Raw genomic sequence first — 72089 nt, 5'->3', positions numbered from 1 at the left:
AACATAGTTCGGGTTGTTGAACAAGTTGTAGTGTTTTTATAAGATTTTGGTTCTTGAAACTTCATATTTTTCTAGAAAAAGTTATCATAAACTGTTAACTATCTTGGGATTTTGCTAAAATTTTAGTGAAAACCTTGCTTATTTGTGTGTTTTTCATACTTACAAGTTGGTTTTTGTTGAAATTATTAGTTAAAATTGGTTTTTGTAAACTGTCAGTTCATCCGGTTCTTTAGTGTTCTTCACATCTTCATAATATATTCAAGTGTTCTTATTAAAAGTGAACTTTTAATCTAAAAGATAAGGTGTGAGTATTTGAAAAGTGTTTGACCAACCTCTTTATCCACCATACTTCTAAGTTGGTGAAAAGGAAGGTTGAAAATCGTGTGACGTGACTGGCTGGGTATAGACAACTCACCAACTTTTACCAACCTCTGACAATCTCTTTTTGACGAAACAGAATTCAACGAAACACAAAGTCAATGAAACAGGAAGCATCTCGCCAAAGGTCTCTTTGACGAAACTGAAAAGTGTTTCGCCAAAGATCCCTTCGACGAATCACATCTAATTCGCCAAAAGTCCCTTCGACGAATCAAAGTCTGTTTCGCCAAAGGTCCTTTTGACGAATCACATATCTGTTTCCTCAAACCTCTTTGAAGAAACAGGATCTGTCTCGTCGACTGCTGTTTCGTCAAAAGGCATTTCAGTTTCGTCAAGACAGTTCAAAGTTTTCAACAGAAGGTTTGCAAGTTCACCATAACAGTGTGTTTTCAAGTGTTTGTTCAGTTTTTCAGCTAGTAGTCATCGAAAATGAGTTGTACAAGTCCTTGGGACTGGAGTACTGACTCACGACCAGGCCAAAGTTCAAATCAGACATCTATGGCGTCTTACTTAGCAAACTCCATACCTCAGCAACAACCGTCCATAAGTGCGAGTCAATGGGCTTTGGTATCAAATCAAAACCAAAGTATTCAAAATCTACTGTTGAGCGAGAGTGAGACGGGTAGCAACAATCGCCCGCCAAAGCTAAATCACATGAATGATTATCCATCATGGAAGGGACGTTTCCACACGTATGTTCAAGGGCAAAGCACCGAACTTTGGACGTGTTTCATTAATGCGGTCAACCCTGCCCTCGAAACAGCAGCATCAACTTCAGCAGGTTATGCTAATATGCTTGAGGATGATAAGAAAGCTTATGACTTGGAGAAAAAGGCGTTTGCCATACTTACACAAGCACTTCACAAAGAAATCTATCATCAATTTGGGTATTGTAAGACCACGAAAAGCCTATGGGATGCATTGGTGGCAAGAGGAGAAGGGAATGCAGCGTCCAGGAAGACTCGCATGATCTGTTAAAGAAAGAGTTTGAATCATTTCAGTTTTTGGAAAATGAAACCCTAAATGATATGACTTCACGTTTCTATCATTTGATTAGTGAAATGAGTTCTTACAATGTTAATGCTACCCATCAAGAAATGATTGCACGGTTTACTGATGCTCTACCTCCTAAGTGGAGTCCATTCATTGAGCTTATGAAACATACGGGTGCACTGGATGCAGCCAATGCTAGTCTCTATGAATTCATTCAGAAGTTAGAGCACAAGAATGAAGAAGAAATTAGGAAGACTAAAAGAATTGCATCTGCACCTCCTCAAAATACAGAAATGTATTTGCCTGGTTTTGGTCCTTCGGCTAGTTCTAGTTCCATTCAACAACCGAAGCTTCAAACGGCGTTTGTATCCAATACAAACTCTTCTCCGTTTCAACAGTTCAATCAAGCACAGCCACAATGGGATCAAAGTGCCTATCTTTCACAAACCATTCCTACACCACAAGTTACAACGGCTCAACCACGGTTTGATCAAAGCACCTATCTATCACAGTCAATACCCACACCACAGTCACAACCACAACAACAAGCTCATTATGCCAACAATCCCCCACCCCACAACCCAAACACGATCAGAGTCGATACTTCAAACCTCTCACAATTTAGCATTGAAGTAGCAAAGGAGCATATGGAAATCATTAATACAATGGTCAGTGCTTATTGTGGGTTGGTGGCAGGTCAAATTGGAAACATCAATATGACCAATGAAGATTATCAACAGATCGACAAGGATGAAATGGAGTTGATGGATATCAAGTGGGCTTTTGCTAGTGCAGTTAGAAGAGCAAAAGACTTCATGGCTCGAACTGGAAGAACTTCGTTGGAAGGCAAAAGGGATACGAAGTACGGGTTTGATATAAACGCTGTAACATGCTTCAATTGTGGCGAGAAAGGGCACTTCAAACGTGAGTGCACTCGACCAACAAAACAAGGCAATCATAACCCTTTCAGAAACCAGACGAGTACTTCGAATGTGAATGCCCAGCAAGAAAACCGTGACAGGAGGATTGTGGCAGTCAACAACAATCAGAGCCAGTCTGGACCATCAAATCCCAATCGGGCTTTGACTGTTCAAGCTGATGAAGGATGTGACTGGTCTGTACAGTTTGGAGAAGGTGATCAAGGAGGTGGAACAGCTTGCTATGCAAAGATCATCAATCACATCAAGCATGTTCATAAAGAAGAGTTTTCTGAGAGTGATGACAGTTCTGGTTATTCTGGAAGTTCTGATGAAGAAGGCTCTATTTCTGGGGATAATCAGTCTGAGCCTGATGTGAAAGAAGAAGGAGGTGCTGATGTTGAAGATCTACTGAATGAAGCTGATGAGCTCATATGCCAGAAATCAATTCTGATCAAGAAGGCTGCTACTGCATCTAAGGAAATGGAGAAGTTCTTTTCTGAAGATGGAGCTTTTTCTATTCAAACTGCCTTTATGGCAAATGTCTCAGCCTCTTCAAGTCAGGTTAATTCTGAACCTCCTGCTCCTAGTGTTTGTAAATCATGTGCAGATATGAAGCTTGAATTAGAAAAGCTTCATAGTCATAATCAAAATTTGGTTATTGAACTTTCAAAATGCAAAGAGGCAAAAATGGCTTTAACTCGGAACGAAAAAGAATTTAAATCTGTAATCGAAACATTAAAGAAAAGCGTGTCCGAAGTGAACAAACTGGTTTACCATAAACAAGTAAGTATAAATGAGTACATTAACATTGTGGAGGAAACCAAGAAGCAACTAGCCATTGCCCAATGCGAGCATGATGCGATCAAACAAAAATTGGAAAGTTATTCTAACTCCCGTTTTGTGCTTGATCACATCATCGATGTTCAACAACTGAAGGGAAATCAGAAAGGCATAGGATATACGAAATGTCCGCCCCCTTTGAGGCATAACTATACCAAGATGCCTGATGAGGAAGATATGCCACGGTATGAACCCAGTGTGCCTCTGAATTTTGAGGAATTTTCTACTGGCCTAGGGTTCAAACCGGACAACTCTTCAAACACATCCTCTAAGCAACAAGAAACTTCAGCATCCATGAAGCAAAGTCCTCCAATTATCGAGGACTATGAGACATCGGATGATGAATTAGAATTGGATGTAAGTGATCAGGATAAATCACTTGGCAAGATGAAAGGAGTAGTTATTCCACTTGAGAATCACATTCTTTGTGATCCTGATACTCCTGCTGTTCCATCAGTCGAGAAACAAGTGATAGATCCTGTCAAAGTTGACAAGACATCAATGTCAGCTGTTAAAAGCAGTAATGTGTTGTATACGTTGGTTGGTGGTGATAAAATTTACTCAGATCGCGATTTTCCAATTGAAAATGTCAATCAATCTTTCATTGATAAACTCTTTGAAGATAACACAAACAAATTTTTGGGAAAAACACTTCCGGGAATTGTTGTAACACAATGTGATCCAATTCCTAAGGCTGAGATCAGAAAACAGTTTGGAAATCAAAAATCACCAACCACTCAACAACCTAGTGCTTCTAATGGTAAACACCCTGTCAAGCAAGCTCAAAAGCCTAATGTCTCTCAAATGAAATCTGAAACGAAAGGAGCTCGTTTTCAAAAGAAAGTGAAAGATGTCAAATTCGTGTCATCCAAGGGTACTGATAAGATTGAGACTTTTGAGAACAAGTCAAACACCGATTTTGTACAACAAGTCACGATCTTAAAGCGTAACAGTGATAACAATTACACTCAACATACAAATGGGTGTGATGAAAGGGCTAGTACCTCAGGTTCCACGGGTTCGACATCTCATGGTCAATCAAATTCTCCTAAATTTTTGAAAGGAGAACATGCTTTAAATGTGGGGAATTTGGGCATATCATTAAAAATTGCCCAAACGCTCCAAAAGAAAAGTTTGTTGAGAAGTCACCACCTGAAAAGGTTCGCCCTCAACGTCAGTCAGTTTCACCAAAACATGATAGACGAACAATTAAAGAACAAGAAACGAAACTGCGATGTAAGAATATAAAAACTGTTGAAAAAGCTTTAAAATCTGAAGTTAAAACAATTAAAAGGGAACCAAGTATGTCACAACCTTTAAAACCAGAAGCTTCAAAAACTGTTTACAACACTCAATCTGGTAGGCAAAAACAAACTTGGAAACCTAAAGCGGGTGATAATTCAGGGGGAGCAATTGTACTTGAGAATCATCAAGAAATTGAGATCACGTTTCGTGATGCTCAGGGACGACCCAAGACCACTAAGGCTTGGGTCCCCATCCTCAACTGATCTTTGAACGACATGTGCAGGGTGTTCCAGGAGGAACTATTAATAGTCTTTGGATTGTTGATAGTGGGGCATCCAGGCACATGACTGGCGACTTACGGCTTCTGTATGACGTGAGAAATATTAGAGGAGGCTATGTCGCATTTGCGGGAGACAAAGGCGGATACATCACTGGAGAGGGAAGTATCTCCAATGGTATTGTGTGCTTCGATAAGATCAATTATGTTCGTCAAATTGATCATAATCTTCTCAGTGTGTCGCAAATCTGCGATAAAAAGTTCACCGTGCATTTTGATGATGCCGGTTGTTATGTGCTTAAACCTGGGTTCAAAATTCCACAAGAATGGATTCTCTTATCGGCTCCGAGAGTTAATGATCTTTATATTCTCGATATGAGCCAAGCGATTACAACGTCTGCATAAGTCACTTGCTTTGTCTCGAAAGCCACAGAAAAGGAGTCCATATCTTGGCACAGAAGAATGGGGCACATTCACTTGAGGAAAATGAACCATTTGGTGAAAAACAATCTTGTGAATGGTGTGCCTGTGAGAAGTTTTCATTTACAAGTCTCGTGCCAAAAAGGGAAGCAAACAAAGAAGTCTCACCCTTTGAAGAAAATCAACACTGTCAGCATACCTCTCGAACGTCTTCATATGGACCTTTTTGGACCTATGAAGCACAAGACAACATTCGGAGATGCTTATTGTTTAGTGGTTACAGATGACTATTCTAGATTTTCTTGGGTATCCTTCATGGCACACAAGAGCGAAACTCCTGGCATCCTCAAGGATCTACTTACTATGTTGGAGAATCTCTATTCATTGAAAGTGAAGAGGATCCGAAGCGACAATGGTACCGAATTCAAGAATCAAGTTATGGATGTGTTCTGTACTTCTAAAGGCACAGTTCTCGTTATACTCCACAACAAAATGGTGTCGCGGAGAGGAAGAATCGGACAATAATCGAAACTGCAAGAACGATGTTAGTAGAGTCGGAACTCCCTGTTCAATTCTGGGGGGAAGCTGTATCGACTGCAGGCTACACATTAAACCGAGTTCTTACAGTAAAGAGACATGGCAAAACTTGCTTCGAACTCCTTCAGAAAAGGAAACCGGACCTTTCTTACCTAGAACCGTTTGGCGCTCCTTGTACTATGATTGAGCCAGATGGAAAATTTGGAGCAAAGGCTATCGAGGGATTCTTCCTTGGATATGCTACTCTGAATTTTCGTGTTTGGAATCTAGCTACCAAAAAGATTGAGCAATGGAGTGAGGTGAGGGTTCAAAGGTACACGAGTCCTGTTAGGGCTCCGGGTGATCCGTGGATGTTCGATTATGATGGACTATTTGACTCCTTCAATCTGCCAACCTTTGACGAAGAATCAGCAGCTGCTAGAATGTTGTTTGAAAGTGACAATGCTACTGTCTCGCCATTGGTTAGACCTGTTCTTGTTGACCCACAAGGCTCTTCATCGGTTAACAATACAGTTCAAAATGAGGTATTTGAAGATGCTGCTGACTACAATGAGTCTTCGGAAGATGATGAATATCATGATGCAGCGAAGGATCTTCAGCTCCAGTTGTTCCTGTTCAAGGTGCCTTTGCTGATACATCTCATGTGCAGAATGTAGACACTGCTGAAGGGAATGCATCCACCTCTACACACATTCCTGGTGTGGAGTTGGTTGTTGATCTTAATCTTAACAATTTGGGTATCAATGCACGTGTGTCAGAAAATCCTGAAATGAGGATTCATGATACCCATCCCCAGTAGAATATTATAGGAGATGTCCATCGCGGTGTGCAGACGCGTAATCAGCTGAGAAACAACCAGAATGCTGGGTTGTATTCAGCCATTATAGGAGGTCTTCAGAATGACTGGCCCTTCGCGTGTTACGTGTCACAAGAAGAACCAAAATCGTGGAAAGAAGCTTTGAAAGATAATGCTTGGGTTGAAGCCATACAGGAGGAACTGCAGCAATTTCAAAAGCTTGGTGTTTGGAAGCTTGTTGAAAGACCAGAGAACTACAAGAAAATTGGCACTCGATGGGTTTTCAAATGCAAGAAGGATAACCGTGGAGTGGTTATTCGTAACAAGGCAAGATTGGTCGTTCAGGGATTTCGTCAAATCGAGGGGATTGACTACAATGAAGTCTATGCACCAGTTGCTCGTCTGGAAGCTATTCGGATCTTTCTTGCTTATGCATCATTCAAAGGATTCAAAGTCTACCAGATGGATGTGAAAAGTGCTTTTCTTCATGGGATAGTTCAAGAAGAGGTGTATGTCGAACAGCCTCCAGGTTTCGAAGATCCTGTCCATCCCAATCGGGTTTGGTTGCTCAACAAAGCTCTTTATGGTTTACATCAAGCACCTAGAGCTTGGTACGCAACCCTATCCAACTATCTTCTGGAGAATGGATTTAGACGAGGCCTTATTGACTGCACCCTCTTCGTCAAGGAACAAAATGGAGATCTTCTGCTGGTGCAGGTATACGTTGATGATATCACTTTTGGTTCTACTAATGAATCTTTGTGCAGGGAATTCGAGCATATTATGCAGGAAAAGTTCGAGATGAGTGCCATGGGGGAGATGAATTTCTTTTTGGGCCTACAAGTTCAGCAAACCGAGTCTGGGATATTCATCCATCAGACAAAATATGTTGGTGACATCTTGAGCCGGTTCCAGATGTCAGATGCAACGCCCATTGGTACCCCACTTCCGCAGAATCACGGGATTACTCCGGATTTGAAGGGTGAAAGCGTTAACTCCTCCTATTATCATGCTATGATCGGATCTCTCATGTATCTTACTGCTTCGAGGCCTGGCATAATGTATCCAACGTGCCTGCTCGCAAGATATCAAGCTAATCCGAAGGCCTCCCATTTGTCAGCTGCAAAAAGGATTTTTCGCTATTTGAAGGGATGTCCAGACACCGGTCTTTGGTACCCTAGGGATGATAGCTTTGATTTGACCGCATACAGTGATTCTGATTTCGGCGGTTGCAAAATTGACGGCAAATCAACAACAGCAGGATGTCAGTTCTTAGGAAGTCGCCTGGTGACGTGGCAGTGCAAAAAGCAGACATATGTTGCTACATCAACCTGTGAAGCAGAATACATTGTTGCCTCCAGTTGCTGCTCCCAAGTCTTGTGGATACAACAACAAATGCGCGACTACGGTTTTGAATTCCTAACTACTCCTGTTTTTGTTGATAACAATGCTACCTTACAGATCACTAGAAATCCTGTGCAGCATTCCAAGACCAAACACATCGAAATTAAATATCACTTCATATGTGATTGTTTTGACAAAAGATTAATCGATGTTATTCATATCCCCACCGAACACCAACATGCCGACCTGTTTACAAAAGCATTTGATAAATCACGGTTTGATTATCTACTTTTGGTCAACGGCATTAAGGTGATACCTGAGTAAACCGCTTTGGCTAATCGTTTTTGTAAATATTTTCTTTAAAAATTCGAAAAATACAAAAATATTTTCCTTTCGTAATCTTTTAGCATTTTAGGGGGAGAAAATTTCAAGAAAATACAAAAAAATTAGAAAATCTCAAACTATATAGGGTTTGATTATCTACTTTTGGTCACGGTTTGATTATCTACTTTTGGTCACGGTTTGATTATCTACTTTTGGTCACGGTTTCATCCTCGTTTTAATTGTGAAAACTATATAGGGTTGTCTCGCTAATAACATTCAAACCTTTGTGACTCGACCACCTCGCGTCTTGCTTCTCGCGTTAACTATGACACTCTAGGTTTTCCCGAGTAACCCTCTTGTATTAGCAATGTGTACGTACGATTTATTAAATGAAAGTTATGATTATCTTGATATGCTATGTGTTGTATGTATGTATATATATATATATGTGTGTATAAGTACTAGTGGGCCGAGACCATGACTCGAGACCACCTGGTCTCGAGTCAACAGTAAATTGTTGGGCCGGTTGGGCTGCAAACCCCTTTGAGCCCACTCGAAACCCTTGTAGAGTGCACCACCCAAACCGAGTATAAAACCCCTCATCCACCTTCTCCCTTACACTCTCACACACTCTCTCCCTCACTAAAACCCTAGAACTACAAGACCTCCTCTCCTTTCTCTCGGACCAAACCGGTGACAACAAGGACACTCGGCTCGGTTCAAGCTCGGAATCATCATTCGGAAGCTCACCCATCGACTCTTCATACCCTCACACTTCGAGTCTCTACCGGTTAGTGTTCTAATGTGTCCTAGGTGCTATATGTGTACTAGATGTCATGTGTGCTTGATGAATGAAACATATGCTTAACCTCTTTTGTATGATCTTGATTGACTTAGTGAGTAAAAATCATGAAATACATGAAGATTGTTGTTCATCTATGATGTAGATGCTTGATTTCTAGATAAAGTTATGGTTAGGAAGAATAGAATGGTTTGTTAATGATCATGCTAACTTGACATATGAATAAGTAGAAAAATGTTTGAATATGGTGCTATCATGTTCTCGGTTGGGTGTGTGAATGATGATGATGATAATGTAAACTAAGGTGTATATTTGCTTAAATGAACATGTTTGCTTAGGATGAAAACCCTAATGATGAACAACATGAATATGATATGAATGTGTTATAAACATTTGAAAATGCTAGTTTTGATCTGTTTTAGTTAAGGTTTAGACAAGGAAACATGTTTGTGCGATATCATTGGATAGTACATAACATCAAGAAATTAGAATTCTATTGGATAGTACAATGCGGGCAGATGCATCAGAATCAGCAGGTAAACGAGTCGAGACCAACGGTTGCGACTCGAGACCATGACGCTACAACTCGAGACCGCAACGGTTGCGACTCGAGACCTAGACCAAGCAACTTCAAAACGGACTTCAGGGACTCGAGACCATCAAGGTCTCGACTCGAGACCACATCGTGACAACTCGAGACGGGACTCGAGATCTCCGGGGTTGCGAGTCATGCCTGCACCACTCGAGACCGCATGTTCTCGAGTCGAGACCACCTTGTCTCGACTGGGCTGCTCACTTTAGTTATTGGGCCGTAACGTGATTTGTTTGGGCTGCCTGTTTAACTGAACTATGTGTTAGTTGTTACTGTTGACTGATCCAATAGTAGAGCAGGCCCAATAACTCAACATGTAACTGTATGCATGCTATGTGTTAGATTATGTGTAAATACGTGACTCTGTACCCAAACCTGACCTATACTGGTAACCATGTTAGGACGTGGTGACCAGCGTGCTTGACAAGTAACCTAATCTGCCGAGCAACCCAAGGTGAGTTCACACACTAAAAGCATGCGTCCTAGGAAGGGACACGGACAACTGCCAACTTTGGGAAAAATACTTTTGAACTATTATTTCCGGGGGAAATCTGAATGGGTATTTACTATCTCCGAGGGAGATACGTTTGGATATTATTTATAAATCACAACTAGCCAAGCTAAACGAAACTCTATCACCTTAAGTCCCTGCATACAGTACCGATTAATCGCCGGGGGCGAACGGGTTATTAGTTGATAGCGCTATTAGGTTTGACAACCTCACACCGTGACCGGGGGAGATCGGGCATGAACTAGTAGACCTTGCATATTGGTCAATGACGATAGACATTGACTCGGGGCACAACAACTTTCCGTCAACAGTTTCGGTATCTACAGTTTAGTGAGCTTACAGATGGGGTAGCTCCCCATAACGTGATTATAAATGCTTTATCTAAACAACTTACGTTTTCAAAAACTAAAACTTGACACTTCTTGGACTCGCCAACATTATGTTGATACCCTACTGCATGCTTTGCAGGTACCCAGTGATTCAGGAGCTTGCAGCTTGCGGATGTGTAGTGGTCGTCTAACCCGTGTGTTGGGTTTTAAACAAACTTAAACTAAGAACTTTGTTTTTATCCATTTTGTCTATGCTTCCGCTACTTATCTGAACTATTACTTAAACTTAAAACTTTTGAACTTTGACTATGATATTTGCTGACCTTGTGGTTGGTGAGTATTACTATGTTATTTATTATATTGCTCAGTATAATTGGTGGCTGGATCCTGGTCAGTCACGCCTCCAAGCGGTGGTGTTCCGCATGTGGATTTTGGGGGTGTGACATTAACAAACCAACAAAGGGTAAATTAACTAACATCAGATTCAGTCGTTACCCACAACCCCACACATAACCATGGGTGATGTAAAATAACGGGATTTGTCAGATCCTATGGTACCATAACCTAATACTGGTCGGTTGGGCCAAAATTAATGAATGTCATTTGTTATGTAACTACAACCAATAAGTATTGTTCACTTTATTGAAACCGTTATTAGTTTGTATAAACCATCTTAATTGTTTTTGAAAAACCATTGTTTAAACCTTGAAATCATTTTGTACATATGAATCACCACAAAACAATTGAAAACAGTAAAATAGGGGAACTATGTACTCACATGTAGTGCAAAGTATCCTCAATCAATAGAACTTTAAACAACCTCAAGCAAACCAAAGGAATCAAGTAGCACCTAGTAATCGAACCGCTAGTCAAACAATAGACGCCTAAATCGGACGATCAGATAGAATGAAGTCTCGTAAACCAAATGAGTGTTGGAACTCATGTGATATGGTTTAACAAAGCTTACATCCTAAATTGAAACCTAACCTAAGTGCTTTCGACCCATTAAGGTAGCTTACGCTACTTTAACGCGTCGTTTGCGCAAAAGCGCGTTCAAGACGTCTAACTAGTCCTATGACAAGTATTATATGCCCATACATGTTTAATTATGTTACATAATCAGTTACGTGTCAAAAGTTTAGGTTACATATGCTTAATTACCAATTATGTATTAAAAGGGTATTTTGGTAATTTACCAAAGGCATATAAACTACCTATCATGCGACTAATCAAACCTAAGTGACCATAAGGTATAACCTCGAAAGGTTATTCCCTATGCGACTATGGTCACTAGACATGTTTGGTCGGATCCTAATGATCGACCAAACGGGTCGTGGTCGAAAGTCTAAGCGGGTGTTTAGTCCGCTTGACTTACGACTCTACACAAGCACTAAACTAAAAAGTGATGAGCTAAACATGCTAGAACATGTTTAGTTAAGTTAGAAAACAGGTTTTGATACCCTAGAGTAGTTTGGTTACAAAATACGCGAGAAAACGCATTTTGGCCGAAACTACGACTCGTCACTGAACTTAGATAACGTGGTAATCAGTTGGTATAGTCACTAGGGACTATAACCATCGTGATTACGCACACATTATGAAGTTCAAACGAGCTTCACGTTGACCATAAACTGGTCAAAGCAGAAAGTCAAACGCAGTTTGACTTTGACGATAAAAACGAATGAAAAGAACCAAAGAATACTTACAAAAGGTCCCCGCAAGCTCTTGATCCGATTTACTCTCAGGTATGAAGCATAAACTTCAACTTAGATTGCCAAAATCAGATCAAGTGTGAGTTGGGGGGAATGAATGGGGTTGGGTATTTATAGATTTCCTTGAACCGTTAAGATCGTTTATCGAAAACCGAGCTTCAATCTCAACCATCCATGTGGGCACATGGTTTACAAATACAAGGGGCATCTAAATACCAGCCCATAGAATTGTAAAAACCTTTAAATACCAGCCCATGGTTTTGCAAAACCATGGGTTAAAACCATTAACACTTCAAAATTAGACTAGGTTCATTGAATCTGGTCAGAAATTTCAAAAATGGTCCATGCACTTGTAAAACTTGATTTTTGGCACTTTTAAGCCCCGTTAACCCCATTTCAAAGCTCTAAAATGATGTTAAAGTATAGAACTCCAAACATGCTCAAAAATATCTCGGATGTCGGTTCGTTCGGTCGTACGGTTGCGTTATTCGCTTAATTACGACGGAAGTCGTAACGAACGCAAAAACGATCCAAATCAAGCGACGAATGGAATTTTCTTACGCCAAACACTAAAATAAAATATTTTAATGCTTACATAACTTTTTGGTAGTCCGGATATATTCAGAAAGTAAGATATGCGCGAAAATGCAAACTTGTGCACTTTTTGATGCTTTTAGTCCCTATTGATCAATAAAGTTTATTTTAGCATACCGAACCCCTCAAAGCCTATTTCTAAGCTATGTAAAGGTTATTTAGGGTATGCTTAACTTATGATCAAGTTCCAGAATGTTCGTTACTATACAAATCGGTATAGTTTCGCAGTTTGACACAAATAGTCCCTACGATCGAACAAACTTAATTTCAACACACCAAACCATTCAAAACTTATTTCTAAGTTATGTGGAGGTTATTTAAGGTATGTTAAGCCTATGTCACTATTCCAGAGTGTTTGTCGCGTTATACTGACTATGTTTACGCACCAGTTTGCGTATAACCTTCCAGAAAGCGATTTAAAGCTTGAAATTTGGAATTGAATTAAATTGTAAAATCACCAAACACAAATACACACATAATAACACCAAAACACATATAATAACACCAATGCACATTATTTTATTGATAATCAACATTGTTTACATTGTACAACGATTATAGAACACAGTTGTCACAACATGAGTGATAGATCTATTTTTGTGTAGCGAGCCCACACCCGTGAGGCCGAGGCAGCCCATAGTGGTGACTATGTCTTCCAGCCGGAAGCCCGGTACAAATCTGCTAGGTTTGAGTACTTCCTGCACCATTTCACAGATACCAGTGGCTTTGCAACCCATTGGTGATCTCTTTTTCCTTATTGCTACATATCAGGGACCTTTTATACATACATCGTTTACAAAGGTTTATATATACTCACATACACATGAACTCGCTCAACTTTTTGTTGATTTTTCAAACTACATGTATTTCAGGGAATTGATCGGATCTGGCAGGTGATGCACGTTAGGCTGCGTAATAAATAAAGATGTCATCCAAGTTTGTTGGGTTTGGGAGGTGTAACCCTTGCCTGGACGGGTCACATGTCTCCAAACCTCGTTTTATTTAGAGTCTTTTGTTGAGTCCATTGTGAATTCATTTTTAAGCAAGTCATGGATGTAACTTAATTTGGGTAGTTGTTTCAAAACAATTGTGTCATGGTATTTTTAAACTTAATGAATGGATGAACATCTTGTGTTTTATTTTCATATAGCATTCTTGTGATTGTTGCTATGGTATTAAGAGGTCACACCAAATAAACCCACGCTTCCGCAAAAGCCAGGGTTTGACACCATCCCCGGTACACTGGAAATCATGCCCTTTAGCTTCTGAAGTTCCCTAGACAATGCTGATGTCACACCTGCATCCTAAAAAGATCCAATACCGTTAGTAGCAAGTGTATTATTATTATTAGATACACTACCGATCTGAGGATTCTGTCCATATCCTGAAGCATATCCTGAGCTTCTCTCAGTTGACACTCTAACTGAAGAGGGTATCTCAGGAGTGTGATTCTAGGGATGGCTAGGCACAATATTTCCTCGGTTATCTTCAGTATAGACTGCAGACCTGAAGTTCAAAGCCCTGGGTTGCAAGGGAGTCACAGTATCCTCAGTGGGCCTGCTCGAGCTGGATTTCAAGAGTTGTATTTCTCTTAAAATCATTCGGTTGGTCTCCTGCTGCTGCCTCATCTGTTTCTGTACACTACCAAACAAGGTTAGAATTTCATCATTAGAGGCCAGAACAGGGGCGGATCCCTGAAGGCTCCGGGTAGGTATAATATCCTGAGGCTGTGAGGAGGTTTGCGTCCTTGGTGGAGGCGTAGGAAGCACCGAACCAACTGTTGCAGAAGTTGTAGCAGACACAGTAGAAGAGCTCATGTTTGATCTCGAGGCCATTGAAAACAGTGTGGCAAAAAGCTTGGAAAATAGAAAACCAAGTAGTGATTTTGCAAAAGTTTTTAATAAAAATAGCACCACTTGCACCACGGTGGGCGCCAAATTGTTTTGGTCAAAAATTACCTAAGCAATTTAGTGATCAAATTAGTTAAGTGAGGTAGTGTGCTAAGAGAGTGTATCGGAAATATGTTTGTTAACTTGTTTGTAAAAATAGTTTCAGGATATAGCTCAGGATATCGAGCTATATCTATGATCAAACAATGAGCGGAAAGTAAAAAGGGTGACACGAGATATACGAGGAAAGCCCTTGATCAATCTAGATCACCGGCACAAAACCTCGGGAGCTGACAATCGCAGCTGCCTTGTTCTTCTTATTACTTCAAACGTCAGGATACAGTGCAGGATATTGATCAGATCACTAAGTGTTACAATGCTTTTTGTGAAAGTGAGAGTTGCGAAAGAGTTGCAGTGCGAGAGAGCAGTGAGTGTTGTTGTGTCCTATTCGATCTGATTTATCCACCTATTTATAGCTAGTAAACGAAAACAAAATCTCCTATAAGTATGGGATGCCTTCGACTATTCCTTAGTAGTCGTTGGAGACCAGGTAAAGCGGGTTCAACGTCCTTCTTTGAACAACTTAGAGCGAGTCTTCCGGAGAAAAGGTCCTCATGAACGTTGCAAGCTTGGATTCATATTCCTGCACATAATCTATTAGTGATCCTCAGGATATCAACCAGGATGTTACCAATATCCTGAATGAGTATCCCGGGCATGAACATATATCATAAAACTAAGATATAACTTAAGATATTACCCAGGATATGGGCTCAGAATTTCACCCATAACATGATTCATTTTGACCTTGTGTTACCCTATATAGATCACTAGTTAAACGTTCAAATTTCCTACTGCATGAGAATTGGCTATTAAACAGGTTAACTAGATTAGCAAATGAAGTGATAGAGTAAGGGGGAAGACATAGCAGCCATTTAAGAGTTGATCCTGTCAGTGTGGATCCGAAACCCTTGCATAGACATGCTTATTTTATCCTCTCAGGAATGGGATTGATCTCCATCCTTTCTCTGTATTGAGATACATGCTCTTCTGGATCCGTTGAGCCATCATATAGCTTCATGGTTGGTATTTGAAACCTCTTCGGTATCTCTGCATCACAAATAGGTGGTGCAAAACGAGATATCTTGTGACTCCCATCTGGAATTTCAGGAATGGGCTTAACTACTCCTGGAACGCTGGATATCATATCCTTGAGCTTTTGTAATTCTCTGGCCATAGTTTGGTTGATACTTGTATCTTGCACAAAGCCATTGTTAGCACTATAAGAATTATTCAAAGTGTTACCTCCCAAAGGATTCAGATTTGGAATTCCAAATGTCAATCCATATTGGCGAGATTCTGGTATGATTGAGGGACCAGATGAAGCAATAGTTTGCATAGGTATGAAGTCTCCCAAATGAATCTCTGAACTTCTGGGTTCTGCACTTCTTAAGGATCCTTGACCCTGAAGGATGTTGGATCCTTGATGCACCGAAGTTGGGGGTCTTGCAGGATAATCCATGGATCTATGAGCCTGTGATGAGGATCCTTGACCCTGAGATGAGGATCCCTGAACCTGAAACGAGGATCCTGGATGCTGAGAGTAGGATCCTTGAACCGTCTGCGTCCCCATGTATCCTCCTGAACTAGTGAAGGATCCTTGATGCTGGAAGGAGGATCCTTGCGGCTGAAAAGTGGATCCTGAAGGCTGAAAGTAGGATCCTTGAGCCTGAGTCATTGTCGTTGATCCATAATGCATTCTCAATGATCCACCCTGATACTTGACATCTGATGCTGCGGAGTGCTGGGCAGTTATGACCGGAGTGTCGAAATTCAGTGATCTCGGCATCAAAGGAGAGTGATCCTCCGCTGATCTCTTCAATTTTTTTATGTCATCAATCTCTCGAAGGATCATGTCATTAGTTTTGTCCTGCTGTTGCATGTAATCCCTCATCTGCAAAATCAAAGAACAAAGATCATTGTTAGTAGGGCCAGAAGTAACCGTAGAAGTTGGTGGTTGTGAGAAAACGGGGGTTTGTTTCTTCGCAGCATTCTCAGCATTCTTCTGGGATCCAAAAGGTGCTAGAGGCAAAGTGGAATGCCCTGTGAAGAAGTGATCGCCAGCATGGAACTTGAAGTGTTCTTCGCTTGAGAAGCCATGTGGTTGAAGGTGATGAACTGAAATGACCGAAATGAACAAAATTTCTCAGAAATAAAGCACCAATTGCCCCAATGTGGGCGCCAAACTATTTTGGTCAAAAATCACACAAGAATAATACAACCAAATCCGATTTTGTGAGGTGTGATGCTTGAATTAATGGACAAATGTATGAAGAAATATCAATGAAATGAATATGTGACACAAGGATGTATACGAGGAAAAATCCCTTGATCAAGATATGATCTCCGGCACAAAAAACTTGGTGTGATGGAAACTACCGATCACCAACTATATTAAACAAGTAAAGGTTACAAATTGGGATGATAACAAGCTTATTACAAGGATCACTAATGTGTAAAAAGTGTGAAATCGCCAATAAGTTGCAGAGAGTTCTCGAGTAGTGTGTGTTTGCTAACTTGTTCTATCTAATCAAGCTTGTTATCCCTTTATAAAAATGGAAATAATCTAGCTAACTAACTATCCGCAAATCATGCTAGCTTCCCACGACTTCCATAACGGTCATACAAGCCATGCACGTGAAGAATAATGGAGCATATTCCCCTAGAATCTCGGCAAGACCAAGTCCCATTCGAATACTCCTACAAAACAAGTTCAAATATAGTGGAAACAACCGTTAATATAAGGATAATAATGAGGATCCTGGATCCTTAAATCTGCAACGTCTTCTGAGGATCCTTAATTCAAACAGAACTGAGGATCCATGATCCTGGCTGCACTTGAGGATCCGTGATCCATACATTGGAAAATCCATCCCTAACACTTAGTATAAATATACCTCACTGTTAGAGATCTATTTATCACTACACATCACCTTTTCTTTTGTACGAATAGAATTGTTTAGTGATTAGTCTGAGGGGGAGTCTGTAGAACCAATATTCTGTAAAACATTTGAATCATTAATGAAAAACAGATGTTGATGTTGATTTCTCATTTATGATTGCTTTTCTTTATTTACAATACACAATTGTTTTGAGCTTAATTGTTGATTAATCACAAACCGTGTAAACTCAGACTTAACAATTGGTATTAGAGCTTGGTCACGTTAAACTTGATTTCACAATCAATTGAACATAAAAAGATCAGCTCACAAAAGATCCAATACTGTTCGTAGCCCGGAGTAGTAAAGTGTAGAACTCAAAAGTATCTATCACTGATGTGTGCGGTGTGTTATATAATTTATGTATATTTTTAGGCCTTTTTACATTTTAGTCAAGTTTTAAATTTATAAAACAGATATTTTACTAACACTAAACACACATATGGGCAAGTGCACCCATCGTGAGCGTAGTATAGCGTTGGTAAGATACCGAGGTCGTCCAAGGACACAAGAGCTTTTAGTACCGGTTTATCCTCAACGTCCAATCAAATCAAAATTTTAGAAAAAGGTTTAAACATAAAAATAAAAACTAAAAGTGCTGAAAAATAAAAATAAAAGAAAAAACAGATAGACAAGATGAATCACTTGGATCCGACTCGCCTTTAGTGTAACCTTTGATTATTTTTGCACTTTTGCACTTTTTAATAGATTATCTTAGTTATAGTAGTAGGCCCCTCTTTTGAAGGTGATATTACCCTCAACCCAGTAGTTTGAGTCAGCAAGGATACAATCCTAAAGGGTTGGATTATTGAAAGATAATTAATTAAGTTATTAATGCGTAATGTAGTAGGCCCCTCTTTTGAAGGTGACGTTAACCTCGGCTAAGTAGTTTGAGTCAGCAGGGATACAATCCTAAGTAGCCGGGTTAATGTTTTAATAGTAGTTTACATATGAGAGAATCAAGAAATTCGAACCCCCGCCATCCAATACCAGTGAGTATTGAAGGAGGTCCTGCTAAGCTTGACCCAGGTCCTTGCAGATCTATACACTAAACAAGGCAAGACTCTTACCAAACCACTCCCTTAACCCCCGACCAGGTAGCCAACATATCTCCATATAGACCGTGGAGATATGAATGGTGTAAATCTTTTATTTTATATAGACAGTAAAATAACGTCAAGACACCACGGACAAATGATAAGGAAGATTCACCTTCAACATAAGAAACTAGTTATTAAAGTCATTAATACATAACCAAATAAAAAGTGCGAAAAGATTAAAAATAAAAAGTATTACACTAAATGTTTGTCTTCACCAAGTGATGTAAGAGACTTAGGCAAACATGGCCTTTGATTGTCAAGAACTCTTACGATCAATCTTGGATCCATAGACTACTACACACACTCTATGATGGATGATGGATGATGGTGGTGGATGTGGGTTGTGATGGTGGTGGTGGGTGGGTGAAGTGTGAGAGAGGTGCTTTGCCAAGGGATGATTTGCAAGTGAGCCAAGCACCCCTATTTATAGCCTGCACAAAAGCCCGGACACGGCCCAGTGTCCATTGGGCACGACCCAGTCTCCATTGGGCACGGCCCCATGTCCACCCATCTTCTCTTTCTTCATTAAATGCAGTTTTTCTGCATTAGTTGACCACGCCCTCGTGTCTGCTGAGCACGGCCCCGTGTGCAGAAGCGTATCTTTACTATCAAGATTTGCTTGGATTCTGTGAATCTTAGCGTTGACCACGGCCCCGTGTCTGTTGGGCACGCCCCCGTGTTGGGTGATAGAAGCTTCTACAACTTTGTCTTTTCTGCAGACACTTAGGCACGCCGCCGTGCTCAATGAGCACGGGGCATGTTCAGCCTTCTGTTCTCTTGTTTTTGCTTGGGGAGATGCTGCCGAGGGGTCGGGCATGCCACGTTTATTCCTTTTCTTATATTATTGTTAGATTTAGCTGCATTTTTGCTTCTTTTGTTTATTTAAGCTCTTTTAACCCTGAAAATAGAAAAGGAAGACAAAAACACACTTTTTCCAACATTAGTACTAAAAAAGGGTTAGTTTTATGCCACATTTGATGTAATTTATATGTTGCATTTTACACACATCAATCACATTCTCTGTTTTTTCTATTAAAGAACTAAATAAAATGGCACAAAATAATCCCCATAAGACTAGCTTCAGTAGTAAACCCCCTATACTTCTCAGATCTGAATTCAACATATGGAATCGTAGGATGGGTGATATACATTCTCAGCAAAACACCGCGTGTTGGAAGTTCGTTGTATTCGGACCTCACATTCCAATGGTACTTAGTGCCGAAAACCCAAATGTGCAACAACCAAAGAAGCTAGAAAATTACTCAGGATTATCAAAAATTCAAGCTAGATGCCAAAAGCCTTTAGCAATGTGGCAATGGCTCTGTCAAATGATATCAATGCTGGGTTGTTATATTGTAACAGTGCCAAAGAGTTATGGGATGCACTGAAAGAATAGTTTGGTTGAACGGAGGACGTTATCGAGAACGCTCGAGAAATTCTTAACCAACAATATGAAACTTTCACTCATGTCAAAGGAGAATCATTGACACAACAATTTGAACGTTTTTCATGTCTAATCAATGAATTAAAGTTGGTTAACAAATATTTTTCTAAGTCAGCTTTAAGTAACGGATTTCTAAGATCTCTCACTAAGAAGTGGGACTCTATTGTTATAGTAAAGAGAACATCCATAGACTTCAAGTACATGACCCTGACTCAACTTCATGGAAACCTCCAAACTGAATAGGAGCCTGTTCAGAAAAAGAAGCTCTAAGAAACTGGAAAAGTGTCCGACAATTATGTTTTCGAAAACACGGCACCTCTGAGTCAGAAGGGATAGGGATCATCCTCTGGAATGGGAAAAGATCAGAGTTTTGATCATTTATTTATATATCAACTTGAATCAACTCTGATCAACATTTCACAAATTATGCATTTACTGCAAATGATGATGGTCATAATCCTTGATAGTTTGTCATTTGTCCTTGATGATCTTAAGCACATAGACCTAACTGGCCTAGAGGAAATGGATATATTGCATCAAGTGGCACTACTAAGTCTAAAAGCAAATAATTTTTACAAAAGGACGGGTAGGACATATCTAGGATTAGGTGGGATATCAAAAGTGGGGTTGGAGAATCTAAAATCGAATGTTTCAAGTGTAATAGATTAAGTCACTTTGCAAGAGAATGCAAGAGTCAATCAAACAACTCCGCACCATTGATCACATGTCCTAATCAAATACCTCAATCTAATACACAACAACAGTTTTGTCAAAATTCCCAAAATACCCCTAGACCAAGTGTAGAGAACACAATCGACTTTGCACAAAGCATGAATCCTGTGCCAGTGCATTATGTTCAAGCAACTCTAGTTCCTCATGTTTAGTATGTTCAGATGACTATTACACATGTTCAAGCACCACAAGTTGCTCCTACTCCTACACATGCAAATCCTAATCAACAAAGCTTTTTAACTCAATGCTATGTTGATTGGAGCTGCTTACCAGAAACCTTAACTAATGAAACCATTTCTTTAATAGCAAATGATTGTGATGAACATACAAACTTTTGTTTCATGGCACTTGAACATATATCAGGTGAAGGAGATCAAGTTAAAACAACTGTTGGTGAAAGTATTGTTATGGAAACTGCTCATAGCCCATGTCGAACATCTTTTTGTGACCAGGAGAATGTAGTGAGGATTGAAGAAGACTATCCCAAAAGTTCTATTGAATGCGTCAGTGTGGATCAAGTTCAAATGGCTGCCTCTAAGGTATCACCTCAAACTCTCAAAGAGTTCTGTTCTGACAAATGTATCATAGCATTAGCATTTGCTGATATTAAATAGGTGAATGAAAACTTTAGAGAAAAAGTTCAGATCAGTGAAATAATTTTTGAAAAATTAAAAAGAGATTTTAAAACAAGAATTGCTGAAAAGGACCTTGAAATAAGCAGTCTCAAGCATGAAGCAACCATAACCAAAGACTAAATCCAAACAATGATAGAAAAATATCGAAGTTGCACAAAGGAATTGGAATCCACACAAATCATATGTGAAAGATGGGTTGAATCATGTAATGGTTATGAGATGCTTTTGGAATACAAAGAAAAAGCAATGTGAAGTTTGGTGGTGGGTTCTAAAAATATGATCAAAAACAACTTACCAACACTTCCGTTGACTCAGAAATGGTTGAAGTCATACCAACCACCTCAACTGGTGAAGAAATACTGAACCTAGTGGCAAGAAGATCATTCTTGAAAAGCCACAAGGTTCCATTCAATTTGAAAAAAAAAATATGAATTTAAACCAACTTGGTCAGATAAATGTGATAACATCAAACCAGTTGATTTCACCAACCCATATGGTCTTAAGCCACCCAAGATAAAAATTGTTCCTATTACCAACTCTCAAACAAATGTTAAAATATTTGATGCTGGAAGGAGAGATATGGGCAACAGGAAAGATAGGACCCTCAGATCTGATGTGTGAATTTTACGGAAAGAAAAATCATTTAACAAAAGAATGTTTTAAGTTAAATGCTTATGATATTAATAGAGGAAACAACATATCTGATTAAAAGAAAAATCATTTGACAAAAGAATGTTTTAAGAGATTGACAACATACACATGTATATGTTTAAAAGATTGACAATATACACATGTATATAAATCTTTAAAAAATGATAGAAAAGCTCCGATTATTCCAAACAAAAAAAGTTTCATTGTTTTCCTTTTTTGCTTAGGGAAAATCGTGGTCCATAATAAATATAATAAATTTCAATCTTAAACATACCAATTTCACAATATAACACGCGCGTGCGCGCACAAACATATATATATATATATATAAGTTAATAGACCACATATCTAATTAGTGAAGCATATACACATACTAATATAATTACTTTCAAACCTAAACATACAACATATCTAATAATTTAACAAATTTTAAACCGAAACATACATATATACATTCTAAAATAATAACTTTCAAAGGTAAATATACCAATTTCTCAATATAACAACACATATCTAATTTAACAAACAACATATCTAATAATGCAAATAAATAAACATACATACTAATGTAATAACTTTCAAAACCAAACATGCAACATATCTAAATAATTTACAAAATTTGAAACCTAAACACACATACATACTAATATAATAACTTTCAAATATAAAATATAACAACCCATATATTTGAAACCTAAACAAATACATACCAAATTAAACATACAAGTTAGTTCAGTGTAACTTTGCTTTAATGCCAATTGTTGGATCTGAGAGTGTGTGTGTTTGTGTGTGTTTTTGATAAAACAGTTTAAACAAATTTAGAAATCTATCAAAACAATGATAATAAACACATCAATCAATACACAACTGGATTTGGGAAGATGATTGTCAAATGATTCAAATATTCATTCTGATTTCAGTTCAATCAATAGTACAATTCACTCCCCCTCACCAGGTGCACTCACTCTCTTACTTCTTATGCTTTTCTCTCTCTAGATACTTTGATTAGAGGATATTCAGCTGTAATACATCGAGTACTGTTCTAATTACAAGAGGAGAGAACTGATGGTGACGACACCATGAAAGCAACCCTAAACAACCTATTAAATGATGCAATTGCCAACGGTTTGCAAAACTGTTGGACAGTTGGGAAAAATAATTATTACATTGAAACTACTGGATTACAAAGGAAAGCTGGGAATCCAAACTGTTAGAAGAATTCTAACGCTTTTGGAATCCAGTATTTCTGTCTTCTATGTTGACTTAGTCTTTGGTCTTCAACTTTGACTTGTTGACTCATCTGTTGGCTTATTTACGAGCACTTTATCCCTTCTGCACTTGTTCTTTGTATTCCAGTACTTTGACCTAGTAGTTCAGTTTCAACAGTTTTGAGGGTTGTTTGAGAAGCTTTCAAGGGGGGAATTTCTGGTACTTTGAGTTAAACTTCAGCCTTATACCATTAGGCATGGAAGATTGTTCTCTTGAGTTTTGGTTTTCACTAGCAGCAGATCTTATGATCTTATATAACCCAACATATAATATCTTCAATTTTGTAAAACGATACGTACCGGAGATGGGAAAGCCTAAACGTAAATACCAAAACACGTACCAAATTTGTACAGGAGACGGGGAAGCCAGATATTGGGGTTGTTGGATTTGAGTATCAGGAGCCAGAGATGAGAAACCGGAGATGTGGAAACAAGGGACCAGTGGGACAAGAAACTAGGGTGGGCACGCAAAGAGCATATGAAGAGAGATTGGGCGAGAATGTAAGGAATTACTGGCGCCGAGAGTATTAGCTAGTACCCTTCGTATGATGAAATCACAACCGTTTGATCAATCTTGTCTTTAAGGGTCAAATTTAGCACTCAAAAAAGGACGTGTATTAAGTTTGCCACTAATATGGACATTTTTGTAATGAGACATCTTGTGTAATTTCCTTTGATAAATGACAACACATGTAATTTATCTCAAACTTAAACGACGTCAAATGCAATTCATACTTTAATTTTCAATCCTTAATGTAACTATTAACAATTAGAGCTAAAAGGCATAAGAACTAAGTGAGAGAGAGAGATCACCTGGTAAGGGGCAGTACATTCTATACTATGATTGTATTATAAACATTTGTACGAAATGAAATCATTATGCAATCATTCCAAAATCCAACTGTGTTGAAGTTGATGAATTTGTATTAACTATTTAGCTTGAATTTCCATATCAGTTCTATCTATTAACAAAAAAACACACACACCACACTCTCTCAAATCCAACAATTTTCTTGGTCTTGAACTGGTGTCTCAAGCAAAAAAATTTTCCTATCACAAAAAAATACATTATGGATGTTCTTCATGTAAATGTATTTCCTAAATGCAAACTAATTTCCTCTCGAGTGAGCACATCACAACAATAATCTCTTGGGAATAGTCTGCCCTTACACGATTTATGCCAAATTTCGTCAGTTAGTGGGCGCTCTTCAATTTGTCACTCTGTCTAGACCAAACATTTCCTTCGCAGTAAACAAAGTCTCCCAATATATGTGTGCCCCTACTGAAAACCATTGGTCAACTGCCAAACGTATTCTTTGATACCTCAATTCGACATGACACTCTAGTTCTCATCTACAAGCCTTTATAGATGCTCATTGACAGGACTTCACACTACAGGCTTTCCCTATGCTGACTGTGTTGCATGATTGTCGATTCACGGGGGGATTCGTCATATACATGGGTTCTAATCTCATCGCATGAAAATAGATAACAGGTTTCTCAGTCATCCACACAGAGAGTCTGAATACATAGCTCTAGGAGACACCGTAGCAGAACTGACTTGGCTAGAAGCTCTATTAAAGAACTTGGAACAAACACAACTTCAGCTCCAGCCCTCTCTCTGGTGTGATAATCTCGGCGATGTATATCTATTTAAGATTCATGTCTTCCATGCCTGAACAAAGCATATTGAAGTTGATTTTCATTTAATAGGAGAAAAAGTTGCAGAAGGGAAATTAAAGATCCAGTTCATATGTACAAATAATCAGATTGTTGGCATCTTTACAAAGCCTTTGTCTACTCAAAGATTTACATTTTAGGATCCAAGCTACACGTTTCCGTCCAAAGCTTGTGGGGGAATATAAGACAAGAAAGTAATTATGTATAATTAGAGGTTGATTATGCAAATATTAGAGGTAATATTGTGTGAATACGAGTTCTGTAAATACTCATCTCTTGTAACCTCATTTCTTACAATATTTCAATGCAAATCATAATTACACACACTTAACGTTGTTTTACTTTAACTATTCTAATTTTAGCGCCCTTTGTTTGACGAAATTTATTTGCCCATCTGTCACATTTTGGCATTTTGTTTAGTTTATTCTAAGACCTATCCACAAATGAATTTATTGAAGTTACTGGATTTGTTTATTTGATGAATTGTTTTTTATTAGTTGAAGTTTCTCTACAAAGAAATACGTGAAGTTCAATTTGTGTGATTGGATTGTTGATGAAAATTTGATCGATAGTTGTATTTGATATGAAAATGATCTGCTTAGAAATGTCTCTCTAGATAATTTTACTTGTTGATAGCAACTTTTTAATGACTTTTGACCTACTTTTGTTATGTATATGAAATTTAGTTTAATATATCTTTTTATATAAGCTAGCATGATCTGGCCGGATCCGACCCGAAAACTTTAATATATGGCGATAGTAGTCAACACCAAATATTTTTTTATTCCCATTTATAGATTCCTTGGTCTGTTACTGTCGACAAACTTTTTTTTGAACAACAAATTTGGATCACTGACGGACTACTGGAGTATCATTGTGCCACCAGTGGAACCAACCGATCATATCCATCTCCACTAGGCATAATGCCTATCTCCATACACCAATTCAGGAGAAAACCCAATAAATATGTGAAAAAACCCCCTTGTGGGAACCAAACTCAGGACCTAATGATCCTAAAGCCTTATCTCACCCTCAAGATGCCACTAGCCTACCGATTGTTAAACAACTCAACTTTTCTCTCTCTCTCTCTCTCTCTCTCGGACGAATGGAAGATGAACAGTCCCTCTAAAACCTAATTGATCTTACGCCCGATCTTGTGTAAGAATTCTGTGATTGTGCGGTTTGTTCTTTTCCAATCCGTGTGATACGAGCATTGTTAGCGGGGTCGAAGGTTTGGTCGTTATTAGGTATCCCGACAGCCTTTGTGGGTGGGTTTACCTCGGCTAAAGTTCAGATTTTGATTGTTTAGCGGGTCTGTAATCGGTTACGGCTATCGGGATAGTTAAGCTTGATCGATATGAATCCTGTTAACCTTTTAAAAATCTGTTACTCACTTGTAGCCGGAGGAGTATGGCGGGAGGTGGTTTTGACGATGAAGACATACCCTGGGTAGAGGTTAAATATCGAAAAACAAGCGAAACCGTCCAGATAAAGTTGAGGTGACTTTCCTGGTGCAGAATCTGCTTATTGGAGTTTCTAAGTCATTGTTATGGAGAGCATTTCAACCCCATGGTTTCATAACAGATGCTTATGTTGCTCGTAAGAAGGATGCTAGAGGAGGATGCTTTGGATTTGTTAGATATGTAGTGATTGGAAACCTTAATGAGGTTTTGAAGAGTATGGATACAGTCAAAATATATGAAGCTAAGCTCACTATTACATTGGCCAAGTATGATAAGAACAATAAGAGATTCATATACACCTCTGAATTGAGGGGTGAGAAAATTTGGAGGCCTAAGGAATCTGTCCAAAAACAAATCCCAAATCCTATGTTGAATAAGCAGTCGCACGAAGCCAGTCCATCCAACACGGCGTTCCGCTGCGAAGATGTCTTGTTTTCAGATCTATTCCGAAACAAGGGTGAGGATAATCATCAAGCGTCGAAATCGTTCAAAATAGATGGTCCGGGATCGTTGTATGCCCTGCATTGCATTGGAAGCTCGATCCTTGGAACTGCGAAGGACATTGAATCCCTTAACCGTGTACGATAGTTGTTAGAAGCCGGTGGATTGGAAAATTTCGGGTTATCCTACGTTGGAGGTTTGAGTGTTCTGATTACGCTCAGGAATAGGGCAGTGGCAGCTCAAACCCTAGTTTCTTTAATGGACGTTCTCTCGGGAGTGTTGTCGAAGTTCTGTTTCTGGAATGGAGAAATGCTGCCACTGGAACAGATCGTTAAGTTACGAATCTCCGGTGTCCCGTTCATTCTCAGGGATAATGCTCTGTTCAACCGTGTCGGAGCTGCATTTTGACAGATGGTTGAACCGGCTGAATTTTCTTGGCAGTCGTATGACAATGAAAATTGTACTGTTACAATTGCTTCGTCCCAGTGTTCCCGAATTGAGGAGGCAATAGTACTAGATTTGAAGAACCAGAAATTTGTTGCTTGGGTGACAGAAATGTCGGGGTGTTGGTCGCCGGATTTTGACCAAGATGGTTCAGTGGAGGCATCAGAGTGGGAATCGAATCAACATATGGCGGACAATGAAGATGAGGAAGGAGAATTCCGGCCACCGCAGGTTGGAGAAGACGTTCAAGATTCACCGGAAGCTGAAGAGTCTCCGGCTACCGAAAAATCGCCATCGGCTCAACATGGGGAATACATGAATGTTATGCATGGAGAATGCATGAATGTTGTGCATGGGGAAGTGGAAACAGGGAACAAACCCAAAACATCAATGATAATGGGGTGGGTCCTAATGTGGAGACTGATGATATTAACTTGGGAATAGGTGATTCGCTGAACATGAAGGGTAGGGAGGAAAATAATGATGTAGAAGACCCACTACTTGGAAAAAGGCCCAGAGTGCTTCGTAGCCCACCTTCTTTGGGATCTACTTAAGGCCCATCTGCTAGGGGGCCTGTTTGAAGTCTAGGCCTAGATAAAAAAATTCTCTGGACCTCAATACCCCTTATGACGGGGAGAACAACAGTGAATCCCTGTTTTTTGTGAACGACAATAATGTTAGGATTCCATCCCCTCAGGCGCCGACTGCCAATGATAATGCTTTTCCGGCACATGATAATTCGATAGCTGAAGAAGTGGTTGGTATTTCTCAGAATGATCCCGAAGTTGTTGCGACAATCAAGGTGGGTTCTCTTGTGGGTATGAAGTTACGAGACTTTGTGGATAATGTTCGGGATATTATCGATGGTGAAGGTGCTCAAACAGTTCTCCAATGAATTTTCTTTCTATAAACTTACGGGGGATCCGGGATGTCCGGAAAGAGGATTGGGTACGCGGTTTGAAATCGAGCTACCGGGTCCATTTTATCTCACTTCAGGAAACAAAGGTGAGCGCTGACTCTTGTTTTCTTTTTAACAACTTTTGGGGTCGGTCGGTTTTTGCGGCTGACTTTGTCAGTGCGGTTAGTAGATCGGGGGTCTAGCATGTATTTGGGATCCTTCTATCTTCAAGGCAAGGGGTTATCAAAGATAGATATTTTCTTGTTGCTTCTGGTGAACTGATTCCGACAAGTCAAAGGCTTAATCTGGTAAATGTATATGCCCCTAATGATGTGCCTCTTAGGCGGGCTCTCTAGGGGAAGCTGATTAGGGTTAAAAATGACCTTGATGGATTATGGTTATTCATGGGGGGCTTTAATGATGTTAGGACTCCGGAAGAGAGGTGTAACTCAGAGTTCGTTGCTGCTAATGCTGATGCTTTCAACGATTTTATTAGCATGGCAGGGTTGGGAGAGTATAACATGGGGGGGGCAGGCAGTTTACTTAGATGTCTAATTCAGGGGAAAAATGAGTAAACTAGATCGTTACCTAGCTTGTCCGAATTTCATTGACACATGGCCCACGGCTTCTCTTCTGGCACTTGCTAGGGGAAGGTCGGATAATTGCCCGATTCTACTATCTACATCTTCTTATGACTTTGGCCACATACCGTTCAGGTTTTATAATTCTTGGTTGGAGATCGAAGGGTTTCTGTCATACACCTTGGGACTTTGTTACAGGTTCCCTTTTATAGGTGGGGCGGATCTCTGCTTAGCAACTAAGCTTCGATGGTTAAAAAATCGGTTAAAGGAATGGCTGAAAACAAACAAAAACGTTCGGGAAGGTGTCTTTAATCTCAAAAAAACTAGAATCGAGGAATTGGAGGCGGTTGAAGAGAATAGGTCCCTTACCGAACAGGAATTGGATGAAAGAAATGTATGTATGGATTTTGTTTTTGAATTCGAGAGGCTTGTAAATGTAGACATCAGACAGAAATCCTGGGTGAAGTGGGCAATAGATGGGGATGAAAATTCCTCATTCTTTGAGAAGACCGTTAATGCCAACACTAGTAGTGGGATGATTCATGGCCTCTAGTTAAATGGTAGCTGGGTTTCCAATCCGTTGGAAATAAAGGAGGGTTTCTTCGAGTTTTTTTCTCAACAATTTTCGGAGCCTTTGCAGTCGAGACCTTCCATAATTTACCCCAATCTGGCTTCCTTATCGGAAAGGGAAGCTAGTTCTTTGATTTCGCCTTTCTCTTTGTTAGAGATAAAAAATGCTATATGGGAGTGCGATGGCGATAGGGCGCCCGACCCCGACGGTTTCAATTCACCTTCCTTAAAAGATGCTGGGAGAGGTTGCAAGGGGACTTCCTTAGACTTTTTGCTGATTTCTATGATCATGCTTTGGTAAATCGGTTTTACGAGTCTTCTTTTATTGCCCTGATCCCTAAAGTAAAAGACCCGATTCAGCCGTCCCAATTTAGACCCATTAGCCTTATTGGGTGTGTTAATAAGGTTATATCTTAGGTCCTCGTTAATAGGCTGAAAGGGGTAATTAACAAGCTTATCTCAGTGGAACAAACTGGATTTTTGGGGGGTAGGAGCATAATGGACGGGCCTCTAATGCTCAACAAGATCCTTGGGTGGCTAAAAAGGAGTAAAAGACAAGGTATGTTTTTTAAGGTTGATATTCATAAAGCATATGACTCATTATTGGACTTTTCTTGACTCGATAATGGGTCAAATGGGTTTTCCGGATCTTTGGAGAAAATGGGTAATGGCCATTGTTTGCTCTGCGAGGGCTTTGGTCCTCGTTAACCATCTCCTACCCGAGAGTTCCAATGCCAACGTGGTCTTCGCCAGGGCGACCCTCTTTCGCCTTTGTTCTTCGTTATTGCCATGGAAGCTTTCTCAGGTATTATGAAAAAAAGCTTGTGAAGTAAGATTGTATAAGGGTATTAAATGTGGGGTTGAAGGTCCGGAAATATCTCACATGTTATGCGCGGATGATGTGGTTTTTTTAAGTGAGTGGTCTCGGAGTAGTGCTAAGAATCTTTGTAGACTTCTCAGAGGCTTCTACTTAGTCTCTGGTTTAAAAGTTAACCTTGCAAAGTGTAGCTTATTTGGTATTGGAGTGCATAGTTCAGAAATTAATTCTATGGCTAGCGTTTTTCGATGTAAAATTGGGAACTTTTCCCTTCAAACATTTGGGACTTTGGGTCGGAGCTAATATGAATTTGGTAAAAAATTGGAAACCTATATTAGATTTATTCCGAGATAGGATTTCCATTTGGAAGGCTAGACATATTTCTTATGGTGGTAGGGTAACTTTATTGAAGTCGGTACTAAACTCTCTTCCAACCTATTATTTCTCTTTGTTTAAGGCTCCTTGCCAAGTTATCAACCCTTTTAACAAATTGAGGAGGGATTTCTTTTAGGGTGGAACAGAAGATAAGTCTAAGAGGTGTTAGATCGCTTGGGATAAGGTTATCGCCCCAGTGAAATATGGGGGTTTGGGGTTCGGATCACTTAAAGAAGCCAATCTTAGTATGCTCGCTAAGTGGTGGTGGCGGTTTAAGGTGGACCCGGATAGCCTTTGGAGATAGGTGATTTGGTCAATACATCACAATTCTAGAACATGGCAAGCTATTCCAGCAAAGGTTTCCATTGCTGGCCCGTGGAAACAAATATACGGCATTTTGTACGAATTTGATAAAGTAGGGGTGGATCTATCTTTGGCTATAAAAGGGATTGTTGGTAGAGGATCGGGTATCTCCTTTTGGTTGGATGTCTGGATTGGGTATCAACCTCTAGCTAAACTCTTTCCTGCGTTATTTGCTCTTGAGAATCATAAAAATTGCTCGGTTTTGGAAAGACGGTCTGTGGGTTTAAATGGGCCGGGTTGGGTTTGGAAGCGACCTTTGATGTCAGATATGGAATTTTCGCAAGTTTTCCAGTTTAATTGTTTGCTGTCTTCGGAGGGACCGATTAACTTATCGGATAACAAAGATAAGTGGGTTTGGACTCTTGATGAGCAGGGTTTTTTTGGTTAAAAATACTAAGTGGGTCTTACAATTTTCAGCTGCTATTCAACAAAATTCTACTTTTTCGTGGAATAAATGGGTTCCCACAAAGGTTGGTATTGTTGCATGGCGTGCTGGAAAGGATAGGCTTCCGACTAAAGACGCTCTTATTAAACAACACATTTCGGTAAATTCTCCTTTTTGTTGCTTCTGTGGGGATTGTCCCGAATCGGTCGAACATCTATTCGTGTCTTGTAGTTTCTCGCAGTATGTTTGGCATGTTATAATCCAATGGTGTAAGTTAGACTGACCCTTTGTTTTTAATTTCAAAGATCTACTTGGTTTACATCAGCATGTGAACGGATCCAACAAGAAGAAAAATGCATTCTATGCGGTCGTCTTAACAGGGATTTGGAGCATTTGGAACATGAGAAACGAGATAATTTACAATAATAAAAACGTTTCGATAACGAAGGTGATAGAAGAAATCAAGGCCTTAAGCTACTTATGGGTCAAGTACAGATCGAAAGAGGTGGAATTAAAAAGGGAAGACTGGAACAGATTTATGATGTTCAGCTAGGTTCCTTTTCGTTTGTTTTTAGGTTGGAGATGGGTAGAAATGTAAGACAATGGGGTATGGTGGGGTTTGGGTTGGGCATTTGGTTACACATGGATCTTGAATATTCCCAACCCAAAGCCAAGTTTTCAAGGGATATGGTTGGGGCTTAGGTTGGGCGTGGCTGGGCGGGTGGCATAGCCACATCAACAATATTTAAAAAAAAATACATAAACATAAAAAAATAACTACATAAAAAATAAACATCATATTTTTTTAAAAAAAAATACATAAACATACATAATAATTATCAAAATAAAAAACAGTCATTCTTCGTCGTCTTCGTCGGTTTCGAACCCAGGAATCGTTGAAACATGTTCCACCAAATCAGCTCGAAGGTTCTGATGTATATCCCTTGACTTTATTAAAAATTCATTTGTCGCTTTATCTTCGTCTGTTACGTTACCTGGTTGGGGGTCATCGTCATCGTAGTAGGTAACGACCGCTCTACCTTCATCCTCCAAAATCATGTTGTGAAGAATGATACATGTGTACATCACGTTTCCAATCTGATCCTTGTCCCATAGTCGACAAGGCATTGCCAATATTCGCCACCTTTTCTTCAAAACACCGAATGCTCGCTCGACGTCTTTAGGTGCAGCCATCTGGACCCTGTTAAGAATGATACATGTGTACATCACGTTTCCAATCTGAGGTACCGTGTCTTGTGAACGATTTTACGAAAACCCCCCACTCTGGGTAAATCCCATCAACTTGGTAGTACCCGTACATGTACTCAATCCCGTTTACAAAGAAAGTTCCTTTGGGTCCTATACCATTTACCCGATCATTTAAAAGAGGCGAGTGGTTTATGATGGTAATATCATTATGTGAACCTGGCATACCGAAGAACGCATGCCATATCCAAAGATCTTGGGACGCAACCGCTTCAATCATGATGGTTGGCACCCCGTGAAATCCACTAGTGTGAGCGCCTTGCCATTGGGTAGGACAAAGTTCCCAGGGCCATTTCATACAATCTAAACTATCTAGCATCCCGGGTAGCCCATGATAATCAGCGTGATGATCCAATATTTGTTGCATGTCACTGAAGGAGGGCTTTCTCAAATATCTTTTCGTATAAAGTTCTAGAATACACGAACAAAAGTTGTGAAGAGTTTCTCTAGCTACACGTGCAGACATTTTTAAATAGTCATCCATAATGTCTGAACTATTGCCGTACGCTAACTGCCTAAGTGCGGCCGTGACCTTTTGCCACGTACTAAATCCTAATTGCCCGGTTACATCGGGTTTTTGTTGGAAATAATCATATTTCTCCTCAAGATCTCTAGATATTCTTAAAAATAAGTTTCTACTCATACGAAAACGACGCCTAAACATTTTTTCATCATACTTAGGTTCCGCTGAGAAGTAATCGCTTACCAACAAATCGTTAGCGGTGTGCCGTTCACGAGCGATGTACCTCCTCCTCTGTTTAGGTTGTTGAGTCTCTTCCTCATCGTCTTCGTCTTCCACGATAGCTTTCACCACCATCACGATCGTTTGTAGAAATATTTCCGCACCATCGTCAGATGATGATGACGATTCACTATAACTTGAAGAACTCATGGTAATATTGTGTTTTATGTGTTTGATATTGTGTGAAAAAAATGTTAAATGCTGTAAGTATATATAAAGGAAAAAAGATTTTTTTTCTTTTTAAACTAGCCCCCAACGGCTAGCCCAACGGCTAGCCAACGGCTACTTTGAATGGGCCACTCAGCAACCGCCATGTCACCTTGCTCCCCCGCCCCACGCCCCGCTTGAAACCCAAGCCCACCCGGAATGGTGCCTTAGACGTTTTCCCCCAACCCACGCCCAAACCCCCGCACCATACCCCACGGCCTAACTGGTGTTGTTTTGTTGAGGTCTCCTAGCTACTGGCTAGGTCCCTCTTTCTTTGTACAGTGTTTTGGTTTTCTTAATAATATCATTTATGTTGGTCCTTAAAAAAAAATATGCCACTAGCCTATATAGCCATGGGCTACTTTTAATTTAACAAGATAACTTTTAATGTTTTGAATATACAACAAAAGAAAGCGAAGAGTCTAAAGTTGAATTTGATATATGTAAGTTACGTGAGATGGTTGTTAAAATACTTGTCTGATAAATAATTTATGATTTTTAGGCAGATCCAGCCAATTGATGCCGGTTGATTGAATCATTCAAATAAGTTAAAATACTTGTCTGATAAATAAGTTACGTGAGATGGTTGTTAAAATACTTGTGTGATTTTGTTTCTTCCTCTTTTGCCCGCATCATTATGTAGGCCCACGGTCTCTTCATGAATTGTTTTCATTGATTGAAAATTGTATTTCCAAATTTTTAACCCCTAGCTTCTATCCTTTACATCATCTCTAATATCTGTAGATCAATCTTCCGTTGTTCTAAAAAGTTTTTATGGATTTACTTTTACTAATCATTATCTTTGTATCCGGCTTATTATGTTTATCTATCTTTGGTCATCTTGAACCGATAAGAAATGGACTTAATAGGTTCAATAACAGGTTGGGAGAAAGAGCACCGGAAGCTGCTGGATCATGGCCAGTAATTGGTCACTTGCATCTTGTAGCAGGTTCCCAAGTTCCTCACAAACTCTTGGGCTCTATGGCTGACAAGTTTGGACCAATTTTCACTTTAAAACTTGGTGTTAACCGAGTTCTAGTTGTTAGTAATTCTGATATGGCTAAAGAGTGTTTAACTACCAATGATAGAGTCTTCGCTAGCCGACCAAAAGCCATGGTAAGCGAGTTGATGGGCTACAACTATGCTAATTTCGGCCTTGCTCCATATGGACCATACTGGCGTCATATTCGTAGGATAATTGTGCTTGAAATGGGGTCTCACCATCACCTTCAGATGCTTGAACATATCCGAGTCTCTGAAGTGAATTCATCCTTAATAGACATCTACAAAACTTGGGTAACAAACAAAGGATCTTCTGAGACAGTAATGGTTGACATGAAACAATGGTTTGGAAACTTAGTTACAAACATGGTTGTAAGGATGATGTTTGGCAATCATTTTTCGGCCAGTGAACAGAATCGAGATCAGTTTCAGAAGGCAATTAAGCAGTTTGGGGAGGTGATGGGTGGGTTTGTTCCATCAGATGCCATTCCATGGTTGAGGTGGTTAGATCTAGGAGGGTTTGAGAAGAAGATGAAGAAGACGGCAACAGAGATAGATCTAGTAATTAATGGATGGTTAGAAGACCGCAAAAAGAAGATGAATTCTAGTTCTACACAGCAGGAAGATGATAGCCGGGACCAAACATGTTTCATGGCTGCGTTGTTATCCGGTGTTAAAGAAGAAGTGAAAGAGGAAGTTTATGGCTTCAGCACTGATGAGATTGTAAAAGCATCATGCTTGGTATGATTTCTATCGTTCACTGTTAACGTCGGATGCAAGAAGTTTTGGTATGGAGGAAAATTGGATTGGGTCAAATTTGAATGGAACGTTTTTTAAAAACATTTCTAGCTTTAATCGAAGAATATGCAACTTAAAACAAAATAATCAACCAAACAAAAATAAACTTAATATGATAATAAAAGTAAATAGTTCAAATATAATGAATACTAGGTTTTTTTTTCAGTCGCGCATGGCGGCGAAACGTAGCAAATGATAATGTAAAATGTAGCATGCTTTTTATAAAGCCAAACCATTAGAATCGGGTCAGTTATCATTGTATCATTTTCCGATAGCAAATAAATACTTTATTTTTTAATATAAATTCGTTTTTAATTAAACTTATATTAATCGAGGTTAAAAGTAAGCACAACTACATATACTTAAGTTTATAGAAGAAAAATTAACGAACATAATTTATTAAAGAAATATTAAATTAATTGATGAAGTAAAGATAAATTTAGAAAAAGAAGAAATATTATTAAAAACAAAATAAATGATAAAGGAAATATAGTTTTAGAAAATGAAAAATAAAAATACGTTAAAACCTAAAAGTAAACAGAAAAAAATTAAATTAAAGTACGTTAAAAGTTAAAAGTTAATATTAAAAAAAATATATAAATATAATAAATATTATGTAAGACCCTTATAAGACCTTTGTAAAATTCATAATATTTCAAGTGCCAATTTCACAAAACGACATTTATTTCAGATTTCAAGATAAAAAAAAAACGTTCTTTATCGTTTACAAAACATATCATTAAAACACAACATACTTCCTTTAAAACCCATACACCTATATTTATAAAAGTATGATAACCCACTCTAAAGTTGTTGTGACAAAAGTCTCGGTTTAGTCGCGGAAGCTTTGAGTTAAGCTCGTATTCGGTTCTGTTCTACACTTGATCGCCATCCGTTTACATCATACTATTACCTACAATCAAAAACACCCAAATTCGTTAGCTTAGGATATTTAAGACTTGGTTTAATGGGTTCACGAGGTTAAAATGCACAACAGCAACATTTCAGCGATTTTTAACCTCGTCGCTTGACGCGACAGGAGAAGCAGATAAGGGTCGCGTGACGCGACAGGAGAAGCAGATAAGGGTCGTGTGACGCGACCAAGGTCGCGGGCCGCGACGGCCAACAACATTTGTCGTGGCGTGGCGCGAGCATGTTTTTTGACAGAACTGTTGTTTAAACATCCTGCATATTCCCAGCTTCGCTAATAGTTACTAAAACGGTCATAACTTCTCCGTTATTGATCCGAATTAGGTCTAGTTTCTTCCTACGTGACCGTAATTCGATATTCTATAACATAGAATGAAAATACTACATTCACAAGAACAAATTTCTTTCATTTGAGCACTCGGAATATTAATATTTTCATAATTATTCGACCCATTCCAAATTATAACCCATAGACTTCATTTATAAATTCCAAAACCTCTATAGGCTTACATATCAACGTATTCATATTTTTATGACCACTTTTATTAAAACTCAAGTATCATTAACGAAATATATACGTATTAATCAACCCGTTTATTCCACTTAACTACATTCATCGATTTAACTTATCCCAAGCTTAATGCCTTGGTGATTTTCGACCCGTTTGATTTCTCTAGCGAATTTCATCGCCTTCTTGAAATCAACCATGTAACATTCGAGTCAACCTGACCCATTTAACTTTCAAGTGGAATCCACCACTTTCCAAATTTCTATTTTCTCGAAATTTATACTTTTTCTTGTTGGATATTACAAACGAAATCCTTCGTTTTTGTATTATCCAACATTATAAAGATTTGATTATCATTCAACCATTAAGCATAAAAGTGCTAAAACAAGATATTACGAAGCGAGTAGCCATGTACCTTTCAAAGCTTTCCTTTTAGGCGAGTATTCGTTCCGCCATGCCCACTTCATGATCCACCCAAATCACCTATATAGTTTGATCCGAATATATAGTTTAGAACTTATAGTTCAATATTCAATATCTCATTCACTTGATTAATTCATTAAGCGGTTACTTCATATATTTCAAGCATTCCCATTCAATCAAGCATTTTATCAAACATCTAGAGTGCATAATTTGTGTTCTTACACTATCATGTTCATGGTTAATAATTTTAACCAAACTTAAGCATAGTAATTCCATTCATATATCAAGAACACCATAATTACACTAGAATTTGCATCATAAGCATCAATTAACATTCAATAACACAAAAATATATGTATTCTTTACAATACCCATATACCCTTATGTAATTAACATTAAAACTCATAGATTATACCATGAATTGATAATTTCATTGTCTAAGATTAGTTCCCAGACTTGTATTCATCAAGATTTAACCCTAACATCCATTAATTTACCATTAATTTCTGTTACAAGAATTCAAAATCATAAAAACATCTTCATAATTCAAAATTAAGCATACCTTTCGATCCCCTAGTGATAGTGATCGAGATTCTAGCTTAATTTTAACTCCTGATTGAATTCATTCTTGGATTTGAAGTAGTTTTGAGTGAATTAGGGTTTTGAAGAACTTGGGGGTCGCTCCTGGGGATTTCGATCGAACAGGGAATACACACAAGGTGTGTGTAGTTATGTTTATCCAGGATTTAAAAAAAAAAACATCTTTCTGGAATTGCACAATTGGTCCCCCAAGTTTCTAAGTTATCACAGTGGTTATAATTCTTGATTTCCCCATCTTTTCTTATTAAGAATTTAACTAGGTTAATTATTCCTAGTTTACATTCTCATTATTTTATGATTATTATTCTAACTTATACATGTATAACGACATATATAGTTTAAAAAAATTTAGGGGTGTTACAAGTCTATCCCCCTTAAAAAGGATTTCGTCCTCGAAATCGGAATACATACTGAATAAGGAAGGGTATAGGCGTCTCATTTCTTCTTCGGACTCCCAAGTGGTGTCTGATACCTTCTGGTGTTCCCATTTGACCTTAACTTGCTTAATCTCTTTATGCCTTAACCCTTTGACCTTTCGATCAAGAATTTCGATAGGCTTTACGACATAATTAAGTTTATCATCAAATTCAATGTCGTCATAGCTTACATAAGTCATTTCATCAGCTAAGCATTTTCGTAGATGTGAAACATGGAAAGTGCTATGAATACTGCTTAACTCTCCTGGCAGTTCTAGTCGGTATGCTACCTTACCCACACGTTCGGTGATTTTGAATGGTCCAATAAATCTTGGACCCAGTTTTCCCCGTTTTCGGAATTGAATAACCCCCTTCCATGGAGATACTTTAAGCATAACCATGTTACCCACCTGAAATTCAATCGGTCTTCGTCTTTTATCCGCGTAGGACTTTTGCCGATCTCGAGCCGCTTTTAAATGAGCCCAGATTACTTCAATATTTTCATTAGTGATCCTAAATACGTCTTTGTGAGCTAATTCTCGCGGACCTACTTCGCCCCAACATATCGGGGTTCGACACTTTCTACCATAAAGCATTTCATACGGGGCCATTCCAATACTGGAATGGTAACTGTTATTATATGAAAATTCAGCTAGTGGTAGGTAGATATCCCAGCTACCTCCAAAATCAATAATGCATGCTCGCAACATATCTTCGAGCGTTTGAATAGTTCTTTCACTCTGCCCATCGGTCTGCGGATGATATGCGGTACTAATAAATAACTTAGTACCCATCCCTTCTTGAAAATCGCGCCAAAAGCTTAAAGTAAAACGCGTATCTCTATCCGATACGATAGACACTGGTACTCCATGACGAGATATAATTTCATTCGTGTATATTTCCGACATCTTTTCAGAAGTGTAGGTTTCCCGAATTGGAATAAAATGAGCACTCTTGGTTAATCGGTCAACTACTACCCATATGGCATCAAATCCATGTGATGTTCTTGGTAGTTTAGTTAGCAGATCCATAGTAATGTGCTCCCATTTCCACACTGGTATATCTAACGGCTGAAGTTTACCATAAGGCTTCTGATGTTCTGCTTTCACTTGTAAACAAGTTAAGCATTTTTCCACATACTTTACTATGTCTCGTTTCCTTCCAGGCCACCAATAATTTAGTTTTAAGTCTTTGTACATCTTGGTAGCTCCCGGATGAATAGAATAGCGGGACTTATGAGCTTCGTCAAGTAGAAGAGTTTCAACATTGCAAGAGTTTGGAACCCAGATTCAATTGAAACGGGTTTTTAATCCATTACTATTATCTTGCAAGTCTTTGAGTTGACCCACTATTCTTTCTTTCTTCACATTTTCTTCTTTTATGGCTTCAGTTTGCGCCTCCTTGATTCGTTCAAGTAACCCTGAGGTTACTACTAACTGCATCGACTACACCCGAATAGGTGAATATTCTTCTTTCCTACTCAGTGCATCTGCCACTGTCACACCCCAACCGATGGCGGAATCATCGGGGCGCGGCACTGAGCGAAACAGATTGTTCAGAAGTTTCCACAACAACTATCATACAATTCAGTTATATAACACGTCCCATACCGTGTCCCAAACAAATACAAGTTATCATAGAAATCAACTAAACAATATGGGAACTGTTCCGACAACTCAAGTTTAATTATTACAGACCGAATTTAAATATTGTTTTACGACTTCTAGACGACTAACTATAGATCTTACTGACTACAGGTGCCAGTACAAGATCTACAGATAATTATGACCCTGGAGCAGGTATATGGACACTGTCCTAAGGTCACAGGCTCCTAGAAGCTTATTATTGCCTCGCTTCCCTAGCACGCTAGTAGCTTAAACACCTGTCACATACGTTAAAATAAAAGTCAATACATATAATGTAAAGGTGAGTACACAAGTTTGATATAGCATATAGAGTTCGAAAAGTTTACGCATAACCAAGCACGTACACAAGGGCAAACGATGCATGTAAATTATCAACATGGGACCATCGATACCAACGACTTCGGGTTGACTGTCCGAGACAGTTCGCAATACATGATTACCACTGTAATCCATGCAGGTAATTGTCCTTAGCAACCCCCGTGTGAACGGGTGCTGAGTCCAAACTATAGTACTACGTTGCTAAAGCAGGCAGATAGCACTCCACGTGTAAACATAATAAACAGCAATCATTTAGACAAGTAATACATGCAAGTAGGTTAGCGTTCAAATAGTTTGTGTTGTTTGTGGATTTGATAGATTACGTATGTAACACCCAAAAGTGCTGAAAGCAAAAAGGGATCGAGTATACTCACAGTGGTTGGTTGTGGATTGAAGGGAGCACTGAGAATAGGTTAGCCTGAATAGTTCGATAACACAACGATGAGTAACGCGGAAAAAGTGAACAGTGGAAATTGGATCGGATAGACCAATCGATCGGACAGCAGTTCGATCGAGTGGGCTGTTCGATTGGTTTGAAAATCCGTTCGAACATCCATTCGATCGGCCGGCTGGCTCGATCGGCTGGTTCTTTCAAGTGGATTGTTTCTTCCTTTGATGTAAAGGATGTGTTTGTGTATGATGGTTCGTACTACCTTTCATGTTGGCCGATCGAACAGCTGTTCGATCGGTTAGCCCAACCGATCGGCTAGCACTTCATTGTTTTCAAATATGTCACTCGATCGGTTGGTATGCTCGATCGGGTGACATTCCAATGTTTCGAAAAGTCTAAGTGTTGAAGTATAGTATCTCATGATTCGAGTAGTAATGATTACAATCGAGTGGCGTAGTCGATCGAACAGTACCTCGTCAATACTACACTTTTGTGAGTTTGTGGGACTAAGTGCTAGTCGATCGGTTAGCCTAGTCGATCGGCTGGCATAGTCGTTCGGTTGGGCTGTTCGATCGAACAGCCTAGCCGTTCGGCCAGCTTCTCGATTCGGTTAACCTTTCACTTAACACTTGGTTATTCCCGTTATTTGTTGATGTTTTAGAGATATTTTGACTACGAGTTGAACCACAAAGCTGAAGTCCCCACTTAGTCTACTGACTCGAGCAGGAATCACCCAAGCTCGGCCAGAGACGGTTTGGAACTTAAGTTTAACGTCTAACCCGAGATCGGTAAATCTCTTGGTAAAACCCGAATCTTGAACCATGTGTTTGTTTAGAATGGTTTATAAATCGGTTCAAGCTTCGTTTTCACCGGTTTGAGTGTAAAAGAGTTGAAAGATAGATGAAAACCCATCTTCCAATCCTTTTCCACCGTGAAATGTTAAGATCTTTGGAAGATTTTAGGTTATTTATGTGGAAATCGGTTAGATCTAAGTTATTCATGGTGGAATGATGCCAAAACTTAGTGTTCTTGTAGAACACATGATGACATCACCCAAGAACACCTAGATCTTGGTGATTTCATGGATGAAATCCAAGTTTTGAAAGATAGAAAGATGGAGAATCGATTAATGAACAAAAACGTACAAGGATTAGAGCAAAATACTTACCGGTTTGAGAGAAATCTGAGATTTAGTGAGAAGAAGAGGCTGGTCGGTCAGAGCTTTTCCAAAAGTGGAAAGTTTGACAAGGACAGCCCTATTTATAGGCTTCCAAAAGAGGAAAGGGTCAGCTGATCGAACAGCATCCCTGATCGAGCAGCTGTCCGATCGAACAGCCTGTTCGATCGGCTAGCCTGTTCGATCAGGTTGCCCTGTTCGATCGGCTTGCCTGGTTTTGAGTGTTTTGCGACGATTTTTGATATCTCGACTTCGATGAACGATGATTTGAGGATGATAGAACTCCTAATCAAATTACTTTTAGTCTCAACTACTATATCTAACATACAAGCATCCTTACAACCATTTCGGGTTTGATTTCCATTGAGTTTGATTCACCTTTGAGTCTTGATTGATTTGATTGATTCACCACACACTTTAACATAAAAATAAACATGCACAAGTAACACATAAGGCACACACACACGTATAAAAAGTACTAAAATCCCCACACTTGAGTTCGATGATTGATTTGATTCACCTTGGTTATTGATTGACTAGCTTTATTGCATTGTTACTTCCTATCATTCACAGTTGGTCGTTGATTCACAGTTCGATTATCGGTCGATTAGTTTGATTATACAACACTTACTCCAAATAATATGAGAATCAAAATGAAACTAAAATGAATTTAATCTTTATTAATCTTTAATTCCAATAACAGTCAACTCTTGACTTTGACTTTGACTTTTGGAAAACACGGGGTGTTACAGTCTCCCCTCCTTTAGGGAATTTCGTCCTGAAATTAGGCCGAGAACCGTACATCGCCGTGTGATTTTTACCAATTTGATGCTTCAGATCTATCTGAACAACTGCGGGTACTTGGCCTTCATGTCACTTTCGAGTTCCCAAGTGAACTCCGCGCCTCGTTTGCCTTCCCATCGTACTTTCACAATAGGAATGCGAGAGCGTCTGAGTTGCTTGGTCTGTCGGTCCATGATCTCGACAGGCTTTTCCACGAAGTGTAGCGTCTCATTGACCTGAAGATCGTCGAGTGGTATTATCGCGTCGTGGTCGGCTACGCATTTTCGAAGGTTTGAAATATGGAAAGTCGGGTGGACATTGCTGAGTTCCTCCGGTAATTCGAGTTTGTAGGCAACTTTACCGATCCTTTCCAGAATCTTAAAAGGTCCAACAAATCGAGGCGCAAGTTTCCCTCTTTTGCCGAATCGGACTACTCCCTTCCAAGGTGATACCTTTAGGAGCACGTAGTCGCCAACTGCAAATTCGCGGGGCTTGCGTCGTTTATCGGCGTACATCTTTTGTCTGTCCCGGGCCTTTACCAAGTTTTCCCTTATCTGGTGGATCTTGTCAGTCGTTTCTTGCAGAATCTCGGGCCCAGTCAATTGTGAATGACCGACCTCGTGCCATACAATAGGCGAGCGACATCTCCTACCATACAAGGCTTCGAAAGGTGCCATTTCGATGCTGGAGTGATAGCTATTATTGTACGAAAATTCGACCAACGGTAGGTGTTTGCTCCAACTACCACCAAAATCGATAACACACGCACGGAGCATGTCTTCAATAGTACGAATCGTTCTTTCAGTCTGCCCGTCGGTTTGCGGGTGGAATGCGGTACTCAAATTCAGCGTCGTACCAAGAGCTGCTTGAAAAGTTTCCCACAATCTCGATGTAAACCGAGCATCGCGATCCGAAATGATGTCTCGAGGCGTACCATGATTCTTAATGATCTCGTCGGTGTAGATTTGGGCTAGCTTGGCCACCTTATAGTCTTCTCGTATTGGCAAAAAGTGGGCTGATTTGGTTAGACGGTCGACTATAACCCAAATACTGTCGTGACCTGATGGCGTGGTCGGAAGCTTAGTTATGAAATCCATAGCTATGCTTTCCCACTTCCATACGGGTATCGGCGGTTGTTCGAGTAAGCCTGAGGGTCTTTGGTGTTCAGCCTTGACTCTTGCACAAGTTAAACAGCTACCAACATATAGAGCAATATCCCTTTTCATCCCAGGCCACCAGTACTTGTAGCGAAGGTCCTGGTACATTTTGTCCGCACCGGGATGAATGGAATATCGGGATTTGTGGGCTTCGTTCATGATGATCTTTCGCAAATCTGTCCTCCTCGGAACCCAGATTCGGTCCAGATAATAGAATATCCCGTTGGCTTTGCTCACGAGCTGAGTTCCGTCGTGATAGATTCGTTCTTTCTTCAACGTACGCTCGTTAAAGCAAGCGTGTTGCGCTTCGCGGATGAGAGCTTCGAGGTTATACTGAGCCTGGATGTTTCGAACACCTATCACGTAATTCTTTCTGCTGAGGGCGTCTGCAACTACATTCGCCTTGCCTGGGTGATAACGGATCTCACAGTCGTAATCGTTGAGAAGTTCTACCCATCGGCGTTGACGCATATTGAGTTCTCTCTGGTTAAAGATATGTTGTAGGCTCTTGTGATCGGTGAAGATCGTGCACTTTGTACCATACAGGTAGTGTCGCCAAATCTTTAAGGCAAAGACAACTGCGCCTAGCTCGAGGTCATGGGTTGTATAGTTCTTCTCGTGGATTTTGAGCTGTCGAGATGCGTAAGCTATAACCTTGTCTCGTTGCATGAGAACACAGCCAAGTCCAAGGTTTGAAGCATCACAATAGACAACGAAGTCATCGCTTCCGTCCGGCAGTGTAAGAACTGGTGCATGGCACAGCATGTGTTTGAGGGTTTGGAAAGCAGTCTCCTGCGCGTTTCCCCACACAAAAGGCTTGTCTTTATGAGTAAGGGAGGTAAGCGGTACAGCAATCTTTGAGAATCCTTCGATGAATCTCCGGTAGTAACCTGCTAATCCGAGAAAAGAGCGAACTTCTGACGGATTCCTTGGCGTAACCCATCCCTTGACTGCCTCAATCTTTGCAGGATCAACGTGTATACCCCGACTATTCACAATATGACCCAGAAATTGCACCTCCTCCAACCAGAACTCACACTTGGAGAATTTGGCGTAGAGTTGGTTTCCCTGAAGCAACTCGAGAACCAAACGCAAATGCTGCGCATGTTCGGCCCTCGATCTGGAATAGATCAGGACATCGTCGATAAATACAATGACGAAACGGTCTAAGAACGGTTTACACACGCGATTCATCAGATCCATAAAGACCGCGGGTGCGTTGGTCAAACCAAAAGGCATGACAACAAATTCGTAGTGGCCGTATCGGGTTCGAAAAGCGGTTTTGGGTATGTCTTCCTCTTGAATCCGCAACTGATGGTAGCCTGAACGTAGATCAATCTTGGAGAAACACTGAGCACCTTGTAATTGGTCAAACAGATCATCGATTCTTGGTAAGGGGTATCGGTTCTTGATGGTCAACTTGTTCAATTCCCGGTAATCGATGCACATTCGGAACGACCCGTCCTTCTTTTTGACGAAAAGGACTGGTGCGCCCCATGGAGAAGTGCTCGGGCGAATGAAGCCTTTTTCAAGTAACTCTTGGAGTTGGTTCGAGAGTTCTCGCATCTCAGATGGAGCGAGTCGATACGGAGCTTTGGCCACTGGGTTGGCTCCTGGAATAAGGTCGATTCGAAAGTCGATATCACGACTTGGAGGTAATCCAGGAAGATCATCAGGGAACACCTGAGGAAATTCTCGGACAACGGGGACATCCTTGACTTCAACTTTCTTTTTCTTGTCCGTCTCTGCTACAACAATGTTGGCCAAGAAGGCTCGATATTCCTTGCGGAGATATTTGCGAGCTTGAAGACAGGACATGAGCTTGAGATCTTTTGCAGTAGTTTCACCGTACACACATAGAATATCACCACTAGCTAACACAAATCGAATCATTTTATCGAAGCACACAACTTCAGCATGGTTTTCGCGAAGAAAGTCCATGCCTACTATGACGTCGAAACTTCCGAGCTGCATCGGGATAAGATTGATAGGAAAGATATGGCTGTTGAGCTCGAGAGTACAATCACGGAGCACGGAATTGACGGCGATTGTTCTTCCGGTAGCGACTTCTACTTCGAATGACGACGAAAGATAAGAGCGCTTACGTCTAAGAAGTTTCTCGAATTCAAAGGACACAAAGCAGTTATCGGCTCCAGTATCAAACAAACATGATGCATATATACCATTCACAAGGAACGTACCATTGACCACGTTGTTGTCAGCTTGAGCCTGACGTGCATTGATGTTGAAGGTTCTGGCGTGAGCTGCTTGCTGTTGAGGCTGCTGTTGTTGAGCTTCTTGCTTGACTACCCTGTTCGGGCACCGGTTTGCAAAGTGGTTAGGGTCACCACATGCAAAGCAGGTCCGAACATTGGTTGTTGGGGCCTGAGCGGCTTGTTGAGCTTGAGGAGCAGGGAGTAGAGCTTGGTTGGCAGTGACTTGGGCTTGAGCTTGACGGGGACCATAGCGGCAACTCGCAGTGAAATGCCCGTAAACGTTGCAGTGGGCACAGAATCGGCAGGCCACACCCACCGGGTGATGATAGGAACATGTAGCACAGAGTGGGTGGGGGCCGGTGTACGCACGCTTCGCTGGCGGCGCATTGATCACTGGCGCTGAACGCTGTGGCTGTTGCTGCTGGGCTGGTACAGACTGTAGTGGAGCAGCAGTGGTTGCGGCAGCGCAACTTTTGTTCTTCTTTCTTCTTCTCGAAGACTTGGAGGCTTGAGTGGTGGTGTTGTCGGTTGATGCGGCGGTGACTTGATGCAGGGGCTTGACTTGCTTATCCCAGAAACCAGCCTTCACCCGCTTGTCATTAATCTCAGCGGCGAGCAGGTAGGTCTCCTCAATCGTTGCGGGCTTTGAAGCTAGGACAAAATCCGCTACACAGTCAGGAAGAGCGCGGATGTATTTTTTGATGGTCATGTCGGGAGTCTTGACCTGGTCTGGACAGATGATGCTTAACTGCTTGAAGCGAGCAGTGAGACCGGCGTTGTCACCCTTGTCTTGTTTAATACCCCAGAATTCATCCTCCAACTTATGACGCTCATGGGAGGGACAGTATTCTTCGATCATGATTTCCTTCAGCTTCTTCCATGACAGAGCATAGGCTGCGTCGTTTCCGCGCTTGTTTCTTTCAGCAGTCCACCAGTCCAAAGCACGGGACTGGAAGACGCCAGTAGCATTGAGAGTCCGGAGATTATCTGGGCATCCACTTTGTCGAAAGGTGACTTCTATCGAGTCAAACCAGTGAAACATAGCCGTTGGACCATCCTCGCCGGTGAACTCTTTTGGCCCACATGCCTTAAATTGCTTGAAGCTAAAAGCAGTCTTGCTGGATTCTTTCGGAGCATCAGCTTGTGACATCTCAGATGATTTGCTGGCGTTCTCATAGACCTCACTCACGGCCTTCGCCACGGTCTTAGAGATGATAGCAGCCAGACGTCGATCTCTTTTCTCCTGGCGGGTAAGACGCGAGCGTGATCTAGGTTGTCCAGATGACGACATGGTCTGCAATAGACATCGTCACAGGCTCAACACAACGAATTCGAGTCTCACACGTTCTTAGATCTCTAAAGCTTAGAATCACGTCGCATCTCTCGTCACGTAACACATATAATCACATAAGCACATAATCATAGAGGCACATAAGCACAGCAGCAATTAGGGCACATAAGCAATTAAGCAAATAGAGCACTTGATTTCCTAAACACGTACGCAATTTTATCACAGAGGTAGTCAGAAAACAGAAACCTATAACCACAAGTCGAGTGCCGTTCGTTTTGCGTATCGGATAGCACCACATTGTATCGTCTATCTTAGTCGTGTAGCGTAACATAGCACATTGGTTTCATTTAGATCACATCAACAGGGATTTGAATCGAGATAGAATAGCAACAAAGGTCACGCAGATTGATAACAAATGGAGTAACCAACGAATCTTAAAACACGTAAACAGGTAAATCACATAAAATCAACGAAGCAACACTTAAAGTCGGAAAATGGATTGTCTGCGGCTACTAGACTTTGACTAACCATGGCAATTTAACTATTCACAGTTGTCTTGTCGTCACTTTCGACTCTAGGGGACATGTTTCTGCCTCGATTCTTGGACATTATGCATGCGCATCCTAGGCCATACTCGTGAGTTCAGGTCGTTGGAGTCCGTCAATTGCCTTGGCGAGATAAAATAAAGTCGGAATAACTGCCAAGATTAGGGTTTCACCCCTAGCTCAGCAATCTCTTCCTTGTTTTAAGAAAATTTAGAGGAAAGTTTTCATCAAATTACGGGTTTCAGCCCTAATTTGGTATAATTCTCCCCCGTTTGTTGATGGAAATTTGCACAAAATAATTGGCAAAATTTTGTAATTTTAGGCAGGAATTTGCGGATTTCACCCCTAATCCCGTCCAAATTACGAAATTTGGCTCGGAGTTCGGATGTAATGATAGAATAGAAGGAAACAACATAACATAAAATAAGCACATAAACTTGGCCCTTTGGTTCCTAACTATAGTCTAGGTTTCTAAGACAGCGATCCGGACTAGATCGTATCTAACCTAATTCCCTATAGTTATGGCTCTGATACCAATCTGTCACACCCCAACCGATGGCGGAATCATCGGGGCGCGGCACTGAGCGAAACAGATTGTTCAGAAGTTTCCACAACAACTATCATACAATTCAGTTATATAACACGTCCCATACCGTGTCCCAAACAAATACAAGTTATCATAGAAATCAACTAAACAATATGGGAACTGTTCCGACAACTCAAGTTTAATTATTACAGACCGAATTTAAATATTGTTTTACGACTTCTAGACGACTAACTATAGATCTTACTGACTACAGGTGCCAGTACAAGATCTACAGATAATTATGACCCTGGAGCAGGTATATGGACACTGTCCTAAGGTCACAGGCTCCTAGAAGCTTATTATTGCCTCGCTTCCCTAGCACGCTAGTAGCTTAAACACCTGTCACATACGTTAAAATAAAAGTCAATACATATAATGTAAAGGTGAGTACACAAGTTTGATATAGCATATAGAGTTCGAAAAGTTTACGCATAACCAAGCACGTACACAAGGGCAAACGATGCATGTAAATTATCAACATGGGACCATCGATACCAACGACTTCGGGTTGACTGTCCGAGACAGTTCGCAATACATGATTACCACTGTAATCCATGCAGGTAATTGTCCTTAGCAACCCCCGTGTGAACGGGTGCTGAGTCCAAACTATAGTACTACGTTGCTAAAGCAGGCAGATAGCACTCCACGTGTAAACATAATAAACAGCAATCATTTAGACAAGTAATACATGCAAGTAGGTTAGCGTTCAAATAGTTTGTGTTGTTTGTGGATTTGATAGATTACGTATGTAACACCCAAAAGTGCTGAAAGCAAAAAGGGATCGAGTATACTCACAGTGGTTGGTTGTGGATTGAAGGGAGCACTGAGAATAGGTTAGCCTGAATAGTTCGATAACACAACGATGAGTAACGCGGAAAAAGTGAACAGTGGAAATTGGATCGGATAGACCAATCGATCGGACAGCAGTTCGATCGAGTGGGCTGTTCGATTGGTTTGAAAATCCGTTCGAACATCCATTCGATCGGCCGGCTGGCTCGATCGGCTGGTTCTTTCAAGTGGATTGTTTCTTCCTTTGATGTAAAGGATGTGTTTGTGTATGATGGTTCGTACTACCTTTCATGTTGGCCGATCGAACAGCTGTTCGATCGGTTAGCCCAACCGATCGGCTAGCACTTCATTGTTTTCAAATATGTCACTCGATCGGTTGGTATGCTCGATCGGGTGACATTCCAATGTTTCGAAAAGTCTAAGTGTTGAAGTATAGTATCTCATGATTCGAGTAGTAATGATTACAATCGAGTGGCGTAGTCGATCGAACAGTACCTCGTCAATACTACACTTTTGTGAGTTTGTGGGACTAAGTGCTAGTCGATCGGTTAGCCTAGTCGATCGGCTGGCATAGTCGTTCGGTTGGGCTGTTCGATCGAACAGCCTAGCCGTTCGGCCAGCTTCTCGATTCGGTTAACCTTTCACTTAACACTTGGTTATTCCCGTTATTTGTTGATGTTTTAGAGATATTTTGACTACGAGTTGAACCACAAAGCTGAAGTCCCCACTTAGTCTACTGACTCGAGCAGGAATCACCCAAGCTCGGCCAGAGACGGTTTGGAACTTAAGTTTAACATCTAACCCGAGATCGGTAAATCTCTTGGTAAAACCCGAATCTTGAACCATGTGTTTGTTTAGAATGGTTTATAAATCGGTTCAAGCTTCGTTTTCACCGGTTTGAGTGTAAAAGAGTTGAAAGATAGATGAAAACCCATCTTCCAATCCTTTTCCACCGTGAAATGTTAAGATCTTTGGAAGATTTTAGGTTATTTATGTGGAAATCGGTTAGATCTAAGTTATTCATGGTGGAATGATGCCAAAACTTAGTGTTCTTGTAGAACACATGATGACATCACCCAAGAACACCTAGATCTTGGTGATTTCATGGATGAAATCCAAGTTTTGAAAGATAGAAAGATGGAGAATCGATTAATGAACAAAAACGTACAAGGATTAGAGCAAAATACTTACCGGTTTGAGAGAAATCTGAGATTTAGTGAGAAGAAGAGGCTGGTCGGTCAGAGCTTTTCCAAAAGTGGAAAGTTTGACAAGGACAGCCCTATTTATAGGCTTCCAAAAGAGGAAAGGGTCAGCTGATCGAACAGCATCCCTGATCGAGCAGCTGTCCGATCGAACAGCCTGTTCGATCGGCTAGCCTGTTCGATCAGGTTGCCCTGTTCGATCGGCTTGCCTGGTTTTGAGTGTTTTGCGATGATTTTTGATATCTCGACTTCGATGAACGATGATTTGAGGATGATAGAACTCCTAATCAAATTACTTTTAGTCTCAACTACTATATCTAACATACAAGCATCCTTACAACCATTTCGGGTTTGATTTCCATTGAGTTTGATTCACCTTTGAGTCTTGATTGATTTGATTGATTCACCACACACTTTAACATAAAAATAAACATGCACAAGTAACACATAAGGCACACACACACGTATAAAAAGTACTAAAATCCCCACACTTGAGTTCGATGATTGATTTGATTCACCTTGGTTATTGATTGACTAGCTTTATTGCATTGTTACTTCCTATCATTCACAGTTGGTCGTTGATTCACAGTTCGATTATCGGTCGATTAGTTTGATTATACAACACTTACTCCAAATAATATGAGAATCAAAATGAAACTAAAATGAATTTAATCTTTATTAATCTTTAATTCCAATAACAGTCAACTCTTGACTTTGACTTTGACTTTTGGAAAACACGGGGTGTTACAGTCTCCCCTCCTTTAGGGAATTTCGTCCCGAAATTAGGCCGAGAACCGTACATCGCCGTGTGATTTTTACCAATTTGATGCTTCAGATCTATCTGAACAACTGCGGGTACTTGGCCTTCATGTCACTTTCGAGTTCCCAAGTGAACTCCGCGCCTCGTTTGCCTTCCCATCGTACTTTCACAATAGGAATGCGAGAGCGTCTGAGTTGCTTGGTCTGTCGGTCCATGATCTCGACAGGCTTTTCCACGAAGTGTAGCGTCTCATTGACCTGAAGATCGTCGAGTGGTATTATCGCGTCGTGGTCGGCTACGCATTTTCGAAGGTTTGAAATATGGAAAGTCGGGTGGACATTGCTGAGTTCCTCCGGTAATTCGAGTTTGTAGGCAACTTTACCGATCCTTTCCAGAATCTTAAAAGGTCCAACAAATCGAGGCGCAAGTTTCCCTCTTTTGCCGAATCGGACTACTCCCTTCCAAGGTGATACCTTTAGGAGCACGTAGTCGCCAACTGCAAATTCGCGGGGCTTGCGTCGTTTATCGGCGTACATCTTTTGTCTGTCCCGGGCCTTTACCAAGTTTTCCCTTATCTGGTGGATCTTGTCAGTCGTTTCTTGCAGAATCTCGGGCCCAGTCAATTGTGAATGACCGACCTCGTGCCATACAATAGGCGAGCGACATCTCCTACCATACAAGGCTTCGAAAGGTGCCATTTCGATGCTGGAGTGATAGCTATTATTGTACGAAAATTCGACCAACGGTAGGTGTTTGCTCCAACTACCACCAAAATCGATAACACACGCACGGAGCATGTCTTCAATAGTACGAATCGTTCTTTCAGTCTGCCCGTCGGTTTGCGGGTGGAATGCGGTACTCAAATTCAGCGTCGTACCAAGAGCTGCTTGAAAAGTTTCCCACAATCTCGATGTAAACCGAGCATCGCGATCCGAAATGATGTCTCGAGGCGTACCATGATTCTTAATGATCTCGTCGGTGTAGATTTGGGCTAGCTTGGCCACCTTATAGTCTTCTCGTATTGGCAAAAAGTGGGCTGATTTGGTTAGACGGTCGACTATAACCCAAATACTGTCGTGACCTGATGGCGTGGTCGGAAGCTTAGTTATGAAATCCATAGCTATGCTTTCCCACTTCCATACGGGTATCGGCGGTTGTTCGAGTAAGCCTGAGGGTCTTTGGTGTTCAGCCTTGACTCTTGCACAAGTTAAACAGCTACCAACATATAGAGCAATATCCCTTTTCATCCCAGGCCACCAGTACTTGTAGCGAAGGTCCTGGTACATTTTGTCCGCACCGGGATGAATGGAATATCGGGATTTGTGGGCTTCGTTCATGATGATCTTTCGCAAATCTGTCCTCCTCGGAACCCAGATTCGGTCCAGATAATAGAATATCCCGTTGGCTTTGCTCACGAGCTGAGTTCCGTCGTGATAGATTCGTTCTTTCTTCAACGTACGCTCGTTAAAGCAAGCGTGTTGCGCTTCGCGGATGAGAGCTTCGAGGTTATACTGAGCCTGGATGTTTCGAACACCTATCACGTAATTCTTTCTGCTGAGGGCGTCTGCAACTACATTCGCCTTGCCTGGGTGATAACGGATCTCACAGTCGTAATCGTTGAGAAGTTCTACCCATCGGCGTTGACGCATATTGAGTTCTCTCTGGTTAAAGATATGTTGTAGGCTCTTGTGATCGGTGAAGATCGTGCACTTTGTACCATACAGGTAGTGTCGCCAAATCTTTAAGGCAAAGACAACTGCGCCTAGCTCGAGGTCATGGGTTGTATAGTTCTTCTCGTGGATTTTGAGCTGTCGAGATGCGTAAGCTATAACCTTGTCTCGTTGCATGAGAACACAGCCAAGTCCAAGGTTTGAAGCATCACAATAGACAACGAAGTCATCGCTTCCGTCCGGCAGTGTAAGAACTGGTGCATGGCACAGCATGTGTTTGAGGGTTTGGAAAGCAGTCTCCTGCGCGTTTCCCCACACAAAAGGCTTGTCTTTATGAGTAAGGGAGGTAAGCGGTACAGCAATCTTTGAGAATCCTTCGATGAATCTCCGGTAGTAACCTGCTAATCCGAGAAAAGAGCGAACTTCTGACGGATTCCTTGGCGTAACCCATCCCTTGACTGCCTCAATCTTTGCAGGATCAACGTGTATACCCCGACTATTCACAATATGACCCAGAAATTGCACCTCCTCCAACCAGAACTCACACTTGGAGAATTTGGCGTAGAGTTGGTTTCCCTGAAGCAACTCGAGAACCAAACGCAAATGCTGCGCATGTTCGGCCCTCGATCTGGAATAGATCAGGACATCGTCGATAAATACAATGACGAAACGGTCTAAGAACGGTTTACACACGCGATTCATCAGATCCATAAAGACCGCGGGTGCGTTGGTCAAACCAAAAGGCATGACAACAAATTCGTAGTGGCCGTATCGGGTTCGAAAAGCGGTTTTGGGTATGTCTTCCTCTTGAATCCGCAACTGATGGTAGCCTGAACGTAGATCAATCTTGGAGAAACACTGAGCACCTTGTAATTGGTCAAACAGATCATCGATTCTTGGTAAGGGGTATCGGTTCTTGATGGTCAACTTGTTCAATTCCCGGTAATCGATGCACATTCGGAACGACCCGTCCTTCTTTTTGACGAAAAGGACTGGTGCGCCCCATGGAGAAGTGCTCGGGCGAATGAAGCCTTTTTCAAGTAACTCTTGGAGTTGGTTCGAGAGTTCTCGCATCTCAGATGGAGCGAGTCGATACGGAGCTTTGGCCACTGGGTTGGCTCCTGGAATAAGGTCGATTCGAAAGTCGATATCACGACTTGGAGGTAATCCAGGAAGATCATCAGGGAACAGCTGAGGAAATTCTCGGACAACGGGGACATCCTTGACTTCAACTTTCTTTTTCTTGTCCGTCTCTGCTACAACAATGTTGGCCAAGAAGGCTCGATATTCCTTGCGGAGATATTTGCGAGCTTGAAGACAGGACATGAGCTTGAGATCTTTTGCAGTAGTTTCACCGTACACACATAGAATATCACCACTAGCTAACACAAATCGAATCATTTTATCGAAGCACACAACTTCAGCATGGTTTTCGCGAAGAAAGTCCATGCCTACTATGACGTCGAAACTTCCGAGCTGCATCGGGATAAGATTGATAGGAAAGATATGGCTGTTGAGCTCGAGAGTACAATCACGGAGCACGGAATTGACGGCGATTGTTCTTCCGGTAGCGACTTCTACTTCGAATGACGACGAAAGATAAGAGCGCTTACGTCTAAGAAGTTTCTCGAATTCAAAGGACACAAAGCAGTTATCGGCTCCAGTATCAAACAAACATGATGCATATATACCATTCACAAGGAACGTACCATTGACCACGTTGTTGTCAGCTTGAGCCTGACGTGCATTGATGTTGAAGGTTCTGGCGTGAGCTGCTTGCTGTTGAGGCTGCTGTTGTTGAGCTTCTTGCTTGACTACCCTGTTCGGGCACCGGTTTGCAAAGTGGTTAGGGTCACCACATGCAAAGCAGGTCCGAACATTGGTTGTTGGGGCCTGAGCGGCTTGTTGAGCTTGAGGAGCAGGGAGTAGAGCTTGGTTGGCAGTGACTTGGGCTTGAGCTTGACGGGGACCATAGCGGCAACTCGCAGTGAAATGCCCGTAAACGTTGCAGTGGGCACAGAATCGGCAGGCCACACCCACCGGGTGATGATAGGAACATGTAGCACAGAGTGGGTGGGGGCCGGTGTACGCACGCTTCGCTGGCGGCGCATTGATCACTGGCGCTGAACGTTGTGGCTGTTGCTGCTGGGCTGGTACAGACTGTAGTGGAGCAGCAGTGGTTGCGGCAGCGCAACTTTTGTTCTTCTTTCTTCTTCTCGAAGACTTGGAGGCTTGAGTGGTGGTGTTGTCGGTTGATGCGGCGGTGACTTGATGCAGGGGCTTGACTTGCTTATCCCAGAAACCAGCCTTCACCCGCTTGTCATTAATCTCAGCGGCGAGCAGGTAGGTCTCCTCAATCGTTGCGGGCTTTGAAGCTAGGACAAAATCCGCTACACAGTCAGGAAGAGCGCGGATGTATTTTTTGATGGTCATGTCGGGAGTCTTGACCTAGTCTGGACAGATGATGCTTAACTGCTTGAAGCGAGCAGTGAGACCGGCGTTGTCACCCTTGTCTTGTTTAATACCCCAGAATTCATCCTCCAACTTATGACGCTCATGGGAGGGACAGTATTCTTCGATCATGATTTCCTTCAGCTTCTTCCATGACAGAGCATAGGCTGCGTCGTTTCCGCGCTTGTTTCTTTCAGCAGTCCACCAGTCCAAAGCACGGGACTGGAAGACGCCAGTAGCATTGAGAGTCCGGAGATTATCTGGGCATCCACTTTGTCGAAAGGTGACTTCTATCGAGTCAAACCAGTGAAACATAGCCGTTGGACCATCCTCGCCGGTGAACTCTTTTGGCCCACATGCCTTAAATTGCTTGAAGCTAAAAGCAGTCTTGCTGGATTCTTTCGGAGCATCAGCTTGTGACATCTCAGATGATTTGCTGGCGTTCTCATAGACCTCACTCACGGCCTTCGCCACGGTCTTAGAGATGATAGCAGCCAGACGTCGATCTCTTTTCTCCTGGCGGGTAAGACGCGAGCGTGATCTAGGTTGTCCAGATGACGACATGGTCTGCAATAGACATCGTCACAGGCTCAACACAACGAATTCGAGTCTCACACGTTCTTAGATCTCTAAAGCTTAGAATCACGTCGCATCTCTCGTCACGTAACACATATAATCACATAAGCACATAATCATAGAGGCACATAAGCACAGCAGCAATTAGGGCACATAAGCAATTAAGCAAATAGAGCACTTGATTTCCTAAACACGTACGCAATTTTATCACAGAGGTAGTCAGAAAACAGAAACCTATAACCACAAGTCGAGTGCCGTTCGTTTTGCGTATCGGATAGCACCACATTGTATCGTCTATCTTAGTCGTGTAGCGTAGCATAGCACATTGGTTTCGTTTAGATCACATCAACAGGGATTTGAATCGAGATAGAATAGCAACAAAGGTCACGCAGATTGATAACAAATGGAGTAACCAACGAATCTTAAAACACGTAAACAGGTAAATCACATAAAATCAACGAAGCAACACTTAAAGTCGGAAAATGGATTGTCTGCGGCTACTAGACTTTGACTAACCATGGCAATTTAACTATTCACAGTTGTCTTGTCGTCACTTTCGACTCTAGGGGACATGTTTCTGCCTCGATTCTTGGACATTATGCATGCGCATCCTAGGCCATACTCGTGAGTTCAGGTCGTTGGAGTCCGTCAATTGCCTTGGCGAGATAAAATAAAGTCGGAATAACTGCCAAGATTAGGGTTTCACCCCTAGCTCAGCAATCTCTTCCTTGTTTTAAGAAAATTTAGAGGAAAGTTTTCATCAAATTACGGGTTTCAGCCCTAATTTGGTATAATTCTCCCCCGTTTGTTGATGGAAATTTGCACAAAGTAATTGGCAAAATTTTGTAATTTTAGGCAGGAATTTGCGGATTTCACCCCTAATCCCGTCCAAATTACGAAATTTGGCTCGGAGTTCGGATGTAATGATAGAATAGAAGGAAACAACATAACATAAAATAAGCACATAAACTTGGCCCTTTGGTTCCTAACTATAGTCTAGGTTTCTAAGACAGCGATCCGGACTACATCGTGTCTAACCTAATTCCCTATAGTTATGGCTCTGATACCAATCTGTCACACCCCAACCGATGGCGGAATCATCGGGGCGCGGCACTGAGCGAAACAGATTGTTCAGAAGTTTCCACAACAACTATCATACAATTCAGTTATATAACACGTCCCATACCGTGTCCCAAACAAATACAAGTTATCATAGAAATCAACTAAACAATATGGGAACTGTTCCGACAACTCAAGTTTAATTATTACAGACCGAATTTAAATATTGTTTTACGACTTCTAGACGACTAACTATAGATCTTCCTGACTACAGGTGCCAGTACAAGATCTACAGATAATTATGACCCTGGAGCAGGTATATGGACACTGTCCTAAGGTCACAGGCTCCTAGAAGCTTATTATTGCCTCGCTTCCCTAGCACGCTAGTAGCTTAAACACCTGTCACATACGTTAAAATAAAAGTCAATACATATAATGTAAAGGTGAGTACACAAGTTTGATATAGCATATAGAGTTCGAAAAGTTTACGCATAACCAAGCACGTACACAAGGGCAAACGATGCATGTAAATTATCAACATGGGACCATCGATACCAACGACTTCGGGTTGACTGTCCGAGACAGTTCGCAATACATGATTACCACTGTAATCCATGCAGGTAATTGTCCTTAGCAACCCCCGTGTGAACGGGTGCTGAGTCCAAACTATAGTACTACGTTGCTAAAGCAGGCAGATAGCACTCCACGTGTAAACATAATAAACAGCAATCATTTAGACAAGTAATACATGCAAGTAGGTTAGCGTTCAAATAGTTTGTGTTGTTTGTGGATTTGATAGATTACGTATGTAACACCCAAAAGTGCTGAAAGCAAAAAGGGATCGAGTATACTCACAGTGGTTGGTTGTGGATTGAAGGGAGCACTGAGAATAGGTTAGCCTGAATAGTTCGATAACACAACGATGAGTAACGCGGAAAAAGTGAACAGTGGAAATTGGATCGGATAGACCAATCGATCGGACAGCAGTTCGATCGAGTGGGCTGTTCGATTGGTTTGAAAATCCGTTCGAACATCCATTCGATCGGCCGGCTGGCTCGATCGGCTGGTTCTTTCAAGTGGATTGTTTCTTCCTTTGATGTAAAGGATGTGTTTGTGTATGATGGTTCGTACTACCTTTCATGTTGGCCGATCGAACAGCTGTTCGATCGGTTAGCCCAACCGATCGGCTAGCACTTCATTGTTTTCAAATATGTCACTCGATCGGTTGGTATGCTCGATCGGGTGACATTCCAATGTTTCGAAAAGTCTAAGTGTTGAAGTATAGTATCTCATGATTCGAGTAGTAATGATTACAATCGAGTGGCGTAGTCGATCGAACAGTACCTCGTCAATACTACACTTTTGTGAGTTTGTGGGACTAAGTGCTAGTCGATCGGTTAGCCTAGTCGATCGGCTGGCATAGTCGTTCGGTTGGGCTGTTCGATCGAACAGCCTAGCCGTTCGGCCAGCTTCTCGATTCGGTTAACCTTTCACTTAACACTTGGTTATTCCCGTTATTTGTTGATGTTTTAGAGATATTTTGACTACGAGTTGAACCACAAAGCTGAAGTCCCCACTTAGTCTACTGACTCGAGCAGGAATCACCCAAGCTCGGCCAGAGACGGTTTGGAACTTAAGTTTAACGTCTAACCCGAGATCGGTAAATCTCTTGGTAAAACCCGAATCTTGAACCATGTGTTTGTTTAGAATGGTTTATAAATCGGTTCAAGCTTCGTTTTCACCGGTTTGAGTGTAAAAGAGTTGAAAGATAGATGAAAACCCATCTTCCAATCCTTTTCCACCGTGAAATGTTAAGATCTTTGGAAGATTTTAGGTTATTTATGTGGAAATCGGTTAGATCTAAGTTATTCATGGTGGAATGATGCCAAAACTTAGTGTTCTTGTAGAACACATGATGACATCACCCAAGAACACCTAGATCTTGGTGATTTCATGGATGAAATCCAAGTTTTGAAAGATAGAAAGATGGAGAATCGATTAATGAACAAAAACGTACAAGGATTAGAGCAAAATACTTACCGGTTTGAGAGAAATCTGAGATTTAGTGAGAAGAAGAGGCTGGTCGGTCAGAGCTTTTCCAAAAGTGGAAAGTTTGACAAGGACAGCCCTATTTATAGGCTTCCAAAAGAGGAAAGGGTCAGCTGATCGAACAGCATCCCTGATCGAGCAGCTGTCCGATCGAACAGCCTGTTCGATCGGCTAGCCTGTTCGATCAGGTTGCCCTGTTCGATCGGCTTGCCTGGTTTTGAGTGTTTTGCGACGATTTTTGATATCTCGACTTCGATGAACGATGATTTGAGGATGATAGAACTCCTAATCAAATTACTTTTAGTCTCAACTACTATATCTAACATACAAGCATCCTTACAACCATTTCGGGTTTGATTTCCATTGAGTTTGATTCACCTTTGAGTCTTGATTGATTTGATTGATTCACCACACACTTTAACATAAAAATAAACATGCACAAGTAACACATAAGGCACACACACACGTATAAAAAGTACTAAAATCCCCACACTTGAGTTCGATGATTGATTTGATTCACCTTGGTTATTGATTGACTAGCTTTATTGCATTGTTACTTCCTATCATTCACAGTTGGTCGTTGATTCACAGTTCGATTATCGGTCGATTAGTTTGATTATACAACACTTACTCCAAATAATATGAGAATCAAAATGAAACTAAAATGAATTTAATCTTTATTAATCTTTAATTCCAATAACAGTCAACTCTTGACTTTGACTTTGACTTTTGGAAAACACGGGGTGTTACAGCCACTATGTTGGCTTTTCCGGGATGATAATGAATTTCACAGTCATAATCTTTCACCATCTCTAACCAACGTCGTTGTCTCATATTTAACTCTTGTTGATCAAAGAAGTACTTGAGACTCTTATGGTCAGTGAAAATAGTGCATTTCACACTAAAGAATGCCTCCATATTTTTAAGGCAAAGACTACCGCCGCCAATTCCAGATCATGTGTCGGATATTTCCTTTCATGAATCCTTAATTGTCTGGAAGCAAACGCGATCACTTTTCCTCGCTGCATAAGTACACATCTGAGACCCAGTTGAGACGCGTCTGAATCAAACTTTCTTTAAGGATACGGAAGGCATCTTCTTGTGCACTACCCCAATCAAACTTCTCCTCTTTACGGGTCAATTTAGTTAATGGAGTTACGATCTTGGAGAAATCTTGTATAAATCTCCGATAATAACCCGCAAGACCTAGAAAAGTCCTAATCTCTGATGGATTCTTTGGAGGTTTCTATTTTGACACAGCTTCTATTTTGGACGGATCTACCGAAACTCCCTCGGCACTAATAACATGCCCTAGAAACTGCACTTTACGTAGCCAAAAGGCACATTTTGAAAACTTTGCATAAAGTCTTTCACGCCTAAGCGTTTCAAGTACTTCACGCAAATGACATTCATGATCCACTTCGCTTTTTGAATATACCAGAATGTCGTCGATGAAAACAATCACCGACTTATCTAGCATTGTTTTGCAGACGCAGTCCATAAGATCCATGAAAGCCGCCGGTGCATTAGTCAATCCGAAAGACATTACTAAAAACTCATAATGTCCATAACGCGTTCGGAATGTTGTTTTGGGTATATCTTCGTCTTTTACTTTTAACTGATGATAACCCGATCTTAAGTCGATCTTTGAAAACCAACTCGCGCCTTGTAATTGATCGAACAAGTCGTCAATCCTAGGAAATGGATATTGATTCGTTACCGTGAGTTTATTCAACTCCCGGTAATCAATGCACATCCTCATACTTCCGTCTTTCTTCTTTACAAATAATACTGGCACTCCCCACGGAGAAACACTCGGTTGAATAAATCCTTTATCGAAAAGGTCTTGCAATTGCGATAGCAATTCTTGTAGTTCCGACGGCGCTAATCAATAAGGAGCCTTGGCTACCGGCTTCGCGCCCGGGACTAATTCAATGCCAAAATCCACCTCATGCTCTGGTGGTAATCCCGGTAGATCTTCCGGAAAAACATCTTCGAATTCTCGTACTACTGTTACATCTTAGATTTCTGGAGCCTCTTTATTTGAATCATGTATGTAGGCCATATACGCTTTACATCCATGTCGAACCAGCTTGCAACCTTTGATGAAAGAACAGATTATGGGGCTACAGCTTTTCTCCCCACAAATAGTAACATGTTTCCCGCTTGGAGACATTAGTTGTATCTCTTTACGGTTACATATTACTTTCGTGTCATATCGAGCTAACCAATCCATCCCGATTACCACTTAGAATTCTCCCATTGACATGGGAATTTAAATCAACAAAGTATTCTTCATCGTCAATGCTCAGTTTGCAATTCCAACACATATCACAAACAATAAAACTTTTATTATCACCTATTTCTACTTCTAGTGGTATAGGTAATTTTGTTAACGTGAATGTAGGGTGTTGTATAAATCGGTGTGATATAAAAGATCTATTTGCACCCGTATCAAATAAAATTCGTGCTGGAATTGAATTTACAAGAAATATACCTGAAACGACATCAGGTTCGGTTTTAGCCTCAGCAGCTGTCATGTGGAAAGATCTAGCCTTTGCTTTCTGGGCATCAGGCTTTACATCAGTGGTGTCTTTGGTTCCAGCTAACTCCGGGCACTCAGACTTTTTGTGTCCCGATTTATAACATTTATAGTATACCGACACCTTTCCTGGGCAATTTGTAACCACATGTCCCACTTTACCACAAGTAGGACATGGTTTGTTCTTGAAATAACATTCGCCCTTGTGATTCTTTCCACAAATTTTGCATGGAGGTATCCCACCCTTTTCTACTCCTTTCTTCGGAGCTTCATTCAGCTTTTGTTTCTTCGCGGGGGTTGGATTTTTATCAAACACCCTTTGCTCACCCCTTTCAATCTGCTTTTTCAGCTCAATTTCCCTTTCACGTGCGGCATTCACTATCTCTGTAAGATGCCCATATTTTGAAGGAGTCATAAACTCCCGATACTCCACGCTCAGCATGTTATAATAATAATATATTTTCTATTCTTCAGTCTAAACCAGCTCATCACAAAACCTGAGCTTATCAAGGAAGATTCCCGTAATCTTCTCTATCGACTCACCACTATGCCTTAGCTGAATAAATTCTTCTTTAATCCTATTGATCACAACTTTCGGACTATGGTGTCTAAGAAATGGAGTTTTGAATTCCTCCCACGTCATAATTCTCATGGCCTCAATTCCCTGTTCCTTCTTCAAATTATCCCACCAATCCTTAGCTTGGCCCCTCAACTGACCGGTTCCGTATGCCACGAAATCAGTCTCCTCATAATGGGTTCTTTCGAATACCCCTTCGATATCGCTAATCCATCGTTGACAAACGATCGGATCAACTTCACCATGATAGAACGGGGGTTTGCACGTCATAAATTTATTGTATGGACACGCTTTCGATTTACCCGTATCTCTCTTTTCATTCATCTTATCTTCTATCACTGCTAAAAGCGTTGTTTGTAGTCTATCGATGAACTGCGGTAGACTAGCTTCTAAAGCTTTTCCGACTTCCTTGGAAATAGTAGCTTTCATCTCTTTCGTTACACGAGATGTTGATTCCTTTCCGGTTTCACCGACCATTTCTTTGACTGAAATATTCACAATAGTTAATCAATAACTGTTTAATTTATTTCCACCTTGTTACATGGAAGTTGATATTACACATACTTAATCACAAGTAATGTGTATTTCTATTCTTTTTTTTAGGTTTGATCAATAACATATCTTGCCTTACCTTTCTTACTTAGTGTATTTCCCGGGTTCGAGCGTATTCATACACTCCTCCCATACATCTTTCATATGTTTTTCATTATCAAATTCTATAAATCTATACTAATTTATAAACAGCTCTTACCGGATGTCTTGATCAAGCTTTGAACCGAAAACGCTTTATCTTAACGAGGCTCTGATTACCAACTTGTTAGACCCTTATAGACCTTTGTAAAATTCATAATATTTCAAGTGCCAATTTCACAAAACGACATTTATATCAGATTTCAAGATAAAAAAAAACGTTCTTTATCGTTTACATAACATATCATTAAAACACAACATACTTCCTTTTAAACCCATACACCTATATTTACAAAAGTATGATAACTCACTCTAAAGTTGTTGTGACAAAAGTCTCGATTTAGTCGCGGAAGCTTTGAGTTAAGCGCGTATTCGGTTCTGTTCTACACTTGATCGCCATCCGTTTACATCATACTATTAGCTACAATCAAAAACACCCAAATTCGTTAGCTTAGAATATTTAAGACTTGGCTTAAGGGTTCAGGAGGTTAAAATGCATAACAGCAACACTTCAGCGATTTTTAACCTCGTCGCGTGACGCAACGGGAGAAGCAGATAAGGGTCGAGTGACGCGACCAAGGTCGCGGGCCGCGACGGCCAACAACGTTTGTCGTGGCGTGGCGCGAGCATGTCTTTTTGACAGAACTGTTGTTTAAACATCCTGCATATTCCCAGCTTCGCTAATAGTTACTAAAACGGTCATAACTTCTCCGTTATTGATCCGAATTAGGTCCCGTTTCTTCCTACATGACCGTAATTCGATATTCTATAACATAGAATGAAAATACTACATTCACAAGAACAAATTTCTTTCATTTGAGCACTCGGAATATTAATATTTTCATAATTATTCGACCCATTCCAAATTACAACCCATAGACTTCATTTATAAATTCCAAAACCTCTATAGGCTTACATATCAACCTATTCATATTTTTATGACCAGTTTTATTAAAACTCAAGTATCATTAACGAGATATATACGTATTAATTAACCCGTTTATCCCACTTAACTACATTCATCGATTTAACTTATCCCAAGCTTAATGCCTTGGTGATTTTCGACCCGTTTGATTTCTCTAGCGAATTTCATCGTCTTCCTGAAATCAACCATGTAACATTCGAGTCAACTTGACCTGTTTAACTTTCAAGTGGAATCCACCACTTTCCAAATTTTTATTTTCTCGAAATTTATACTTTTTCTTGTTGGATATTACAAACGAAATCCTTCGTTTTTGTGTTATCCAACATTATAAAGATTTGATTATCATTCAACCATTAAGCATAAAAGTGCTAATACAAGATATTACGAAGCGAGTAGTCGCGTACCTTTCAAAGCTTTCCTTTTAGGAGAGTATCCGTTCCGCCTTGCCCACTTGATGATCCACCCAAATCACCTATATAGTTTGATCCGAATATATAGTTTAGAACTCATAGTTCAATATTCGATATCTCATTCACTTGATTAATTCATTAAGCGGTTACTTCGTATATTTCAAGCATTCCCATTCAATCAAGCATTTTATCAAACATCTAGAGTGCATAATTTGTGTTCTTACACTATCATGTTCATGGTTAATAATTTTAACCAAATTTAAGTATAGTAATTCCATTCATATATCAAGAACACCATAATTACACTAGAATTTGCATCATAAGCATCAATTAACATTCAATAACACAAAAATATATGTATTCTTTACAATACCCATATACCCTTATGTAATTAACATTAAAACTCATAGATTATACCATGAATTATGAATTGATAATTTCATTGTCTAAGATTAGTTCCTAGACTTGTATTCATCAAGATTTAACCCTAACATCCATTAATTTACCATTAATTTCTGTTATAAGAATTCAAAATCATAAAAACATCTTCATAATTCAAAATTAAGCATACCTTTCGATCCCCCAGTGATAGTGATCTAGCTTAATTTTAACTCCTGATTGAATTCTTTCTTGGATTTGAAGTAGTTTTGAGTGAATTAGGGTTTTGAAGAACTTTGGGGTCGCTCATGAGGATTTCGATCGAAAAGGGAATACACACAAGGTGTGTATAGTGATGTTTATCCAGGATTTTAAAAAAAACATCTTTCTAGAATTGCACAATTGGTACCCCAAGTTTCTAAGTTATCACAATGGTTATAATTCTTGATTTCCCCATCTTTTCTTATTAAGAATTTAACTAGGTTAATTATGCCTAGTTTACATTCTCATTATTTTATGATTATTATTCTAACTTATACATGTATAACGACATATATAGTTTAATAAAATTTAGGGGTGTTACATATTAAAAAGCTATATATTATTTTAAATTTGAAATTACTATTCATCATCCTTGGATAGAAAGCTAAATCATTAGAATCGGTTCAGTTTATCATTGTATCATTTTACGATAGCAAATAAATACTTTATTTTTAATATAAATTCGTTTTTAATAAAACTTATATTAATCGAGGGTAAAAAGTAAGCTCAACTACGTACTTAAGTTTATAGAAGAAAAAATAACGAACATAATTTATTAAAGAAATGTCAAATTAATTGATGAAGTAAAGATGAATTTAAAAAAATGAAGAAAATATTATTAAAAACAAAATAAATGATAAAGGAAATATGGTTTAAAAAAGAAAAAATAAAAATATGTTAAAAGCTAAAAGTAAATAGAATAAATTAAAATATGTTAAAACTTAAAAGTTAATATTTAAAAAATATATTAAAATAATAAAATATTAAAAAGCTATATATTATTTTTAATTTGAAACTAGTATTAACCACCTCCGCGTTGCGGCGGGGATGAACACCAATGCCACACTACTATCAACGACCACCAACAATAAAGTTGCAGCGTGTTAATACGAAAAAATTAAATCGAAACGTAAAACATATAAAAATAACTAAGTCGATTTAGGACCCGAGCATTACGATTAACCTGTCAAACGGAAAAAAATAGACGACGTAAAATCGTTTAACCACACACGCACGTTGCGCCCTGTTAACTCGCAAAATTATTTATAGTATTTAAATAAAATACAAAAAAAAATTTAGTATTTAAATGAAATACAAATTTGTCTTTAGTGGATACAACCCACTAAGAATTATGTGACAAATCATAATGCATAGATATGTGGCAAATTATATACCCCCATGTTGTGGTGGGGGCGTAAAACCGTGCTAAGTAGCTCCAATATTATATCACGGTGAGCGACCATCAACACCAGAAAGGTTCGTGTAAAAAAAGAAATAAAAAACGAAATATAAAATCAAACGAAAAGTGGACGATGAAACAATGTTGAACCACACACTCTAAATGTAAAACATAGAAAACAATAACTAAGTTGTTCTGTGACGGGGTGTTAAACAGGAAAACTAAGCATCAAAAGATTGAATCATACAATCACGTTGTTAGCATGTTAACTCGCAAAATTTGACCAAAACGTAATACAAAAAATCTGTATGGGGTTAAAAGTGATTGGTTATAATGTAAAACATATAAATGTATGGGGTGAAGAGTAAAAAATTAAAGATAAAAAAGAAAGAAAAAAAAACTAAAAGTATGTACAACCCACCAAACATATGAGTACAACCCTTTATTCCTACAAATGTTAATTTGTATATGCTTAAAAGTGATTTATGGTTAAACTAAAACAAATTAAAGATAAAAGAATCAAAATAGAGTACAACCCATGAAACATATAATACAATCCTTGATGCCTACATATGTTTCAAATTGATATTATATAAATTACTATTCATCATCCTTGGAAAACTATATATATACTAGTGATTTTCCCCGCGCTACGCAGTGGGAATTCGGTTGGTATCGTTCGATTCGTTACGGTTACGGTACCGACACTTGCTATAGCAAACGCAAGAGAAAACCTTACATGGATCGAAAACAATAAAATCAATTACAGATATCGGCACATATATTGTTTAGTTGATATTGGTTCGGTTGGTTTGCGTTCTATGTTTTTTGTTTCAAAATTGCCATATAAACTTTATTGAAAACGACTATTCTGTTGCTATTGTACAAATTTGAACCGAGACCGACTGAACAACATTTGTATTTGTATCGGTACCGGTTTTTATTTTTATTATTTTAGCTTTCAATAAACTAAGATTATATCGATACCATATTGTATCGGACTGAACAACATCAGTTCGGTACGTATTAATTTTTATGGTTTCTTGTTTGATAACATATATCATGTCGCTACCGTAGTGAACTGAACCAAAACCGAACAAACAATGTAAGTTCGGTAGTGGTATTTATTTTTATTGTTTTTTTTTCTTTCGATAAACTAACATCGAATCGCTAGCATATCGTACCAAACAACATCGGTACTGTTCATGTTATTAGTATTCGTATCTATGGTTTCAAATTTAAAAACAATTATTATACAACTTTGTCTGTGACGACAATTAAATATCGGTACCGATACCATCATAATTTGAACCAGTTGATATCATTCGAACAACATCGGTGTCGGTACCGGCTTCCGCTTTTATAGTTTGGGTTGTAAAACACATATGGATTTCTATATCGAGTGCATGAACGTACCAGTACTGTAACGAACCGAATCCGAATCGATACCCATCCAACGCCCTCGCTAATGTACCATCACAATGCGCGGGCAAATAACTTGGAATGTTAAAAAATAAACATGAATGCAAATTTAGAATTTTTTTTCAAAAAGTTATTGAACGTAAGGTATTATAAAAAACAAATCAAATGCTAAATATAATACTACTAATAAAAATAATGAAACAAATACTTAAGAATTATTAATTACTATTTATTACGGACAAATCAAATGAATAAAATGTTTAAAAACAAATTACACGCCAAATATAATACTACTAATAAAAAATAAAGAAACACATACCTAAGAATTTTCGATTACTATTTATTACTAAAAATAAAATAAATAATAGATAAAATATTACTAAAAATAAAATAAATACTTCCAAAATTTCAATTATTATTTATCATAACTTTCTATTAATTTATTAAATATAATAGTGGATTTTTCTCCACGGAATTCGTTCGGTATCAATTTGCTTGCACATCAATCATAGGGGAAAAACACGTTGTGATGGCATATTCCGAATCATGGGAAAACAACATTATTATCTGAAATTAAATCGTAGAATCATTTAAGAGAAAGATTATCTCCAAATTTAAAATAAATAACTAAAATAGTTAGTTGGGTATTACCATAAATGTAAATTTAATAAATAAACAATTAACCTAATCATATTTATGTTTAGGTATCTTGGTGGAAATAATTTATAAATAATTAATGAAATATGTATTAATTTAATTGTTTATCATTTGTTAATAATAATAAAGTAATCAAATTCACAATTTATCATCACTTGCTATTTATAATAATAATAATAATAATAATAATAATAATAATAATAATAATAATAATAATAATAATAATTGTACATTAATTAATTTCTATTTTCTCGTTGTGCCCCTTCCCCTTTTATGCTTCTAATTTGTAAGTTTGGAAAGAGGGACTAGCCCTCGTCTTATAAGGCTGGATGTGCCAATGACAGGACAATAATGACTAAAAACATAATTGTAATTAAATTTTCTGCTTTTTATTTTGTTGCTTTCCTTAGGCAATATATGGAGCAGCTACTGACACGACAACGGCTACTCTAACATGGGCTTTAGCTTTACTAGTCAACCACCCTGTGGTCTTGAGACAAGCTCAACAAGAGCTTCAAAGCCATGTTGGAAGAGACAGGAAAGTTGAAGACTCAGACATGAACCACTTGGTCTATCTACAAGCCATTATCAAAGAGACAATGCGTCTTTATCCAGCTGCACCGCTTTCTGTTCCTCATGAATCCACAGAAGACTGCATTGTAGGAGGTTACACTATCCCTAGAGGGACTCGCCTTTTAGTAAATATTTGGAAGATTCATCACGATCCACAAATATGGGCCGCTCCATTTGAGTTCCGACCTGAGAGGTTCTTGACCAGCAATAAAGAAATAGATGTGAAGGGTCGGCATTTTGAGTTGATTCCATTTGGAAGTGGTCGAAGAATATGCTTGGGGATGTCCTTTGCTCTTGAAGCTGTGCAGTTGATACTGGCCAACATAATACATGGATTTGAGTTCCAAAACCCATCAAATGATCAAATTGACATGACGGAAAGTCCTGGATTAGTTAATCATCTAGCTACTCCACTTGAGCTACTTGTTGCACCTCGACTATTGCCATATGTGTATGGAGACGTGGTTTAGGCCTCTACCTTCCTGTTGTATCTCCAGGAGCCCTATGTTTGCGTATCATGTGTGGGGATTCGTGTGCTTTGCCAGGTGCTATAAAAAAACAAATATATGCTTTAAGTGTGTATGTAAATTCGTCACAAATAACACTTGCTAATACCAAGATGTGTATGTTATTATGACGTGCTTTTTAAACAAAAGTGATGATATTGAAGAATAATTGAAACCAAATGCAGTTACGAAAAAAATAATAAAATATATAAAAGTGGAAGGGTAAATATTTGATAAAAAATAGAGATTTTTACATATTTCCCCCTCCTAAGCTGACTTATTACGTATTTCCCCAAATAAAAAAAAACAAGTACATATTTCCCCTCCCTAACCCATATATATTACATATTTCTCCTTTTCATTAAAAACTCTAATTAAATGACTATCTTACCCTTAGTGAACTATTAAATTAATATTTACATATTTCTCCTCTCTAATATCATCAACCAATTACATATCCCCCAATTCATGTACTATTTTACCAATTCTTCTATTTGCTACTCTTCTCCAACAATACCATAATATAATAAAAATGTAAACTTTCAAAAATGTAATCCTTATATTGGTTTTCTAATCATCCATAACAAACAAGAAGAGCCATTACTGGTGGAGCAGCATATCCAAGTCCTTGCAAAATACCAACGTTAAGGGTGTCCGGGGCACTTAGCGGGGAGGCCTGCGGTGAGCCTAGTCCCCGAGCGGGAATACCGCCGCCATCAACGCGGGGAGGCGAATCGGGGAGCCGGAGCGAGGAGAGTTCACCGATGAGATTTGTATATATTTGAGTTCTTTTTTTTTTTCCTTGTGATAATCTAATATACATGCTGAGTTTGTGAGTTAATTTTTGAGACCTGTTACACTTTCAAAGAAGAAGAAGAAGAAGAAGAAGAAGAAGAAGAAGAAGAAGAAGAAGAAGAAGAAGAAGAAGAAGAAGAAGAAGAAGAAGAAGAAGAAGAAGAAGAAGAAGAAGAAGAAGAAGAAGAAGAAGAAGAAGAAGAAGAAGAAGAAGAAGAAGAAGAAGAAGAAGAAGAAGAAGAAGAAGAAGAAGAAGAAGAAGAAGAAGAAGAAGAAGAAGAAGAAGAAGAAGAAGAAGAAGAAGAAGAAGAAGAAGAAGAAGAAGAAGAAGAAGAAGAAGAAGAAGAAGAAGAAGAAGAAGAAGAAGAAGAAGAAGAAGAAGAAGAAGAAGAAGAAGAAGAAGAAGAAGAAGAAGAAGAAGAAGAAGAAGAAGAAGAAGAAGAAGAAGAAGAAGAAGAAGAAGAAGAAGAAGAAGAAGAAGAAGAAGAAGAAGAAGAAGAAGAAGAAGAAGAAGAAGAAGAAGAAGAAGAAGAAGAAGAAGAAGAAGAAGAAGAAGAAGAAGAAGAAGAAGAAGAAGAAGAAGAAGAAGAAGAAGAAGAAGAAGAAGAAGAAGAAGAAGAAGAAGAAGAAGAAGAATGAAATGTTCTATAATTTTTTTTGAGAAAAATGCCCGGATAGTCCCTGTGGTTTCGCCTCTTTTCACCTATAGTCCCCAACTTTCTAAAATTACCTGAATAGTCCCCAAGTTTTCAATTTTTGTTCCCGGATAGTCCCTGTGCCTAACATCAGTTAGTTTTCTCAGTTAAGAGGGTGTGAAATGACAAAAATACCCTTACTAAAAAACAAAATAACTTAACCTATTTAATAGATTTATTTTTATGTGGAACCCACTACTTTATAAAAAAACAACCCCAACCCCACCCCACCCCACCCCCACCCCCACCCCCACCTTCATCGTAGACCAACCATCATCTCCGGTCATCTTCTCCGGCGAGAGGTGACGGAGGTGCAGTCGATGGTGTACGGGGTTGTGGTGTGCAGGGATGGTGTATGGTGATGTGGTGTGCGGGATTTTGTGAATGACGATGACGGAAGCGATGGATATTGCAGGTTCGTCGGAGAGTTTACGGTGACCGGAGAAAATGAGGCCTAATTTTATAACCGTCAACCAAAAATTTCATATTGTAATTCAGAACCTTAAATTTCCCATATTCTAATTCATAAAATCCCCACTAATTTGAATCCAAAATCGAAATTCACAAAATACCCACTAACACAAACCATATGCCAATGATTTCAATTAAGAAAACATATATAAACCCAATTGGGGGTAAGAACATACCAAGTGATGGAGTGATCATGCTGAAGCAAAACCCTAGTGAGCTCACGAGTGGCATTGAAGTCTTTCCAGTCGATCTTGGGGTTCCCTTCACGGGAGTAGAAAACGTAGGGTTGAAATGAAGGATATAGAGATGCTAAGAGGGTGAAGTCCGGTGGGTTATCGGAGTATTTGTTCTGGGGGTGTATGCTCCGTTTCTCTGGCGCTCTCTTCCTCTTCTTCCCCATATTTCTGGTTGGGTTTTTTTTTCAATTGGCATTTATTTAGGCCCACTCATAACTCACATCGGCCCACACAGTTGTCATCATCTACTGTTCGTCGACTGCACCTCCGTTACCTCTCGCCGGAGAAGATGACCGGAGATGATGGTTGGTCTACGATGAAGGTGGGGGTGGGGTGGGGTTGTTTTTTTTATAAAGTAGTGGGTCCCACATAAAAATAAATCTATTAAATAGGTTAAGTTATTTTGTTTTTTAGTAAGGGTATTTTTGTCATTTCACACCCTCTTAACTGAGAAAACTAACTGATGTTAGGCACAGGGACTATCCGGGAACAAAAATTGAAAACTTGGGGACTATTCGGGTAATTTTAGAAAGTTGGGGACTATAGGTGAAAAAAGGCGAAACCACAGGGACTATCCGGACATTTTTCTCATTTTTTTATTACTTTTAAAAATACCCTTCAAATTTGTTTTTAATTAAATGAAATGTTCTATTTTTTATTTTTATTTAGTTTTAATTTATTTAAATTATGTTTTACTTTTATAAAAATATTTATATAAAAAAAAAACAAGTCCCTCAAGATAGGAGTGTCGCCATCAAATTGAGGGTATGGGGAGAGTTAAGGAGGGAGTTGACGTGGCACGTGGTGATTGGATGTGTGTAAGAGAGGGGACCCCCCAAGAGAGAAGTGCCCGTCTCTCACCCT

General features: G+C 39.8%; 1 protein-coding gene across 1 annotated transcript; it reads left to right on the top strand.

Moving 5' to 3' along the window:
• Positions 1–34273: 34273 nt before the first annotated feature.
• On the top strand, positions 34274–69199 carry LOC110943972 (cytochrome P450 CYP82D47). The gene is made up of 2 exons (XM_035990743.1): positions 34274–35307; positions 68360–69199. Exons 1-2 carry the CDS (start codon positions 34339–34341, stop codon positions 68990–68992), a joined length of 1602 nt encoding a protein of 533 aa, XP_035846636.1. The 5' UTR covers positions 34274–34338; the 3' UTR covers positions 68993–69199.
• Positions 69200–72089: the final 2890 nt, after the last annotated feature.

Source organism: Helianthus annuus, chromosome 5 (assembly GCF_002127325.2).
Source record: "Helianthus annuus cultivar XRQ/B chromosome 5, HanXRQr2.0-SUNRISE, whole genome shotgun sequence".
Taxonomy (NCBI): Eukaryota; Viridiplantae; Streptophyta; class Magnoliopsida; order Asterales; family Asteraceae; genus Helianthus; species Helianthus annuus.
This window is presented reverse-complemented; position numbering and strand designations above follow the sequence as displayed.

Bases quoted from the DNA above. Each gene is read 5' to 3' on its own strand.
- LOC110943972 (XM_035990743.1), top strand. From the start codon at position 34,339: ATGGATTTACTTTTACTAATCATTATCTTTGTATCCGGCTTATTATGT. The intron at 35,308-68,359 runs GTATGATTTCTA...TGCTTTCCTTAG, and splicing joins TTGTAAAAGCATCATGCTTG to GCAATATATGGAGCAGCTAC.